At 35.6% G+C, this 72,089-nt stretch overlaps 2 protein-coding genes and 1 non-coding gene across 3 annotated transcripts in view; 2 read left to right on the forward strand and 1 right to left on the reverse strand.

Annotated features, from left to right (window-relative positions):
* Positions 1-7,397: 7,397 nt before the first annotated feature.
* LOC145628838 (sugar transporter ERD6-like 5) lies at positions 7,398-16,470 on the forward strand. The gene is made up of 16 exons (XM_081681258.1): positions 7,398-7,655; positions 12,725-12,787; positions 12,897-12,986; positions 13,076-13,135; positions 13,229-13,294; positions 13,407-13,472; positions 13,606-13,681; positions 13,813-13,877; positions 13,979-14,071; positions 14,168-14,377; positions 14,482-14,544; positions 14,650-14,709; positions 14,843-14,896; positions 15,031-15,090; positions 15,175-15,289; positions 16,119-16,470. The coding sequence occupies exons 1-16, from the start codon at positions 7,482-7,484 to the stop codon at positions 16,241-16,243; spliced, it is 1,440 nt and encodes a 479-aa protein (XP_081537384.1). The 5' UTR covers positions 7,398-7,481; the 3' UTR covers positions 16,244-16,470.
* Positions 16,471-35,961: 19,491 nt separating this feature from the next.
* On the reverse strand, positions 35,962-36,068 carry LOC145629565 (small nucleolar RNA R71). The gene has a single exon (XR_014111730.1). It is a non-coding gene; the product is annotated as a small nucleolar RNA R71 (small nucleolar RNA).
* Positions 36,069-70,181: 34,113 nt separating this feature from the next.
* Positions 70,182-72,089, forward strand: part of LOC145627586 (sugar transporter ERD6-like 5) — a 5,413-nt gene continuing 3,505 nt past the window's right edge. Inside the window, exons 1-2 of the mRNA XM_081679953.1 lie at positions 70,182-70,338; positions 70,980-71,042. Of these exons, the coding sequence (XP_081536079.1) occupies positions 70,195-70,338; positions 70,980-71,042 (207 nt within the window). The 5' untranslated portion in view covers positions 70,182-70,194. The remainder of the gene's footprint in view (positions 70,339-70,979; positions 71,043-72,089) is intronic.

Here is a 72,089-nt window from a genome sequence, read left to right on the forward strand (position 1 = left end):
AATCACACGTTTCAACAATGCCATATCATTCCCAATCCTCATTAATTAATTTGGGACTAGTACAAGGAGTCTCACGGTATTAATATTTTGGAATGTTAATGGTAGTTCCGCTTTATTTAATTACAAAGAACTCTCATATTATTTTTCGGTTGCATTGGTTTGTTTATCTTGAATCATTGCTATACTTTATTTTCTTTTCATTGACGTTTTCATGAGTTACAGGCTAGCAGTTGGCGTTGACAACATGAAGTTGACGATAAGGCTGGTTTTTATGGTGGGAAAGGTTTTGATATCAGGAAAGTTCATTCTCAACTATCCTGTTATTGTTAATTTTAAACCTTTACATAATATGTTTATATTGTTTCCCAAATTTTCGTATTTTTATTATTCCTAAAGTTCAATGAGCAATTTGGGAATAGTTGGATTTGATGCAGAAAATAACTAATTAGTAGTTTTGTTTTGACTATGAATTTTGTTTAGTTTGAATCTAAAAGGGTATTTAGAATTATTATTGGGGTTAATTTTATGAAAGTATGGTTTTCATGAAATTGTATTACATATATTTGCTAGATTTTGGTATTACCTACCTTTTCCAATGAGTTTGGTTATTTCTCTATGCTTGATAGCAAAGCAAATATGAATGGTTTGATTTAGCAATTATCTACCCATATAATTTGTTTGTGAAATCCTATGTCTAATGGCTTGAATGTCTGTAAATTGTACGAAGTAAGCCTAAGATACATGTGAAACTATTTATAATTTATGTATTTAATTATGATTTTATATTTCAAATATGATATGAAACATGTGGTTTTCCACTAACGTGAACGTGTTAATTTTGGTTCCTTATGTGCTTGTTTCTATTTTTTAATTAAGCTTTATCAGGCAATATATTGATATAACTGATGATCCGACAATATAGTTGATTCAATCGATTTAGGTATGTTTTTATTAAAGCGTGAAGTAGTAGGTTTTCATATTTTTACCTTCTCATTCAATTATAGTATTATGTACCTACTTGAAGTTAGATTATTGGAATGAATGTAAATTGAATATGATGTGCGGACCTGAAGTTCCTTATATTTATAAAGAGTATTCACATTAGTTTGAACATATAAATGGCTCAAAACCCTTAAGGATAATACAAAGAAATGTGCATGATCTACAAAGCTAAAGCATATTGCTTAGATATCCACTACATACTAACGTGATTCTATAAACACAATGTCATGTTTACTTATGTTTCCAAAGATTAATTTTAATTTGGCTAGTATATTTGAGTGGATCGAATAAGGTATGTTTTGATTAAAGTTCGAACTGATTATGTCATGTCTTATTTTTACCTTCTCTTTCTGAAAAATGTAGATGGATTGGTATATATTCTCGTACATATATATGGACTTGAAGTTCCTTAATTAATTAAATATATAGCAAAAAGTGTGTTATGAGTTCAAGTAATTAAATATGACATTGTGAGAAACTATACATAATCAACGTTTTATTATGCCCATAAATATAAGAGGTTTTATTTATTTATTTTTTTTTTAAGATGAATGTAATTGGGCATGAGGAACATGATAAGTGTTCTATAAGTATAAGCATGTTTTTGCTAAAAGGAACACGTTACTTGATACATGACATTGCCAAAAGAATTTATGGCTTAAAAGTTGCAAGGATTTTAAAGGTTGTTGGATTGATTCATTGCATACCCCCATATGCAAGGATTAGGGAGATATTGTATGTAACTCTTGCATATAAATAATAAAATATATATATGGTCAGTTTGATACATAAAATAACTTAAATATCAACTAGAAGTGGCCACATGTTAATTAAATATTTTAAAATGATACAATCCTGAAGATGGATATAAACAAATGACATTTATCATATACTAGTTGTAAATGCTCTAATTTAAAATTGATGTCCTAAAAGTACAACATCAATTGTTGATAAACCTATAGCATGCCGCCTGAAGCGTGATAAATCAATAGGTTCTAAAGATGATTAAGTATCTTTGAAAAGGAAAGGAGTCACTATTGACAATGACAAATTTGAGGAAGTGGTAAATATCATTACATTTCTAGAAGAAATCACTTTTAGTAAAGTTTATATGTTTCATGATTATATAAAAGACTCCAGAAGAGTATGAAATATCCAACAAGATTAACATGTATCAAGTTTATAGTTTAAACTCCTGTAGCGTATGAGTAATTATTGGATAAAATATTAATTGATTGTCTTGCCAATTGTATAAAGAAACACATGTTGGTGTTCTAATATCACATCACATTCATGGTCATGCATATAGTAAGTTTAATAAAGTGATCACTAGTGTTGAAAACTGACCAGAGTTCAAATTTAGAGAAGTGACTGGATGTGATAATTAAATTAGGTCATCCGGGTTTAATAATTACCCGTTATGGAAACCTGAAGTTTTGTTTGATACTGTGCTGACGCTCTCTCAATGTTAGATGTATGAAATGAATTAAATGGCAAGACATAACATTGAGATTGAGCTATATATATTTGGATTGTTATGTCTTGCCATTATCCATTATTGTAAACTATCAGAGAACCAGAAGCTCACCAAATACATTATTTATAGTTTTAAAGATCCAGAAGATCACCACCTAGTAGAATTACAAGCGAAGTGATCTATGCTTGTATAACAATTCTTTTGATTGAGGCTATTATATGTCAACACATATGAAATATGAGATGAAAGAAAAACGTACAACTGCACAACATATGCCTCCCCATTGACATTGATCTCCAGAAGAGAAAATATTATTGAAAATTTAATAATAAATACACATGAAATATAAAGTTAATGAATAAATGATTCTTTATCAAAAATGTTCTCGAGAAGAGATAAATTTTGATTGTGATCCTCCCAATGAAATGAATTTTAATGCAAATTTATATACTAAGTTGGTATAGAATTAGACGCCCCTATAAAAGAGATATTTTACCAACTTTGGGGAAGAAGAAATAGCAAAAGTTGGAAAAATCGAAAAAAAAAAATTAAATAAATAAAGAATATTTATGATCCCTATAATGGTAGTTTGAAAAGTTATATATATGCCAACTTTTGTATATATATCTTCAAGATATGTTGCACATTTATGATTTGATTTGTATTCAGTTATGACTCATGTTGCATAGCGTTGAAGATACATTTTGGTCATATTAATTATGTTTATACATTGAGATAAAATCTTGCCAATTGTACTTGAATCGCTACGCCTGAAGTGTAGGTTGTATATGATCGGTTCCAAAAATAAAGATATGTTTAATAGATATGATATTTGGCAAGATAGTGCAGTTGACACTAATAGTGTAATAGTATATAAATACCATAGTGTATGAGATACCCTATGATGTAAGAAAAGTTATGATGGTACCAATGAGAAATGCATTAAGATATCATAGTAAAATAGCATGCGAAATATACGTTATAGGAATTTTATGATACCGGTACACAATGGAACCGATAAATAATATGCATATGCATAATGGAATGGACTAATGAGTAAGGGATCTGAAATATATGTACATTTTATTGTCGACATAATGATAATGATCAAAAGTTTATTATGGACCAGAAGTCCAATGAAATATGAATTTTTAAATCCACACTGTACAGTGTCTTGCATCATTTTGAGTCATAGGAAGTTGTTAGATGCATTACTCATTGTATATTTGTTAATATGTTATCATATTTTCTATATCTCATATTGCATGCATTAATTTCATACAATAATTGTGGTGTATGTAAATGTTCATTCAAAGTATAGTAAGGTATGTTTACAACTTTGATGAAATATTAGAAAGAGATTAATATTCCAATGGGCTTATAATTGTGATGAAATTATTGATGATATCGATTTAATTGCACATTATGAATTAAGAAGAGTTCCTGAAGAACTTATATACGACCTATTGTAATATCCAGCCCAACAAAGTTTATATCTTGAATTTGCAATTATTATCAAACTCTTGAAAATCTATGTATGTGACAACATTATTAACATCTCAACCTGAAGTTTGAGCATATGAGAGTTAATGAAATTAACTATTTGTATTTGCAAGAGAGCTATCGTGTCAATTATGAAACGTCTAACGAATATCAATGGATCACTTATGCGTGACAATGTTTTCTTATGGTCCAGAAGAACCATAATTAGCGTATATAATTACGTGTGTTATATTATAATTCATATGAGAAGAATGATATTAATAATATCAAGCTAAGTTTTGTCATCAAATTATTACTCGTATTAATGAATGTTTGATCAAATAATGATCATCAATATTTATTATCAACGACTTCCAGAAGAAGTCATAACCGTATAAGTTTATCTTTTGAATCAACTATTAAGCAGAGATTTGAAATAATGATATTAGAGATAAACACATGTTATGGTGAAATGAAGACACTTCACATGTTTATGTGAAGACTTGAAGATGCAATTTCAGTTTAGGAGTATCGAAGATCAACGAGTGATATTATACTACATATGAGAATATATGTAACATATTGGATTCATTGCTGCGACACTAGAAGATCTCAAGTTATGTATTCATTAGGGGGAGAAAATACGCGCTGCACTTTTTTTCCCTTGACCATGGTTTTGTCCCACATTGGGTTTTCCTGGTAAGGTTTTTAATGAGGCAGCATCTCGAGCGTATTACGAAGAGTGTTGTACTTTTTTTCCTTCATTAGGTTTTTATCCCATAGGGTTTTTCCTAATAAGGTTTTAACGAGGCACAATCTTCGGTAATGGACATCCAAGGGGGAGTGTTATGAAATATTGTATGGATATCCATTATCCTTCTTTATTATTTCGGAATGTTCTAGAACTAGAGTTTATTGTTATCTAAACAAACCCTAGTGATATTGTTTGTATAGATATAACCCCATTATATGGAATAGAAATACACAGATATATTCTCTATCAATCTCTCTCATCTTTCCCCCTTATTTTACAACAGGCATGTTATTTGTCGATTATAAAATACTGTATTTTTTTTTTAGTAATTGGGGATTAATTAGACGAGTTTTTGTTTTTTTAAAAAAAAAACAAAGTTAGACGAGTAATTTGAATAAGTCAACGCATAATTAGAAGATTGTCTAATTGGACATTTGGACTCATTTCTTTCAATAATGGGATGAGGAGAATTATGGGATCCATCCACGTCATCTTCTTATCCAACCTGGCAAATTGGTACTCCGTAATGTAATCCTCATGCAATATTATTCTTTTTCTTTTCTTTTCTTCTTCTTCTTTTTTTTTTTTTTTTTTTTTTTTTTTTTTTTTTTTAAATTAATTTTTTTTTAAAATTTTGGTCTCTTTTTGTTTGCTTTATTGGAATGAAATGCTTTTAGTGGAGCTAAAATGTAATTAATGTGACAATAGAGTTTATTAAAAAAATGTGACAATAAAGTTATACAAAGTACGATAGCATGAAGTAAAGATTAAAGTTGGGCATCAGATGAGTTAGTTAGAGCCTGTTCTCATACGTTTATTTTCAGTTAAATTCAATTCAGTTCAGCTTTTAATTTCCTTCTCTTATAAAATATTCATTTCAATTCAGCTCAGTTCCGCCCCAACTTCCTTCTCTTATAAAATATTCAGCTCAATTCAGTTCAGTTCAGTTCAGTTTAGATGAGTTCAGTCTATGAAAACAGACCCTTAATATAAGGGGTGATTAAGCATGAAACAAAAATGATCTCAACATGAAAAATTTGCCACATGTCAACCATGTCTTTGGGAATTAAAAGACACGCTGGTTGGTCATGAGCTGTAAAATGTACGTCCTTTTCATTTTTTCCAAAAGCAGGAGCTAATTGTATTCTATCTACTAATTTTTTGTTAACTTATAAAAATAACACAAAATATAGTCTTGTGGGTACTTGTTGGAATTATCTCAATGAATAGATTATTAATTTTCAATTGTTAGAATTTATACTTATTGATAATTAAAGATATTAGTGATCAAAGATTAACATTGACATGCGTGTCCAAGAGAAATGGAACAAGTATTTAAAAACAGAGAGAGTACTTTATTATTATTAGTATTTAAAAAGACAAACCATCATCCTCATCATGCACCCTCATCATGCCACATGTAAACTTTACTTTTCATCAATGTCACATGTCACCTCCTTTCATTAGATAACCCCCTTTCTTCTTATTATTTTTTTTAGCTTTAATTCAATACATGTATGAATGTTACTATATTCATTTCCCCTAACTTAATATCTTCTACAATTACATCAATTTTTACCCCTTCTTCTCTTTCATAATATATTCATTTTCCAAATAAAACATGTTACGGAGTATAAGATAAAAATGCACGGACCAGGAGACTAGTTAATAATAAGGGCCTGTTCCGATTGACTGAACTCAGCTGAACTGAACTGAACTTATTAATTAGTGATTTTTAACTATGGATTAGTGATCTTTGATTATTTATTGATTATTTATTACTATACATATGTGTATATACAAATGTACATATTATTGTTAATTATTGATTATTATTATTATTTATTGATTATTAGTATTATTATTATTATTATTATTATTATTATTGTTATTATTATTATTATTATTATTATTATTTATTGATGATTATTATTATTATTATTTATTGATTATTATTATTATTATTTATTACTTATTGATTATTATTATTATTGTTGTTGTTGTTGTTGTTGTCGTCGTCGTCGTCGTCGTTGTAATAAGAGCTTAAAAGAATGAAATTTGGCTTTATATCATTAGCAATATCATTAGACGTAAATTAAGAGCTGAACTGAACTGAGCTGAACTGAACTGAACTAAACTAAACTGAATTTCAACGGAAGAGAGCAGGCCCTAAGTTAATAATCAATTTCTTTCAAAAAAAAAAAAAAGTTAATAACCAATTCGCAACATTCATGTTTATACAAAGTACGGATCAACATAAGATGTAAAGTGAAAGTGAGTCAAGTTTTTTAAAAATTATAAACAGTGACTTTTTTTTTTTTAACATAAAAAGTACGATTAGTGAACTTTGTTGATTAGAGATTCCCCTCAAAATAACAAATTAAATCTCAATTGATTATATTTTATCAAAAAAAAAAAAAAAAAAATCTCAATTGATTATAACTTTAATGATCACAATAAATTATTACCATTAATCGATGGTAGTTAGATAAAGAAAGAAACAGCACAAAATCATGTGAGAAATTTCATTTTCTACTTTGTTATTCCAATAATACTACACTACTCGAAAATGATATTTGAACCTTTTATTATCTAGTACTACCCACCAACTCACCAATGATCTCTTTCCTCTACTCTTCTTCCTTCCATTTATTATAAGCATATGGAATAATATTCTGAAGCAGTCATCAATCATTTTCTCTCTCTTCATTTCTCTCTCTATATATTATTCATTCTTTTGACAGCTAAATTATCCAAGATCAAATAATGGCTATTATGGAGAAAAGCCACAATAGAAAGAATAACCAACACCGAGAAAAACTACTCTCCAAGTTAGAGGATGGCGCCACCAACGGAATTTATAACGACGGTGGCGCCACCCCCGTTCTTTTATTCAGCGTTTTCATTGCCGTTTGTGGCTCTCTCGTTTGCGGTTGTGCTGTAAGTTGTTTTTTCTTTTTACTCTTTGTAAGGCCGTGGTCCAAGATTACCATGTCATTTTGTGATCGATTGGTTGCTTTATTAAATAACCTCACGATCATTTTCTATTTTTGGAAATGTCACATTAATTATTTTGTATGAGAAGTCACAGTAGTAAATTTTGTTAATCATCGATGATTACCAATTGAATTGAAAATTTTAAATTTGATAGACGCGTAATAAAGGATGGTAATGATTAAAGAATTTTTTTTACGAGTACTATGTAAGTATTTAGGATTTTTTTTTTTTTTTTTCTGACAGGTTAATTTTATTTTTTTTTAAATCATTTTTTAGTACAACCTGTCTACTAGAGTATTAGTTGTACACAGATTTTGAGGAAATTTCTGGGTTACTTTGTTCGTGAGTTGCACGTCTAGCCAAAATTAATACGAAGAAGAAGTAATTGATGTTTTTTTTTTTTTTTTTTTTTTTTTTTTTTTTTTTTTTTTCCTAGCAAATTAGAATAAGCCCACTGATTATAAAATAGAAAATTATCTGCAGGCTGCATATGTACGTTATGTTATGCCCATGATTGTCATCATGTCAAGCAATTAAGTCAAATTGAAATATTTAATAATAATAATAGTAATTATTAATAATTATTGAGAGTTGAAATTATTGACAAATTTTATCTTTTCATTATTTCAAGGATTAGATTATTGGATGCAAATTTTTTTTTAGGAAATGTATAATAAATTATTGGTCTAATGGTCCCTGCTCTCTTCGGGTGGTACTTTGAATGGTCGTGGTTAGAGGTGTCCACCGTGCGAGTCGTGCGAGCTGGGTTAGGGTTAGGTGGGTCGCGGGTTGGGGTTTCATGACACACGACACGACACATGTAGGGTAGGGTGGGCCGGGTCGTGGGTTGGGTCGGAGAAGTTGGACACACCAGGGTTAGGTTCGTGGGTTAGACGGGTTGTGGGTGGGTCGAGCTGGGTTCGTGGGTTAGACGGGTCGTGGGTGGGTCGAGCTGGGTTCGTGGGTTAGGGTGGGTTAGTGGGTTAGGGTGGGTCGAAGGGTGGGTTAGGGTGGGTCGAAGGGTGGGTTAGTGTGTTAGGTGGGTTTGGGTTGAGTTGGGTTCGTGTGTTAGGGTCGGGTGGGTTCGTGGGTTAGGGTCGGGTGGGCCAAATAGCTAAATGGGTTGTGTGGTGTTTTAATTTTTACAAAATTAACAATTTGATGGCTTGCTCAGTTGTTCTTAATTAAGATGCCTACGTATCCTTATATCATAAAATAAGGAATCAAAGCCAACGTAGTTCTTATATTGTACTTCTTTTGGAATTTGGGGGGAGGGGGGCTTGGACCTATCTTTAGAAAACTAAAATTTAATTTTGCAATTAAATTGTAATTTTCGAAAAATAAGTTGCCTACGTATCCCGAAAGAATCAAAGCCCACGTAGTTCTTAGCGTACCTGATTTAGACTTTTCTAGCCACCCATGTTTGTTGCATCATCATCCCCGGAAGCTGCATCATCCGTTGACGACTCCAATATCATCACAGGATCATCTTCATCATCTTCGTCTTCCTTTAAACCTTGAGTTCTTCTTTCAGCTTGATCCCAATCTTTCTTACAAACACAAATTTGAATGCTTTCCGGAGTTAAGCGAGATCTTTTTTCATCTAACACCCTTCTACCTGCACTAAAAGCAGACTCGGAAGCAACGGATGAAGCGGGAACTGCAAGTATATCTTTTGCAATTCTCGCCAATATAGGAAAACTTTTTTGATGTTCTTGCCACCATTTTATAATTTGAAAGTTGTTGTTGGTCTCATGTTGATATGACAAATAATCATTAATAGCAAGTGTTGAAGAAGATGATGATGAGAATGATGTAGATGCTTTGTGTTTTTTTTTCATAACTTTATCAAGAAAACCAAATCTGGAATCGGAAGTGCTAGTAGTAGTTGGTGTTGCTAAATCAAAACCATAAATAGATGCATACTGATCATAAAGGTCTCCCAAAACAGATTTGCATGTTAATATATTCACTAACATCATAATCGATACTTAAACTCGTATAATAAAATTCTAAAAGATTTTCCAAACCTTCAGCTTTGACACCGGGGTCAAGCATAGCAGCAATTCCATAAATAATTGGAAATTCACTAAAATAAGTATGCCACTTTCGTTTCATGCTATCAAGAACGAGACGAAGTCCATCAATCTTCATATGCTCTTCGATGGTGTGAACAACTTTAACACACTCAATTATGACTAAATGAATGTTAGGCTCATAAATATAAGAGAAAATATGAGTTGCATTATCAAAAGCATTTAAAACATCACGAACAAAAGAAGCATTAGTCCAATGACTTTCGGTTATTAACTCAGTAGGATCAACACGAGTCTCATTGTAAAGTTGGGTTAAAATGTCACGATACTTTATAGCACCATTCAACAAATTGAAAGTAGAATTCCAACGGGTAGGGGTATCAATAGACCATTGTCTTTTCTTAAGACCTCTCTCTTTACACATAGCTATGTACTTTCTTCTAACTGACTGAGTAATCCTAATCCATTTTATAACTGTTCTAATTGGGTTTAGCAATGGTTGCAACTCAGCGAGACCCTCTTGAACAGACAAATTCAAAATATGAGCACAACATCTAACATGCAAGAGACTACCACCCAACAACAAATGCAACTCGGAGTCATTTTTCAAATAGTCAATACACTTTGTGTTTGCAGTTGCATTATCAAGAGACAAAGAAAAAACTTTATTATTCAAGTGAAATTCTTTTAAACAATCCAAAATACGAACTTTGATGTTAAAACCGGTATGCCTTTCTTCCATAGCTTGAAAACATAGTATACGTTTTTTAATAAACCAATCATCATCCACCCAATGAGCAGTAATAAAGAAAAGGTTCGCCAAAACTAGAAGTCCATGTATCACTTGTAAAACTAACACGACCATCAAAAGTACGAAATAATTCAATCAAACCACTCCTATACTTATAATAAGAAGTTTGTGTATAAAGTCTTAGGGTATTTCGGGGGACACGAGTAAATGCAGGTTGTAATGCAACTTTATTAAAATGCTCAACGTTTGCATTTTCACCGTAACTAAAAGGTATTCATTAGCAATAACTAAAGTACTCATTTCATCAATCATTCTATCTTTATTATAAATGAAAGGTGTACCTCCGCCGGGTAAATGGTTCATGTATCCACCCAATTGTGTTTGGACGGGCAACTTACCCCCCGAAGGACGGGGGCCATTTTCGAACAAGTCGTGTTTATTTTGCAAATGCCGACTAAAGGTTCCGGTTCCATCTCTCGTTTTCCAACTATATGACTTGTCATTTGCACCTAGCGCCTTGCAAACTAGGCATGTATACGTGAACCTCTTTGGTTGACCGGGTTGCCATCCCGGGGGTGTGACGTCAACACCGTCAAAATGTTTCCACACCCAAGAAGTGTGTCCTCGACCTCTACTTTCACCGCCACCACCTTTCATAAATCAAATTATTGAAATTAATTTTTAAACGCTATTCATGAAAATAAGCTTTTAAATTTTAAATATTTTAATTATAATTATTTAAACGCATTTTTCATGGTAATTATAAATCATAGAAAATTGGAACTAAACGAACTTTATAATCATTAATAATAGTTTTTTTCAAATATTCATAACAATAAAAATTAAATTAGAAATTACCTTGAGATGAAGGTTGAGATGTTGGTTGTGATGTTGGTTGCGATGGAGGTGGCATAGTTGAACTCGATGATTGGTGGGAGAAATGTTGTGGTGGAGACGTTTGAATATTTTGCCCATCTCCTAAACCATAATCTCCATATTCATTGACAAATTAAATTTTCCGTATTAATTTCATACGAAAAATTTGCACCACCACTCCTTTGGCCACCACTTCGACCACCACTTTGACTCCTTCCCATTCCTCCTCTTGAGCCCATTTTTTTTTTATGATTACTAATTATAATATGGAGAAGAACTTTTTTTTTTTTTTTTTTTAGAATCTTAAGAATACTAATAATAATAGTAAGGAGATTTTTTTTAACAAAAATAAAACTCTATATAACACTAAATAGCACTTGAGAATTTGAGAACAATTAAGAATTTTTGAGTAAGAGAGAAAGAAAGCTTGAGTTGTGTGGAAATTTCAATGAAATGGAATTGGTATTTATAGGAAAAATTGAGGGGATGATCATACAATACAAAAAAACTAGCCGTTAACATTCTTCATCAAATTCAAAAAAAAAGTAGCCGTTAGTTTTGAAAATTATTTGGAATATGGCTGTTAGGCTAGGCGGGTTGGGCGGGTTGTGCGGGTTGGCGGGTTGGGCGGGTTGGTGGGTTGTGCGGGTTGGCGGGTTGGGTGGGCTGGCGGGTTGTGCGGGTTGGTGGGTTGGGTGGGCCGTGCGTGATGGGTCGGGTTGGGTGGGTTCGTGGGTTGGGTGGGTCGAATCACGTGGGTCGAAATGGGTTGAACGAGTTGGGCCGAATCATGTGGGTCAAAATGGGCTGGGTCGAAATGGGCTGGCCTAGAATTTTTGGACCCACGACGCACCCACCTTTTCAAACGGGTTGTGCCGGGTTGTGCCAAGTCGGATCCGGGCTGGACCCATTTGACCCACCAGCCGTGCGGGTCAGGGTGGGCTGGGTCCAACCCGGCCCACTGGCCACCTCTAGTCGTGGTTGTGGCCGTGTGTGACCTATGGTGGTACCTTATTACCTTGAATGACTGTAGTCTATAGATATTCGATACTTTGGAAATTGATTTTGGCATACCCTTAATTGATTTTGGCACACCCCTATATGAGAGCACAGTTTTGACATAGGGGTGTGCCAAAATCAATTAAAGGTGTGCCAAAATCATTTCCCGATACTTGTGACAGACTGGCAATTGGGATGTGCAGAATTTTGTAACACATTGATATTGTTGCAAGTAGCTTGTTTATTTTACAGTCCATTTTTATGTGTTGTGTTACTTTCAATAGTATCTTAAAATTGATAAGCAGGATAATTAGTTGGCTAATCTAGTTTTTCGGTATTCTTATGCGTAGATGGGTTATAGCTCCCCTGTACAGTCTGGAATCATTGCTGACTTAAAACTCTCTACAGCTGAAGTAAGTTGCTTTGTTTACGCTTTCTAATCTTAATTACGGAATACTTTGTATATTTTTGTTATACTTTTGGTGTATTGTTTGATTTGATGGCCTTAATGTTATTCTGCAGTATTCCCTCTTTGGATCAATGTTGACTGTTGGAGGTTTGTTAGGTTCACTAGTCTGTGGTAAACTTACAGACTACTTTGGTCGTCGAGGAGTAAGTTCTTCTTCTTTTTAACCTTTTTTCAAGCATGATTAGCATTCAAATGGATCTTACACTTAACAATTTTGGTTATTTTTGTACAGACTATGGGTTTATCTGACATACTCTACCTCACTGGGTGGGTTGCAATCGCGTTTTCTAAGGTTTTTCCCTAGACATTTAATTCAGGATAATTTTTTCGAGTTTTTAAGTTTCTTTTCCTTCTAAACCTGACTTTTGTTGGTGCAAATTTGAAGGATGCTTGGTCACTTGATGTTGGTAGACTATCTGTAGGTTGTGCTATGGGGCTTACTGTTTATGTGGTAATTAATTCTAAACACTTGTTTTTAATACTTTTTATGACTTAGTTCTTATTCAAACTAAGTTGAATACTGAGATTACTATATTGATTAAGCAATACATTTGCCACAACAGGTTCCGGTGTACATAGCAGAGATCACACCAAGAAATCTTCGTGGAGGATCTGTGCTTCTTCATCAGGTAAAGATAATGCACTTACAAATTGACACTATTTAGTACTTACGATTTATTAGAATAAAGTGTACCAAGTTATGTCCAACCTTTAGTTTTTACTCCTTAGTCACAAGTTGTAATATATGCTCTCATATTTCAGTTGATGTTGTGCTGCGGAATAGCTCTAGCTTACATCATGGGACTTTTTACAAGTTGGCGCGTCTTATCTTTGATTGGTAACTTCATTATTTCTGTTATCTTGTTTGTTTCAATCTTTATTACTTCCATTGTAATGGCCATATATATCCAAGCTTCATCAAAACGATACTATTTGTTATTTGTTAATAGCAAGCATGAACTGTTTCAGGTGCTGTTCCATGCATCATACAGTTTTTGGGCTTATTCTTCATTCCAGAGTCTCCTAGGTGGTTGGTAAGTCGCAATCAGATTTTATTTGGTGCGTAATTGATCTGTTACAGCAGGTTGAACACATAAAATTAGGAAATTAAGCTGTGAAACCCCTGTTCTTGCAGGTGAAGGTTGGTCATGAAAAAGGTTGTGAGTCTACTTTACGAAGACTAAGAGGAAAGAAATTTGATATAGCTCACGAAGCAGCTCTAATCAAAGTAATACACATTCTTCAAAATAGTATCAGAGGACTTAAACTACTTGATTTAATTGCATATAGTGCATGTGAGATTTAAGCATTAAAACTCTTGTAGGACTCTGCTGAAACTATTGATCAAGTCTCACAAAATAGCTTCTTCGACGTGTTCCAAATGAAGTATGCTTTTGCACTTACAATAAGTCTTGGGCTCATGGCACTGGCATCATTTGGTGGAACAAATGGGATCTTGTTCTATGCAACTACAACATTTGAATCAGCCGGGGTTTCAGCCAAATTGGGTACCATAGCAATGGCTCTCATCCAGGTAAAATAGGATATATTCATGATTATAAGCATCATCAGTGATGATATCTAAAATACTTCCCTTTCATCTGCTAAAAGTATTTATTCTGCTATTAAACTCTGCAGCTTCCCCCTACTTTTCTCGGTGTATTTTTGATGGATAAAAGTGGAAGACGACCACTTCTGCTGGTGAGTATGCTATGTGATGTAACATTTAGCTAACACTTCGTAGTAATCATCTTGGGTGGTCTGTTGGAAAGTTTTTTTTATTGATGTCTGTTGTTGTTGTTATAGTTTTCTGTTACTGGAATGGGAACAGCTTGTCTATCAGTGGCGCTGTCTTTCTTGATGAAGGTTAGTGTCAGTCCATTACATGCTTTCTTACATGAATATACTTTTTTCTGATCATAGCTCTTTGGTTCTTCTTCCTTAGCTGAATTAACTTATTTGTTGTTTGTGTGTGTACACGCGTGTGTTTTCTGAGCAGGATTATGGATGGATGCCACACTTCAGTCCCTATTTGGCACTATTTGGCATTCTGGTAAATCAAATTACTTTACCTAAAACTAAACTTAACCTGAAATTGCATGAACTGATGTTAATCTGAATCAGAACTGATTTAGCTCGAATCAGAAAACAACGTGACTTATACTCGGTTTCATGATTCTACTACAGATTTTCTCAGCGGCATACCCTGTAGGAATGGGAGGGATTCCATTTATTATAATGTCAGAGGTAGACATGGTTTCTTAAGTATCCTACCTTTGTTTCTTAAAATTATAACAACAGAATTTCTGAACTACTAGTATGTTTTTGCAGATATTTCCAATCAATGTAAAAGGGGCTGCTGGAAGTTTAGCGACTATAGTAAGCTGGTCGAGTGCTTGGGTTGTCTCCTACTCATTTAACTTCATGATGGATTGGAGCTCATCAGGTGAACATTCTCTGATTGGCTTTTTCGAAATGTAGACTACATTACATGATCACCTAAATTGACTGTGAAAGAACTCTAAAACAATGGTGTCTATATCACGAGTATTTGCTACAAATAACCTACCTAAATCAGCTCTTGGAAATAATGAACGAGACTCTACCTAAAGTGTAACCTTGCAAAATTGACTCGATTTGAATATAGTTGAAATTGATCAAGTCATTTCCAAAGTAAGTCGGTTGGCACCTGATAATATAGCCCAAAGTGACCTAACCATAAGTTAAATCAACTGATCGATTTTCCATCTATAATTTCCTTAATTCATTTATTACCTCTTCAGTTCCAAATTAGTTGAATTTTTTTTAATCACGCTTTCAGCTTATAAATTCAAATGTAGATAGCTCATAAGATCCATATGAGTATATTCGTTTCTTATACATAGTAGTACACTAGCACATAACTTAAACAAAATAGAAGTTGTGAATACTGAATAGTATCAATAATCAAAGTGTATCCACTAATTTGAAAAATAAAAAATAAAAAATTACTTGTAATTTATATCTTGTTAAAAACTGGATCTGCAAGGCTGAGACTCTGAGAGTAACTGCCTAATTGTCTATGACTTATTTAGTAGGGCCCATTGGCCCACTATCTTTAAAGCTTGTCCTGGGCCCAATTCTCTGATACTCCTTGCTGACACTTAGAAGTCAGGCCCATATGGTCATCTTGTCCAGCAATCTATAGTGACCATAGGACTACATCGATGTGAACCAAACAAACACTTAATATACGGAATACTATGTAATCCTTAACGTGGCATATTTGATTTCAGGCACATTCTTCATATTTACAAGTATCAATGTATTGGCTTTGATATTTGTGGCAAAACTTGTTCCGGAGACAAAGGGACGTACATTGGAGGAAATACAAGAATCACTCACTCATACTATGTATTAGAAATGTACAAGATATATATAGGAGAATATATACATGTACATAGTCTATTCTATTTATTCTATTATACTAAGTACTAGTTAATCTTAGGTTTGTCTCACAATTTGGTTGGAGAATTATGGTTTATATATCTTATGGTCTTACTTATATAAAAAGTAAAGAGTGAGTATGTAGGGGAAAATCTTTGTAATAATACTTTAAGAGAAAATTATCAAGGCTTTTTTATGGTATACCCTTGTGTTTTAAAATATTTATGTGGTGTACGCCTGTTTTTAAAGAAACTCAATGGTATCCATTTTGTTTTAAAAGCGTTTGATGATGCCTTCGCAATAAGGTGTTTAATGATGCGTTAGCCATAAAATTAGCTAATAGGGTCACTATGTGTATTATTCAAAAGTAGGGTATCACTTTATAGAACAAATATTTTGCCCTATCACCATATAGATTTTTTGAATCTTGAGGGATACTGTTAATTAGATGAAATACTACAAGAGGGGGGGGGGGTGAATTGTAGTATGGAGCTTGCTAGTCACTTTTCGCGGAATTAAAAGAAACTTAACGCAATAGAGAAATAGTGCAAGAGAGATTTTACGAGGAAAACTTCCTAGGCCAAATAGGAAGTGAAAAACCTCGATCCCAAGGGATTTTGACTCAAAAAATTCCACTAAAATAGGCCAACGACTCTGTTACAACCTATGAGGAACTTGAGCCTCTACCGAGTTCCTCAACGAACTCATATCCCCAACAACTATTCCCTATAATAGTTGCAGCTCAAAATCTTCCCTCAAAGACCTCTCTTCTCACTCAAGACTTCACTCAAAGCCTTACTCTTTTCTTTCTCTCAAGCTTCACTCAAAGCTTTCTCTACATACAACGAACTCACTCAAGTTCTCACCCCAATACAAGAGTTCACTCAACCCTTATAAATTCCCCATTACAAGAGTTCACTCAAACCCTTAAACAACTCTCAAATACATATAAAAGATATAATGTATAAAACTAATATGTTGGACACTTTGAGATATGTAAGGAACTTGGAACCTGGAGGAACTGGCTTACCAACGTGGAGAGAAAATATATTTCTTTTCTACTGCTCTACCACTTTGGATAAATTCCATTATGGAATGACTCAATTAAGCAAGACAGTTTGGAATGAATGAAAACTTCTCTTTTTTTATAGTGCTTCAAAGACAAACCCATTCACCCCATGATCTTCAACCATAATAGTAGCGCTTCCTAAATTATAGGCATTATCTCCATTAACTCCATGTACATAAGAAGTAATGGAAGACATGGATTGGAGTTAAAAACATGTTCTTCATGATCTCCTTATTTTTCTCCAGTAAAAAGTTGTTTCAAATTAAACGTGAAAAGTAATTTTTATTTTTCCAAAAACTTAATAAATAAAAATAGAAAATATAAAACAATTAAATCCTAACCGAATCAGATTTTTATCAATTAAAAACTGATTCGGATTTTATTCATTAAAAATAAATATTTTATAAAAACTATTTTATCCTAAAATAACTAACCCATTTAATTTAAAATATTAAACCAATTAGAGATTAGATAGGAAGAAACCTATAATAAATCCCTAAAATATAGGAGAAGATAAGGAGAATAAAATATCTCTTTGACTAACAAGAAAATCAGATTTTATTTTAAAAACTTATCTTTTATAAAATAAAATCTATTTAAAAATAAATAATACTTAGTCAAAACTAACTACCTAAAAAGTAGGCAAAGATAATGCAATGACTATTAACGTTGAAAACTAACTTTTAGAGCTGTGCAAACTCGAGTTTCTCCTATACACGAATTTTAGACTAACCCGTAAGGAACTGGTTGGTCAGCAACACCCAGTTCCTTCCAGACTGTCAGTTCCTTCGAGACTGGAGTTCCAATTTAGTTCCATAGGCATGTTCCAAACAATTTCTCGTGTTCAACATACTTACATGATTCCTAGAAAAATATGCTCCTATTTTTCTGTCTTGAAGCTTCTACTCCAAAGCTTCTGTTCCTTCAAAGGAACTTCTCTTCTCTTGTCTTCACTTACGAATTGCTGTTTATTCCTTTCAAAGAACTACTTCTCATTCTTCTTAGGAACTGCATACAAAGTCTATCAATACGTTTGTATGTTTAGACTCCTTCTCTTTGTGTTCCCCCTGAGGAACTTAAGCACGATCCATACATTGTACGTTGGGAACCATCTTCAATAATGATCTAACATGTACTCAATTATCTTCTTGCTTCATGACTTGTTCATGCACATCTCAATACACATATTAGTTAGATAATCATCATTTGTTCACAACCATCAAAACCTTACAACAGATACCAATATAGAATTTTTCAAAAAAAAAAAAAAATATTTGATATAATAATCTAATTAACTAAATTTTAACCTTATATGCATACGTTCATTAGTCTATAATAAGAAAAACTAAATACTTCCTCCGTTCTTTTTTTATTGCACCATAAGGGGTTTCACGCTTGCCAATGCAATACTTTGGCTATTAATATCTATAATTATACTTTTGTAAAAATTATATAAAAAAAAAATAATAATATTTGAAAAGTAGATTTTGAGACGAATGTAACTAGATCCCACATGACTATGTTTTTTCTAATGGATAAATCACAAAAGATGGTCAAAGAAGATTAAGTGAATAGTGTAAAAGTCTTTTTGGTGTAATAAAAGAAAAACGGAGGAAGTATTAAATAAGGTCTTATAAAATATATCAATGTGTATTTTCCAAATATTACCTCCATTTCAATTCATGGGTTATTCAATCAGTATAAAAAGGGTTACTCCGTCAATATAATACGATTACTCTATGAGTGTTATACTGTTATATGAGTTACTTTGTTATTTTGTACAAACGGGTCATACGGTGTGACTAGCCGCTCATATAACGTGTTGTTTTCCAAATATGTAATTTATTTTATTCCTTATATTTTTTTTATAGTAATAAAAAAATAGCAAATAAAACAATATTTGCCTGAACTTAGGGCCTGTTCTCATACGTTTATTTCCAGTTCAGTTCAATTCTGTTCAGTTCAGTTCATTTCATTTCACTTCAGCTCCTAATTTCCTTCTCTTATAAAATATTCATTTCAATTCAGTTCAGTTCAGTTCAGTTCAATTTATCTCAATTTAGTTCAGTCTATAAGCAAGAACAGACCCTTATTTTTTTTCTATTCTCATCTAATAAGAAGTTTTAAATATAAGGTGAATCAAACAAGAATAACCATTCAAAGTATTGATGTGGAATCTTTAATGCTTATCAACCCACTCATGATAATGATAGGTTGATTAAATTAGCTTCGTTTAAACCGCTTACGCATACCACTACATGAAACGAGCGTGCATGCATAGCACACTGCAGTCCAGCAGACGAACCAATTGGTGCACCCCTGAGTTCTTCAAGGTAACACCAACAACGTGAAAGAGAATGAGTGGCCAAACTTGTAATTATGTACTAACCAAAATATATTAACCGAGCCACTAACTGCACCACCGTGCCATTGTATTTGTAATTTGTTCAATTAACTTTTTATACATATGTCAAACAAAATAACTTATTTCGTATGCCATATTCACTGACTTACATATATATAAAATAAAATAGATACATACTCTGTATTATATTGTACATTTGTACTTCCGGCTAGTCTCGTCCAATTACATACGTATTATAAATAGCTTGAACATATCGGATTCAAATATACACAAAAATTTACATATTTCCATGCCACTAAGGCTCACCTCCAACCTCTGGGCATCAAAATGTTTTGTTCACATTCTTGCATAGTTAAGAGAGGTTATGGAGTCCCAATGTCCCATATGCTACTGAACTAGACTAAGGCCATGCTTTTTTTAGCTTTTTGGCAGAGCAGAGCAAGAGTCAACAGAGTAGAACAGATCTCAACAGAGCCGAAAGAACGGGGCCTAAGACTGGTAATCTAGAAAATAGGAAACAATCACAAAAGATAAAATTTAAGGTTCTGATACCATGTTAAATACGGATTTGGACCGCACCCACAGGAGAGTACAAGTCCACCACTTTACAAGATCAAGAAGTTTCCACCTCAAAACCATATGGCAATGAGGAAAGTATTCTCTTAGTATTATGTAGTGGTGGTAACTATTGAATTTTTTCAATGTGGAATTTCATTACCACAACACTCCCCCAGGGCCGTATCCGGGGCAGCTGGGGCACCCGCCCAGGGCCCAAAAACCTGAAAATCAAATTTGTGTAAAAAAAAAAAGAAAAAAGAAAAAAAAAATTAAAATTATAATATTACGAATAACGAAGTAAGCACTAAGCAGCGTTTCTTTGTAAGTTAGTCAAGCATTCCCTTAATAACTCCTCACATTAAATCATTAATATTCTTCCTTGAAATTAACTCCTTCATTTTGGGAAGTTAAATTTGACAAATTAATCCCATAATCTAACCAATTCATTCATATAATCTTCTATTTTCATCCATGAAATCAATTATTTGTATTATTACCTATATTTTTCTGATTTTTCATCTTCCTTCCCGAATTAATGCTAAAATGATGTTTTCCCCATAAACGTTCTTCTTTGCAATCAATTTTTAACGGGATTAAAATCTATGAATTTTCCTATAAATTATACTCTTTCAATTGTTCTTCACATATCAATCTACTTAATCAATTTTTTCTATTTGTTTCTATTAATTTTTCACCATTATTAAGGATATTGGCTTCGATGTTCGAAGATGAACTCAGAAACGGTACGGGCCTATGATATGTCCATTTTATATAGTGTTTTACCCCCATCCCTTGGTCATTATTAGTAGTGTTTTTTGCTCTTTCGGGCCACTTTTATTACTAATTTGTGTGTTCTAGTGTTTTCGTAGTTTTAGTTGTATTTTACAGGAAATTGCACCCTTGGAGCATTTTACCGGGCTTTATGGATCAACTACGGAAGCTAGAAGGACACGACCACTTTTGGAGCCCAGGATCGGTGAGAGCCGGTGATTAAGGGCTCGGTAATTGGGATCCCGAGACATTTGGACCAAGTATTCGAGACCCGAGAGGAAATCCGGATTGGGCCGAGAAATCTAGCCCAATCGAAGTCCAAGCCTCAAGGGGAGCAAAGACCCGATCGGGCAACCTCTAGCCCGATCGGGCGCGGCAAACCATAGTGCTGTGCATGCTATAGCGCGCCCGATCGTGCGAGCCTCTAGCACGATCGGGCGATGCTGCTTGGGAAGAACGCGAAGAAAAAGGCGCGCCCGATCGGGCGCGCGTTTTTAGAAGACTTGATTAAGTTAGTTTTAATTATTGTTCTAGAAAACGTTTAAATACGATTTTGTACGGAATTTTTAGGGCATCTTCTTTCTTAGACTTTCTCTCTCTACTTAGGATCTTTTCTCTCTCTTAACTCTTGTTCTTGATTATTTCCATTAATACAGATTAGTTTGGTAACGATTTCTCTTCTCTTAATCTTATTTCCCTTCATCATAACTTATTTTATTGCTTTGATTAGTTTAGATTTAATTATGTGTGAGTAGTTTTATTTCTAGGGTTTATGGGGATCCATAAATAATATGAAGGGGTAATTTATTGTTGTTGATTATCAATGCTAGATTAATTTTCTATTGATTGATTTAATGCTCTGTGACTAGATTTGCGCAGATCTTTTATGCATGAGTTTAACAATATTGATTCGAGATTCGACAGATGAGAATTGATGTTTAGGTCTAGTTTCAATAGGCAGGTTAATTTATAAATGGTTAAGTCGAGATTCGAAAGATGAGATCTAATACCGGTAGATTAATTCTGTGATTGTAATACGTAGCAAAAGCCCTTTACAATCTGGTTAATTGATGCATTGATGATTGACTATTCACTACTAGAAATAGGCTAAATAGCGACGGAATTGTTACGACGAACCCCGTTTTCCGTCGCAAAGTTCACATTTTTCGACGGAATATGTTTCGTCGCAATTTAGCGACGGAAAAGTTGAGTTACGATGTTGTGTCCGTCGTAAATTTTCCGACGGAAAAAAATTCCGTCGTAACAATAAATTTCCGACGGAATATTCCGTCGTAAAGTAATTTGCGACGAAATATTCCGTCGGAAGGTTATTTTTACGACGGAATTTATTTCCGTTGGAACTTATGCGTTTTTTTTTTAAATTAAAACATCTGGCTCGACCTAAAAAAAAGGGGGAAAGACGGAATTGAAGCAACAGAGAGAGAAAGAGAAGGAGAGAGAAAAAGAGAAGGAGAGAGAGAAAGAGGGTGGCGCGTTAACTCCTGCCAGCGACGGTGACGCCTGCCGTCGACGCAAACCCGCCGCCGAGAACGAAAGAGAGAAAGAAGGGTGAAAGAAAGAGAGAGGAGAAAGAGAACGAGAAAGAGAAAGAGAAAGAGAAGGAGGAAGAGAGAGCTTTCGAGGAAGAGATTGACGGCCGTGGTTGTTTCCGGCGACGCAACTGCCGCGTCTAGGTAAGTTTTGGTTTTTTTTTTTTTTTTTTTTTTTTAATTTTGCAAAAAAACCACCACCGTGCTAATCTTTAACCACCACAACGCAGCCTCTGCGCCGCACCTCCGTCCCCTCGCCGTGACTGAAGCACCTACATTGATATTGGCTGAAAATTCAGTAAGTTGTCCTTTGCTTCCCCCCTTTTTCAATTTAATTTTGTTTACTTATAAACCCTTACTTATTTTATTTATTTTTATTTTTTTGTAGGATTTGTACAATTTTGTTGGTTTAATTGTTAAAAAGAAGTGCAGATCTAAAGGTTAGTTACATTACAAACCCTAATATAATGTATGTGTGTATGTTACTTTGGTTATTAGACAGTGTGTTGGGTTTTAATTATAATGTATGTATGTAGGTTAGTTTGGTTAATTTAGTCACATTGGTCATCTCTTATAATTAATTAATTGCTCCCTTCTCTTTAAAAAAGCAATGTTAGTTTGGTTTAGTTTAGTTTAACATAATGTAGTTTAGTTAAGTTTATGTTAATATAATGTGTTTTAGTTTAATTTTTTTAGAATTATGTTAATATAAAGTATCTTAATTTAGTTTAGTTTTTTTAGAATTATGTTAGTTTAATTTAATATATAAAACGGTAGTTTGGTTTGGTTTAGTTTAATATGATATATTAGTTTACTTTGGTTTGGTTTGATTTGGTTTATATTAATAGTATGGTGTTATGATATGTTTCTCTTGTTTAGTTTAATCTTGATATATTTGTTTAATATTATGTATGTTAGTTAAGTATATATTTTTTTAAATAAATCTTATAATTAATTAATTGCTCCCTTGATCTTTAAAAAAAACAATGTTAGTTTGGTGTAGTTTAGTTTAACATAATGTAGTTTGGTTAATATTATGTTAATATAATGTGTTTTAGTTTAATTTATTTTAATATAAAGTATCTTAATTTAGTTTAGTTTTTTTAGAAATATGTTAGTTTAATTTAATATATAAAACGGTAGTTTGGTTTGGTTTAGTTTAATATGATATATTAGTTTACTTTGGTTTGGTTTGATTTGTTTCTCTTGTTTAGTTTAATATTGATATATTTGTTTAATATTATGTATGTTAGTTAAGTATATATATTTTTTACAAAATCATTTGCATAATCATATGCCTAGATACCCGTTCAAGGCATACACATTAGGAGTATGTCTTGAATAGTCCCCGGTTGGGACTGTCCTTGTACGTTTATTCTCACTTAGGTGGTGAATGTATTCCTTTGTTTTAATTCTAAGGAAGATCCTTGCTTGTAATTTCCCTACAATGTTCTCTAGGTACATATATAGGTGTTTCTAATCGCCTATATTGTGTACTCGGGGAACTGTAGGGAGATGCTGCCGGATTTTCCATAGAATTGAAATTCTGGCATACATTCACTAGTGAGATTGAACGTACAAGGATGGGTTAGGTTGGAGTGATAAGGACCCTTGGAAATCATTTCTCTTCTCATTTGCATTTGCATAACAGTTTGATCTATAATGAATATATATTGTGCTTTATGACTAATGTGATTAATGACATATGTGTTAGTTGTGTAGAACTTGTAATCATGAAACGAAAAGAACGTAGCTTGATGTACGAAAGGAAGGTTGGGGATTCTATTAATCCTGAGTTCTTGAAGGGGGTAGATGAATTCCTTAAATATGTGGAAGATCATCCCGAGAGTAGCAACCCGAATGAAGTTAGGTGTCCATGTTTTAAATGCAAAAACAAACGTCTCTGGGATCTAGATACGGTCAAACTTCATTTGTATCGCAACGGTTTTTTACCTAATTACTACGAGTGGATGTGTCATGGGGAAGGGTTTCCAGGAACTCGTAGAAGGGAGTCAAATGAATATCGTGAAATGGTTTTGGATGCCTTTGGTCAGTCTCAAGATCAAGGCCATTCCGAAGAGCCACCTGTTTCATTAGAGGAGGAGCCTAATGCACAAGCCAAGCCATTTTTTGATTTGTTAAGGGCTTCTGAACAACCGTTATACGAAGGGAGTTCATTGTCTATGTTAGAGATGGCTTCTAGAATCACTAGCCTAAAGTGTGAGTATAATTTGCCGCACAGATGTGTTGATGGATTTGCTTCTTTGGTTAATGAAGCGATTCCTAACAACAACCACATGGCTGAGACATTCTATGAGGTCAAGAAAATTGTTAAGGGGTTAGAGCTGCCCCATGAAAAGATTCATGCATGGCCGAAAGGATGTATGTTGTTTTGGAAAGATGATGCTCAATTATCTACATGTAGGGTGTGTGGCAGCGACCGATACAAGAAGACTTCTAAAGGTAGCTTAGTGCCTTTGAATGTTCTATTTTATTTCCCTATCACACCTAGGTTGCAAAGGCTTTTTGCAACTAAAAACATTTCTGAGGAAATGACATGGCATGCTAAAAATCCTCGAGTTCAAGGCACAATGGCACACCCTAGCGATAGTGAAGCGTGGAAACACCTAGATAGTTGCTTTCTTGAGTTTGCCTCTGAACCTCGTAATGTTCGACTTGGCCTATGTACGGATGGATTTGCTCCACATGGTCAATTTGGGGGACAATATTCATGTTGGCCTGTCATTTTGACCCCTTATAACTTGCCTCCGTCAATGTGTATGAAAAGACAGTTCATGTTTCTTTCGTTACTCGTTCCTGGTCCTAAAAACCCTAAGGGCAACTTGGATGTTTACATGCAGCCGTTCATACACGAGTTGAAACAGTTGTGGGAAGTTGGGGCAAATACTTATGATATTTCGAGAAAACAAAATTTCAATCTTCGAGCAGCCATCCTATGGACCGTTAGTGACTTCCCGGCTTATGGTATGTTATCTGGTTGGACCACAGCCGGTAAGAAGGCTTGTCCATATTGCATGGAGAAAAGCAAAGCATTTTGGCTCGAAAATGGTGGTAAGGTTTCTTGGTTTAACTGCCATCGTCAATTCCTTCCGACAAATCATCCTTTTCGAATTAGTAAAAATACATTTTGTAAAAACAAAGTCGAAAAAGGTTCACCACCTCACATCATGTCGGGAGAGGAACTTTGGGAATGTGTGAAAAACCTCCCGAAAGCAACAGATGGCCCCGAGGCACTGAAACGTCTCAAGAATGCAAAAAAAGGGTGGTTCAAGCAAAGCACTCTATGGGACCTTCCATATTGGAAACATCTGCTTGTTCGTCACAACTTAGATGTCATGCACGTTGAAAAAAACTTTTTTGATCAGTTGATTCACACTATAATGGACGTGAAAAAGCTATCTTGTGACACGCCATCAGCTCGGAATGACATTGCTAAATACTGTAAACGGCCCCAGCTACATCTTCAAGAGGATGATAGAGGAAAAGAATTCATGCCAAAGGCTCCATTTGCTCTTGACAAGGCTCAGAGAAAGGTTTTGTGTGAGTGGGTCAAACAGCTGCGGTTTCCTGATGGTTACGCTTCCAATTTGAGCCGATGCGTTGATTTGCAATCAGGTAAGTTACATGGAATGAAAAGTCATGATTTTCACGTGTTCATGGCGAGGTTGTTGCCCACTGCTTTGAGAGAATTGCTCCCTACCCATATGTGGAATGCAATTACAGAGAGAAGCCAATTCTTTCGCGATTTATGTTGCTACACAATTACAGTTAGCGACATGGAGCGATTGGAAAAAAACATAGCTAAGATCCTGTGCAAGCTTGAGAAGGTTTTCCCCCCATCTTTCTTCAACTCCATGGAGCATTTACCAATTCATTTGCCATATAAAGGCAAGTTATGTGGACCTGTTCAATATCGGTGGATGTATCCTTTCGAAAGGTAAATCAAAGGTCCTTTCTCAACTCTTACTTTCATCTCTTTCATTGAATTCTGTTACTTATACTTCTACGGCTACATAAACATAATTACAGGTTCCTCAATCACCTGAAACGAAAAATTGGTAATAAGGCTCGTGTTGAAGGTTCCATATGCAACGCTTATCTCACTGAAGAGATATCAAACTTCTGCTCCAATTACTTTCAGCCCTCAGTTGACACAAAAACACGAGATCTAGGTCGAAATGTGAATGCTGATGTGGAATCCCCGGCTGACAACGATGAAATCCCAGAGCTGTTCACGGTGGATAAGGGTCATGTGTCAAATTTGGGTAAAACTCGGTATTTAGATGACAAGGAACTCGAACGTGCTCATTTGTTCGTTTTAAGAAATACCGGCATTCTTGGTGAATACGAAAGGTATATATGTTTACGATAAACTTTTGAAAATCCCTTAAATTTAATATAATTGCTGCAATGATTAACCATGTGTCATTAATCTATTAGGCAGTTTGAGGACTACATTCTTAGTACTCGAACTTATTTGCGTCGAGAAGATGTCATGGAGAAATGCGAAAGTGAATTCCCTGATTGGTTTCATCACAAGGTGATAATACTTTTCGAACATTGCATATCGATTAATTTGTGATAATATAATATAATATATTTCATTTCAATTAGTGTGACGCTTGTATTCGTAACGGTTATAGGTGAGAGAACAAAAACCAAGTTCCGATGTGTTGCGAGCATTGTCTATGAGGCCTTTCAAGCGTGTTCGAACTTGGAACCATATATTTGTCGGTGGCTTTAATTTCCACACACAGTCCTATGGCAAACACAAATCTACGATGAATTACGGGGTGTGTGTCTCAAGTGAGGACGGTGGAGAGTACTTTGGCATTTTAAACGACATAATTGAACTTGTCTACACTGGTCCCGAAAAAGAGTACAAGAATATTTTGTTTAGTTGTAGTTGGATGGATTGTGGTAAAGGAATGAACATTCATGAACAATACAAGCTTGTCGAAGTAAATCATACTAAGAAGTATCCCAAGTATGATCCATTTGTCTTATCTTACCAAGTGTCTCAAGTGTATTATGCATCTTACCCTAGCCTTAAACGTGATCGGGTTCAATGGTGGGCTGTATTTAGAACTCATGCAAGGTCGGTGATTGATGCTCCGGTGGATTTAGATTTTTTGCAGGGTCCTTCACTACAAGTACATGCAACACTTTGTCCACCAAATGACATTCCAGACTATGAACTTGATAGTGATGATGATGATGACGATGGCTTTATTATCTCAAGCGATGAAGAAGAAGAAGAAAGCATTGGCTCCAGTGACAGTGACAAAGAAGAGGACATCGATGTATTTTTAGATGACACTAGTGATAGTAATAATGATAGTGATAATGATAGCGGTAGTAGTGATAAGAGTAATGAAGAGGACAATATGTAGTTACTCCTTTAACTATTGTCTTCGAATGTTTAGTTTTTAATGACTACTCGGACTTGTAATATTGCTTTACATTTTTGGTCTCGTTTTATTATTTTAATGTCTTATGGATCTAATTTATGAATTTACAATGTGCGATCATGGTACTAACAACTTTTTCAGGTGGTCATCATGGGAGGAGGAAATAAAGGAAAAACGTCCAAGAGGAGAAAGTCTAAGGGGAAATCTCAGGTTGTACGTGTTGACGAGGACGAGTCAATAGAGGAAGAGGAGGCACATGATTTGGGGGCCTCTCAAGAAATCGTCAGGAATGTACAAGGGCAACAGGAGCATCAGGAACAGGAGCTACAGGACCCGCATCCTAATGACTTGCTAGAGTTGGACCCTTCCACACTTTGGTGCGTATGTATTTGTATAATGAAATATCCTTAAATTCGTATTTACTTTGATAAAGTGAATTTGTATTACTATAACCATGTCTTGTTCACTTTTTGTTGATTATCTACTTACATGAATGTCTATCCTTTATTATAGGTTTGATGATATCCCGGTGAAGAATGTGCTCTCCGACTCGCTAACCGGCTACTATGTTGAGCCTTGGAGGAATTATGGAGAGGTTGATGAAGATTCGAGAGAGCACTTTTGGAACTTGTTCAACGTATGATAACTTTAACCTAACATAATACACGTTTATAAATTATATTGATGGAGTTGAATTTTGTAATAAAGACATTTTCTTGATTTGCAGAAAAAATTCAAGTGGACACCTGAGTTAAACAACCAAGTGAAGGACACTTTTGAAGAAAAGTTTGCAAATCGCCTACGTGACACGTTCTACAACATCACACACAAGCTGGATGGTCGCAAACCAAGATGGCTTAATAAGGATGTCCACGAAGGCATGATGCGAATTGTTGCCACCGATCCAAAATATAAGAAGCGGTCGGAACAAAACAAGAAGAACCGAAGAGGCGGATCCATGGAAAATGTCGTTGAATCGACCCACTTTCAAGGTTCAATGTCATCTGTACAACATGCTAAAAGGATGGTAAGGTTCCTACAATATGTCCAGTAACAATTAAGTCATTTGTCTATTAATGAATTTTGGTGGGCTAACATGTTTTCATTGATTTTCTGCATGTACATATAAAGGCTGCAAAAAACCAAGGCCAATTACCAAATTCCCATGATCTTTTCTTGAAGACACACTTCAAGGAAGTGCCTGGAAAAGGCCAAGTGGCTTCCAACAACAAAGCAAAAAGGATTGCGGTAAACACTTATTATATGATTTTGGATGAGTTAGGGTTGAAAATTGACTTATGTGCTTATTTCTCTTAATTTCTATCCTTAGGCACTTAAAAGCAATTGATATTGGAATGTTAGAAGAAAGAAACCTTACATTTCATTGAAAACATAGAAAATAGGCATGGTTTTAGCCATATAGGCCAAATTTGGATGATTTTGGATGAGTGAGGGTTGAAAATTGACATATGTGCTTAATTTTCTTAATTTATACCCTTAGGCACCTAAAAGCAATTAATATTGGAATGTTAGAAGAAAGAACGAGTCTATTTGCTTGAAAACTTAGAAAATAGGCATGGTTTTAGCCATATAGGCCAAATTTGGATGATTTTGGATGAGTTAGGGTTGAAAATTGACATATGTGCTTATTTCTCTTAATTTCTATCCTTACGCACCTATAAATATGTGATATTGGAATGTTATAAGAAAGAGCGAGTCCATTTGCTTGAAAACTTAGAAAATAGGCATGGTTTTAGCCTTATTGCCTAAATTTGGATGATTTTGGATGAGTTAGGGTCGAAAATTGACATATGTGCTTATTTATCTTAATTTCTATCCTTACGCACCTATAAATATGTGATATTGGAATGTTAGAAGAAAGAGCGAGTCCATTTGCTTGAAAACTTAGAAAATAGGCATGGTTTTAGCCTTATTGCCCAAATTTGGATGATTTTGGATGAGTTAGGGTCGAAAATTGACATATGTGCTTATTTCTCTTAATTTTTACCCTTAGGAACCTAAAAGTATGTGATATTGGAATGTTAGAAGAAAGAACAAGTCCATTTGCTTGAAAACTTAGAAAATAGGCATGGTTTTAGCCATATAGGCAAAATTTGGATGATTTTGGATGAGTGAGGGTTGAAAATTGACATATGTGCTTAATTTTCTTAATTTCTACCCTTAGGCACCTAAAAGAAATTAATATTGGAATGTTAGAAGAAAGAACGAGTCCATTTTCAAACTTAGAAAATAGGCATGGTTTAGCCATATAGGCCAAATTTGGATGATTTTGGATGAGTTAGGGTTGAAAATTGACATATGTGCTTATTTATCTTAATTTCTATCCTTAGGCACCTAAAAGTATGTGATATTGGAATGTTAGAAGAAAGAACGAGTCCATTTGCTTGAAAACTTAGAAAATAGGCATGGTTTTAGCCATATAGGCCAAATTTGGATGATTTTGGATGAGTGAGGGTTGAAAATTGACATATGTGCTTAATTTTCTTAATTTATACCCTTAGGCACCTAAAAGCAATTAATATTGGAATGTTAGAAGAAAGAACGAGTCTATTTGCTTGAAAACTTAGAAAATAGGCATGGTTTTAGCCATATAGGCCAAATTTGGATGATTTTGGATGAGTTAGGGTTGAAAATTGACATATGTGCTTATTTCTCTTAATTTCTATCCTTACGCACCTATAAATATGTGATATTGGAATGTTAGAAGAAAGAGCGAGTCCATTTGCTTGAAAACTTAGAAAATAGGCATGGTTTTAGCCTTATTGCCTAAATTTGGATGATTTTGGATGAGTTAGGGTCGAAAATTGACATATGTGCTTATTTATCTTAATTTCTATCCTTACGCACCTATAAATATGTGATATTGGAATGTTAGAAGAAAGAGCGAGTCCATTTGCTTGAAAACTTAGAAAATAGGCATGGTTTTAGCCTTATTGCCCAAATTTGGATGATTTTGGATGAGTTAGGGTCGAAAATTGACATATGTGCTTATTTCTCTTAATTTTTACCCTTAGGAACCTAAAATTATGTGATATTGGAATGTTAGAAGAAAGAACAAGTCCATTTGCTTGAAAACTTAGAAAATAGGCATGGTTTTAGCCATATAGGCCAAATTTGGATGATTTTGGATGAGTGAGGGTTGAAAATTGACATATGTGCTTAATTTTCTTAATTTCTACCCTTAGGCACCTAAAAGAAATTAATATTGGAATGTTAGAAGAAAGAACGAGTCCATTTTCAAACTTAGAAAATAGGCATGGTTTAGCCATATAGGCCAAATTTGGATGATTTTGGATGAGTTAGGGTTGAAAATTGACATATGTGCTTATTTATCTTAATTTCTATCCTTAGGCACCTAAAAGTATGTGATATTGGAATGTTAGAAGAAAGAACGAGTCCATTTGCTTGAAAACTTAGAAAATAGGCATGGTTTTAGCCATATAGGCCAAATTTGGATGATTTTGGATGAGTGAGGGTTGAAAATTGACATATGTGCTTAATTTTCTTAATTTCTACCTTTAGGCACCTAAAAGCAATTAATATTAGAATGTTAGAAGAAAGAACGAGTCCATTTGCTTGAAAACATAGAAAATAGGCCTGGTTTTAGCCATATAGGCCAAATTTGGATGATTTTGGATGAGTTAGGGTCGAAAATTGACATATGTGCTTATTTCTCTTAATTTCTATCCTTACGCACCTATAAATATGTGATATTGGAATGTTAGAAGAAAGAGCGAGTCCATTTGCTTGAAAACTTAGAAAATAGGCATGGTTTTAGCCTTATTGCCCAAATTTGGATGATTTTGGATGAGTTAGGGTCGAAAATTGACATATGTGCTTATTTCTCTTAATTTCTATCCTTAGGCACCTAAAATTATGTGATATTGGAATGTTAGAAGAAAGAACGAGTCCATTTGCTTGAAAACTTAGAAAATAGGCATGGTTTTAGCCATATAGGCCAAATTTGGATGATTTTGGATGAGTTAGGGTCGAAAATTGACTTATGTGCTTATTTCTCTTTATTTCTATCCTTAGGAACCTAAAAGTATGTGATATTGGAATGTTAGAAGAAAGAAACCTTACCTTATATTGTTGGTTGTTTTTTTAACAATATTTTTTATTATCTTCACTATTTTGTAGGAGACCTACCAGAAGAAACTCGAAGAAACAAGGAGTCAGGGGGTTCAGAAGAGTCCCAATGAGTTGTACTGGGAGTCGGTTGGTGGGTGCAATAAGAAGGGGCGTGTGAAGGGACTTGGCCAAAGTGCAGAGCTCTACTATGGCAAACAGATGGGTCGAGGTTCCCGTTCTTCACAGCAATACACGCCGTCTGTCATTTCTCAAATGCAAGACCAGATGGAACACAGGGTGCAAGCTCTCCAAACTCAAATGGAAGCCCGAATGGCTGAAATGGAGAGGAGACACAAGGAGAGTATGGATGAGATGATGAGTCGTCTCACCAACAACGACTCATGTTCCACCATTCATCCTCAACATCGAGACCCTAGGGACGACCCGGGTAGTGGTGGAGCAGGCCAGGGTTTCCAGGCGATTGCGTAGCTTAGCTTTAGTCTAGCATAGAATCACTCTAACCTAGCTTTTGTTTGGTATAGATACCAAAATGTGGACTATCTTTTGTACTAGGACATAATTATTATATATATATGTACATAAATATAATTTCGTAGGTCGGTAATTAATTTTTTTAAAACAACAATTTTAGGACTCAATATTTAGTTTTTTTTTTTTTTGTCGATTTATCATTAAAAAAATTCAGGTTTGAAAATGCAGAAAATTACAAAAATTTGTTTTGGGCTGGAAATATAATTTACGACGGAATTTTCCGTCGTAATGTACATATTTGCGACGGAAATTGCTGTCGGAAATGTATAGTTTGCGACAAAATTTTCTGTCGCAAAATACAATTTACGATGGAAAATTCCGTCGCAAATTACAAATAACGACGAAATTTTCCGTCGCAAATATGGACATTGCAACGGAAAATTCCGTCATAAATTAGAGTTTGCGACGCATTTTCCGTCGTAAATTATATTTTGCGAGGCTTTTTTTCGTCGTAAATTATAAATTACGACAGAAAATTCCGTCGTAAATTATATTTTACGACGGAAAATTCCGTCGTAACCTAAAGTTTGCGACGGAAACTGTTCCGTCGCAAGTTTGCGACGGATCTTCAATAAAGGCCAATTCCAAGTCCGACGATATTATTTCCGTCGTAAATTCCGTCGTAAAGTTGGTTTACGACGGAAATTCCGTCGTAATATGGCCATTTTCCTACAAAGGGTTTTCCGACAACCATTTACGACGGAATTCCGTCGTAACCCTACTTTACGACGGAATTGACATATTTTACGACGAACTTTTTCCGTCGCAATTTTGTTGTTTTCTTGTAGTGTATTATTGATTCACTAGTAGAATAAATGTAATGGGAAGCCCCAAATGGCAAGCGGTTTTGCAATTCCGCTTGCAATGTTGTAAATGGCAAGCGGTTTAGGGTGAACCGCTTGCCAAATTGTAAATGGCAAGCGGTTTGGAACATGAACCGCTTGCCATTTCTTTAAAAAACCCTAATTCTCACGCTCTCTCTCCTCCTCCTCTATATTTCTCACGCTCTCTCTCCTCCTCCCCTCAATTTTCACGCACGTTCTCTCTCCTCCTCCTCTCTATTTCTCACGCTCTCTCTCCTCCTCCCTTCCATTTTCACGCCCTCACTCTCTCCAGCTCTCCTCCATCTCCTTTTCTTTCTTCTCTCATCTCCGTTTCTTTCTTCTCTCATCTCCGTTCTCCATCTCCATGAGTTAGACCATATTTTCGAGCAAATTCGAACAAATTTTCGAGCAAATTCGAGCAAATTTTCGATCATATTTTCGAGCAAATTCGAGCATAGACCATCCTTTTCGAGCAAATTCGAGTTTAGACCATAATTTTCGAGTTTTTTAGGTCAAATTCGACCATAAAACTCTAGATCTAGAGTTTTCTTGGTCGAATTTGACCCTTAAAACCCAAATTTCAAGCCAATTTCGAGGTTATGGTGGAATTCATGGTAATTTTTATTTTTTTAAGTTTTTTTTTTTTAATTTTATGGTGATGTGTGGTTGAATTGATTTGTTTCAGGCCGATCTGGTGTTGGTGGGGGTTTTGGTGGGGGTCGTGGTGGGCGAAGTAGGTTGGGATCTGGTGTTGGTGGGGATTTTGGTGGGGGTCTTGGTGGGCGAATGGGCTGGGATCTGATGGATGGTGGGGGTCGTTTTACGCGAAAATGGCTGGGATTTGGTGGATGGTGGTGGTGCGCGTGCGTGGACGGTGGTGGTGCATGTGGACGGTGGTGGTGGTGGAGCAAGTGAACAAGAGCTGTTTTGTTTTTTTTTTTTATCAAGCTGTTGTATTATTTTTATTACTTGTATTAATTTTTTTTTATGAAATGTAATACTTATAAGTTACAACAATCAATTAATTTATCTAAATATTATTGGTTTTACATTTGTTCGTGTATCAATTTTAGTGAAAAACACCAAAAAAAAAAAATTTATTTTTTATAGCCATAATGGGCAGCGGTTTGGCGCCAAAACCGCTGCCCATTCACTACAAATGGCAAGCGGTTCTGAACCGCTTGCCATGTAAAAGGCTAATGGCAAGTCCCTAAAAGCATGCGGTTCAGAACCGCTTCCCATTAGGGGGTTTGAACCGCTTGCCATTACATATTTTCTACTAGTGATTATTGGTATTGCATGATAATTTCTTATTGAATTGTTTTAACGTTTTACAATTGTGGCTTGTAAAAGTATAGCAATATTAAATTGATGAATCGAGCAGATGTTAATTTGATATTAAAGACTATTTTCAATAAGAACTTAGATCTAGTAAATTGCGAGAGCCTGTTAGATCTATGTTGATTAATAAATTGCGAGAGCCTGTTAATCGTGTTATTTATGCTTTGTCAATGATTGATTACTATGTTTTACCCTGGAGTATTATTTATTGGTGAACCTATGCCCTAGATCTTTTTATTCATTGTTTTCTCCCTACTCTTAATCTTCGTAGTTTAGTTTCCTTTGATTACAATATATTGGTTACTTTATAATCTGGATTATATTAATTAATTAGGAATAGAAAGACTCGTTTCTCTGTGGATTCGACCCTACTTCCCTATCTACGTTAGTTAGAGGATTTAGGAATTACTTTTGATTAGAGGATACGACTTTACCCTGTCAAATTTTGGCGCCGTTGCCAGGGAAACGGTTTTATTTTTATTTCTGATTGTTTTTGTAGTCTAGATTATTTCCTTCTTTGTCTCAGAGAGCGTTAGTTCTCTGAGACAAATCTCATATTTGCTTTTAGTTTTTGTTTATGCCCAGGTGTTCCAGATCAGGTTACATCCCATTCAATCCTGAGATCGAACGTTCCTTCCATAGACAGAAAAATTTCTACAAGCAAATCCTGGCGGATTCTGGTGATAATAACAATAATCACCGAAATCCTCCAACTGGTTCTAGCGATTCAGAGACATCATCAGACGCAGAATCAGAGATGACGGCTCCAAAGAAGCTTAGTGATTATTCACAACCAAAGCTTACGGATTTTCCACATCTCACCCCTACTCCGGCTCTTGATGGGGTTCAATTTGAAATTAAACCTCAATTTATAACGATGATAGAGAGGAAGAAATTTAGTGGAGCCAAGGGTGAGGACCCGAATCTTCACATTGCCGACTATTGTCAATATTGCAACACCATCAGGCAAGCCGGGGTCACTCAAGACCAAATCAGGGAGATTCTCTTTCCCTTCTCTTTAGCTGGAAAAGCTAAATTGTGGTTTAATGGCTTAAATAGAACTACACTTGGTATAACTGACTGGGAAACTCTTGTTTTGAATTTCTATAACAAGTATTATCCTGCAGAGAGAACAGCAGTACTACGGAGTGCGATCCAGAACTTTGCCCAAGAAGCCGATGAATCTTTATATGAGGCTTGGGAGAGGTTCAAGGACTTACAAAGAGAATGCCCTCACCATAACTTAGCGCAATGGCAATTAATCCAAGCCTTTTATAACGGCATTGGAAATTCCTCTAGAATAATTTTAGACTCTGCAGCTAGTGGGAGATTTATGAATCTTAATGCTGATGATGCAGGTCAGGTTATTGAAGACATGGAGATACACAATTCCCAATATGGGAACCCTAGAGGATTTGCTAACAAGGGGAAGCATAGTGTCGACTTTGTATCCTTTTTGCAAGCTCAACTAACCTCTATTTGCCAAACATTAGATAATCTGAGCACTACTAATGTAGCTAATGTTTCTGCAATTAATAATAATTCTAATGAGGCCTTCTGTGAAAATTGTGGTATTGTAGGTCATTGGGAGGAAGATTGCAGGAGTTCCGTGGAGCAAGTTAATGCCTTCCAAGCTTATAGGCAGAATAACCCATACTCCAACACCTACAATCCTGGGTATCGGAATCATCCGTACCTTTCCTACCGGAGCACTAATGTTCAAAATTCACCACCACAAGAACCACAGGCGCCACAGCAGCAGAAATATTATCATCCCAATGCTAGCCAGAAGAACCAACCACAACAAACCCCCTCATCTTCCGACCCTTCTCTGGCGGAAATTAGAGCAATGTTGGTTAATATGCAAAAGAACATGGAGAACAGAGATGCGACAATTAATCAAATTCTAGCGCATAATAAAATTGTAGATAATCAGATTGCGCAACTCCCCGCTACTCTACAAGCCCGCCAACAGGGAGCTCTGCCGGCACAGCCGACTAGGCCTACGGATCAAGAATTTGCAATTACTCTGAGGAGCGGTTCAAACTATGAAGGGCCCTCTATGCCCAGAGTTGATGAACCTGTTTTATTAAATAATGCTAATCTTAATTCCGTTAAACCAAACAATGTAGTCGATAGCCCTGCAGGGCTAAAAGATAATACTAACATATCTAACTCTACATTGCAGGGTACAACTCCAGAGAAGGTGGCTACTCCAGACAAGAGTAATAATGCTCCAAAGCCAATTATCAAACTTCCATTCCCCAATCGTCAATTGAAGACAAACTTGGATAAGCAGTTTGGTAAGTTCCTGGAGGTAGTAAAAGATTTGAAGGTAACAGTTCCCTTTACTGAATTGATCACACAAATCCCCTCGTATGCAAAATTTATGAAAGAAATATTGACGAGAAAAAGGTCTATTAGTGAGGTAGAGACGGTAGCTTTCACTGCAGAATGCAGTGCCGTACTTCAAAATAAGTCTCCACTTAAGTTAAAAGATCCGGGTAGTTTTTCTATCCCTTGTCATATTGGCAATCTCTTGATTGATAATGCATTATGTGATTTGGGTGCTAGTGTTAGCATCATGCCATTATCTGTGTGTTCTAAGTTGAATATGGGTAAATTAAAAGCTACCAATATAACTCTACAAATGGCCGACCGTTCTTTCAAATACCCCTTAGGTGTTTTAGAGGATGTCCCCGTTAGAGTAGGTAAATTTTATATACCTGTAGATTTTGTTGTTCTTGATATGGCTGAGGATATGCAAACCCCAATTATTTTGGGTAGACCACTCCTTAACACTGCAGGAGCAGTCATAGATGTAAGAAGTGGTAAGTTAACACTATCAGTAGGGGATGATAAAGTTGTTTTTAATCTGAATAATGCCCCTAAAAGCTCCATGACTGAGGAGAAATGTTTCAGTGTTAATGTGGTTGAAAATTATTCTAACAAGCCCCAAGATCTTGAAAAAGATCCCTTGGAGGCGGTATCTTGTGTTGCGTCCTTTTCAGATGAGATAGACAAATGGCAGAAGGAAGTCGATGCAATACAAAGAGCGCTTTACACTGTTGGTCTTGGTTTCGAGGATGAACAGGTGGAACCGATCGAGCAAGTTGTGCGAATCGAGCCCACGGTAAGTGTTCCGCCGGATCGAGTTGCAAGTGTTGAACGCAATGACAATTTGAAGCAACCTTCGATCGAAAAAGGATTTTTAGTGCGTAGCATTGAAGATCCCCCAGTCCAAGTCAAGGAGGATCCACCGAATAAGGTGATTTGGCGTCCTACAGGGTATGTCAGGAAGCCGCATCGCAACCTGAACACCGTTAGACCGGGTGAGAAACCACCCGATCAAGTGTTAGGCCGAGGGTCTAGACATTGTACTTGGTAAGAGGGTCGTGCGGGACCTAGATAAACCAGCGCTTTGCGGGAGGCAACCCGTATTTCTTGCTTTCTAGACTAGTTTTCCTTTTTATTTATTTTTTAATTTTATTTTAGATAGGCGAGGAGAGTAAAATTTTACCGTTTATAAGTGTTTTAGTACAGGTATACGTTTAAGAGGTCAAAAGACTTAGAAAAAAAAAAATTTGAAGACGAAGAAAAGCTAAGGAAACGACTGGGAACGGGCCCGATCGGGCGAGGCTCGCCCGATCGGGCGCGCAAGAGAGCGATATTTCCAGCCTTTAATTTGCCCGATCGGGCGTGGCTGCCCGATCGGGCGCGAAAGGAGAGCTAGGAATCGAGCAAAATTCGCCCGATCGGGCGCGCCTATTTTTGGCCGTCCGTATACTTTTCCTCCTCTTTCTTTCCTCACTTTCTTCTTATTTCATCTTCTTCTCCATTACCTTCTCTCTCTAAAACCTCCATTTTTACACCTTCAAACTCACTTCTTTTTCAAGATCTCCTCATATTCATCCATCAAAACCTTCTTACATATTATTAATCCTCACATCTCCCTCTACATTTCCCACCTATTTTCTCCCACTTTCTCTTATACTTCCTTCAAACCCCTAGAGAGAGAGAGAGCTCCAAGCATCAAGTTTTTCCTAATATAATGGCCTCAAAACGTTCAAGGACACAAAGGGGTGAGAGTTCGAGGGCACCACAACCAACGGTCAACCCGGATCTTCAAATTCCGGGATGGGAGGAGGTTGTCATTACCTCGGAGGAGCAACGGGCTAGGATGCTAAACCTTATCGATCGCCAGGTAATATCTACCCGTTTTATTCATCATCCCACACTAGTTAGGTTAGGCTTAGATAAATATTTGGAAAAATTGTTCAAAGGTATAGGCATGAGTGGTTTCTTTCAAATGTGCCATGATACGTATGACTACTTAACATCAGAATTTATTTCAAGTTTTAATGTTATTAAAATGAATGCACTAATTACTCATGTACAATTCCGATTATTAAACAACGATGTGAGACTAACTCTTAAAGAATTCGGAAAGTTGTTTGATTTAAAATCGGATAAACCGATTGAACCCTCTCAAGACCACACCGCCGTGGTCTATAAGAGGCTAACTGGGGAGGATTTAGTTAACCTCCAGCATGCCAAAGGGACGTGGATTCAACATCCCGTCCCAAAACTTTGGCAAAGATTTGCCGGCCTCACTATTTTTGGGAGGCATGAACCGGCAAATGTTAGGAGAGATGAATTGGAACTTTTGGCATCCTATGTAATTCCTACCGCCAAAAAATTGAACATACCCCATAGGATAGCCAATCACTTCCAAAGGGCGGCCGAGGCTAGTAGGTCTAGGGCACCTATTTATTTTGGGGGGTTAGTGACCCACATTGCTAGGAAACACCTAGGTTGGAACCCGGATGGGCATAGGAAAGTTGTAGGATCAAACCTCATGGACCTACCCTATTTAGGGAGTTTGAACTGGGTGCAACCCGTGGGGAGTGATACTTGGTGGATAGTCCACCGACAATCGGGTAGGAGGGACCAAGCCTTTACCTTACCCAACCTTGCCTTGACCAAATTCGAGAAGGGGAAGCCTTCTTATACTTTCGAAATTAATGGTCAAGGTGAGGTTCTACCACCTCACCCTTCACCACAACCCTACCAATCCCCCTTAGACCATTCCCCCACTCACCATTCACCACACTACCAACCACCTCCACCCTTCACCTATGGCATGCCCACTTCCTCGGTCGACTACAACGTCGACCCCAATGCCCCTTATGACTTTTCGGCTTTTAGGAGCCAATTAGACCGCATTGAGACGGGTTAAGGGAGAGTTGAGGGCATGATGCAAAACCTAGATTCTAGGCTAAGCTCCTTAGATGGGCGGGTTGGTTACATAGAGAAGAACCTCGGGAGGGGCCTATACCCCATGTATGACGATTATGCCCGTCGGGGGGCTATTCCTCCCGATTTACTTACTCCCGATTGGTTCCAATAACCCCAAGGAGGGTATTCTCACCCCGGTGCGTATGGTACTTATGTGGACTACTCTTCAGTCCACGGATATGGGGCTGATGCTCCTTTTGGGGGTATGGGTGGGAATGTGGACCCTAACTCCTTTGCAGGTGGTTCGGGTTATGGTGGTGCTGGACCAAGCCAGGGTGGTGCCGGTTCGAGTCATGGAGGAGGATATGAGAGGATGGATGATGATGAGGACTAGCTATGCTGGGCTAGTTTCCAAGCCAATGAGGACATTGTCTGATTCTAGCTTGGGGGAGATTTTGGTTTGGTATATTTCTTTTTCTCTTTTCTTTTATTTTTGGTGTGTTTTCTTAGGTTATATTTCTTGCTTTCTAGGTTAGTTTTATTGCTTTCTTTATGTATAAAAATACAAAAAAATTGAAAAATATAAAAATTCAAAAATACGTTCCAATGAATTATGAATCATACTTCCCTGTGCCCCATACTTGAGAAAAAATTTGTTTTGATTCTTGGTTATTGATAATGAGCATTGTGGATTTGTTGTTCATGATTTGAAGTTTAATTGCTTGGATTCCTAAACATGAGTCAATCTTGCCCAACTACTTGTGAATATAGTGCTCGACTAGTTGATTTGGTTAGGAAATGTGTGATAGTTCCATAATTCCTGGTATGTCAATGAATTTGAGTATTGATTTGCAACTATGAGTAGTGTTTCATGACTTATTATTATGCACATGAGAAGGACGAAGGCGTTCATTCTTTTAGGTAGCCTTCAGAGTATTAGATACATTGGTTCCCTTCTTGTTACCCATGTTGTTGCTTGTGCCCTTTTATTGTTTATTTAGCCACATTACAAGCCTATTTGAGCCCCGTTGGTTACTAGTCCCAAGCTTGGATTGGGGGAGCTATTAGTTGGTGAGGTGAGGGAGTTGTGGTGTGCATATTATTTGCACAATGTGGGAATAAAAGAAGAGTTATTGTTCTTTGATTTTTGATTGGAAAATATTGATGTTGTGTTTCAAAGTTGAAATTTCCAATATGAGTTAAAAAGAAAAAAAGAGCAAAAGAAAAAAAAATTTAATGCTCAAATGTTCTATTTGAAGGTTGTTGAAAAAAAAAAGAAGAAAAAAAATTTTCAAGTAGAAAAAAAAGAATGAGTTCAAAGTTTGTTTTTCACTCAAAGTTCTACATTATCATATTTTTATGAGTGATTATTATGAGTGTTGGGATTGTTTATGATGATTAGAGTTGTATTTGGTGGTTTTTGTTGGAGTTGGTTATGTTGATGGTGATGTATGATCATCATTTATTTTGATCATGGGTTTATTAGGATTTGGCTCCCTTAATGCATAGCTTTTCTCTCACATAATCATAAATTTATCCTACCTTTACCCTAGCCTTACATTACAAGCTTTAAAGACCTTCCGACCTTGTGCATAGAAGTTATGTAAACGTGAAAGTATTGTTTATCAATGCAAGTTATGACTTGGCATATTTCGAGTCGACTAGTAGGATGAGCGTTCAAAGTCTTTATACACACGAGAGTGTGAGTTGGGAGGGCATTGTTCACAATAAAGGGGTTGGTTGGAGAGCGATCGAGTACATCTTTTACTCGCCACCTAAATGAGAGTTGAGTGTGTGAGCACTAGTCTTGAATTCTATATGCTCTTGTGGTTTGCTCTACTTGACAATTGTTGGGGAGGAAGGGTGATTAGATGAATAAGATTGATTGATGTTGAAGCATGTTCATTAGATTTGCCTTGAATCGTTGGTTTTTGATTTGATTATTGGGGTGAAGTATGTTTTGTATGTTCATTGATGAGCTCTTTGCTTAGGGACAAGCAAAGGTTTGGCTTGGGGGAGTTTGATATGTCCATTTTATATAGTGTTTTACCCCCGTCCCTTGGTCGTTATTAGTAGTGTTTTTGGCTCTTTCGGGCCACTTTTATTACTAATTTGTGTATTCTAGTGTTTTCGTAGTTTTAGTTGTATTTTACAGGAAATTGCACCCTTGGAGCATTTTCCCGGGCTTTATGGATCAACTACGGAAGCTAGAAGGACACGACCACTTTTGGAGCCCAGGATCGGTGAGAGCCGGTGATTAAGGGCTCGGTAATTGGGATCCCGAGGCATTTGGACCAAGTATTCGAGACCCGAGAGGAAATCCGGATTGGGCCGAGAAATCTAGCCCAATCGAAGTCCAAGCCTCAAGGGGAGCAAAGACTCGATCGGGCAACCTCTAGCCCGATCGGGCGCGGCAAACCATAGTGCTGTGCATGCTATAGCGCGCCCGATCGTGCGAGCCTCTAGCACGATCGGGCGATGCTGCTTGGGAAGAACGCGAAGAAAAAGGCGCGCGGCCCTTCGCCCGATCGGGCGCGCGTTTTTAGAAGACCTGATTAAGTTAGTTTTAATTATTGTTCTAGAAAACGTTTAAATACGATTTTGTACGGAATTTTTAGGGCATCTTCTTTCTTAGACTTTCTCTCTCTACTTAGGATCTTTTCTCTCTCTTAACTCTTGTTCTTGATTATTTCCATTAATACAGATTAGTTTGGTAACGATTTCTCTTCTCTTAATCTTATTTCCCTTCATCATAACTTATTTTATTGCTTTGATTAGTTTAGATTTAATTATGTGTGAGTAGTTTTATTTCTAGGGTTTATGGGGATCCATAAATAATATGAAGGGGTAATTTATTGTTGTTGATTATCAATGCTAGATTAATTTCCTATTGATTGATTTAATGCTCTGTGACTAGATTTGCGCAGATCTTTTATGCATGAGTTTAACAATATTGATTCGAGATTCGACAGATGAGAATTGATGTTTAGGTCTAGTTTCAATAGGCAGGTTAATTTATAAATGGTTAAGTCGAGATTCGAAAGATGAGATTTAATACCGGTAGATTAATTCTGTGATTGTAATACGTATCGAAAGCCCTTTACAATCTGGTTAATTGATGCATTGATGATTGACTATTATTGATTCACTAGTAGAATAAATGTAATGGGAAGCCCCAAATGGCAAGCGGTTTTGCAATTCCGCTTGCAATGTTGTAAATGGCAAACGGTTTAGGGTGAACCGCTTGCCAAATTGTAAATGGCAAGAGGTTTAGGGTGAACCGCTTGCCAAATTGTAAATGGCAAGCGGTTTGGAACATGAACCGCTTGCCATTTCTTTAAAAAACCCTAATTCTCACGCTCTCTCTCCTCCTCCTCCTCTATATTTCTCACGCTCTCTCTCCTCCTCCCCTCAGTTTTCACGCACGTTCTCTCTCCTCCTCCTCTCTATTTCTCACGCTCTCTCTCCTCCTCCCTTCCATTTTCACGCCCTCACTCTCTCCAGCTCTCCTCCATCTCCTTTTCTTTCTTCTCTCATCTCCGTTCTCCATCTCCATGAGTTAGACCATATTTTCGAGCAAATTCGAACAAATTTTCGAGCAAATTCGAGCAAATTTTCGACCATATTTTCGAGCAAATTCTAGCATAGACCATCCTTTTCGAGCAAATTCGAGTTTAGACCATAATTTTCGAGTTTTTTAGGTCAAATTCGACCATAAAACTCTAGATCTAGAGTTTTCTTGGTCGAATTTGACCCTTAAAACCCAAATTTCAAGCCAATTTCGAGGTTATGGTGAAATTCATGGTAATTTTTATTTTTTTAAGTTTTTTTTTTAATTTTATGGTGATGTGTGGTTGAATTGATTTGTTTCAGGCCGATCTGGTATTGGTGGGGGTCGTGGTGGGCGAAGTAGGTTGGGATCTGGTGTTGGTGGGGGTTTTGGTGGGCGAATGGGCTGGGATCTGATGGATGGTGGGGGTCGTTTTACGCGAAAATGGCTGGGATTTGGTGGATGGTGGTGGTGCACGTGCGTGGACGGTGGTGGTGCATGTGGACGGTGGTGGTGGTGGAGCAAGTGAACAAGAGCTGTTTTGTTTTTGTTTTTTTTTTTTTTTTTTTTTTGATCAAGTTGTTGTATTATTTTTATTACTTGTATTAAATTTTTTTTATGAAATGTAATACATATAAGTTACAACAATCAATTAATTTATCTAAATATTATTGGTTTTACATTTGTTCGTGTATCAATTTTAGTGAAAAACACCAAAAAAAAAAATTATTTTTTATAGCAAATGGGCAGCGGTTTGGCGCCAAAACCGCTGCCCATTCACTACAAATGGCAAGCGGTTCAGAACCGCTTGCCATGTAAAAGGCTAATAGCAAGCCCCCTAAAAGCATGCGGTTCAGAACCGCTTCCCATTAGGGGGTTTGAACCGCTTGCCATTACATATTTTCTACTAGTGATTATTGGTATTGCATGATAATTTCTTATTGAATTGTTTTAACGTTTTACAATTGTGGCTTGTAAAAGTATAGCAATATTAAATTGATGAATCGAGCAGATGTTAATTTGATATTAAAGGCTATTTTCAATAAGAACTTAGATCTAGTAAATTGCGAGAGCCTGTTAGATCTATGTTGATTAATAAATTGCGAGAGCATGTTAATCGTGTTATTTATGCAATGTCAATGATTGATTACTATGTTTTACCCTGGAGTATTATTTATTGGTGAACCTATGCCCTAGATCCTTTTATTCATTGTTTTCTCCCTACTCTTAATCTTCGTAGTTTAGTTTCCTTTGATTACAATATATTGGTTACTTTATAATCTGGATTATATTAATTAATTAGGAATAGAAAGACTCGTTTCTTTGTGGATTCGACCCTACTTCCCTATCTACATTAGTTAGAGGATTTAGGAATTACTTTTGATTAGGGGATACGACTTTACCCTGTCAGCCTACTATTAAGTCATTGGTAAGTTCTGTACATTAATTTTTTTCCCAAAAATTACAATTGATTAATTTATTTTAATGTATAGATTATTCGATTTTACAAGAGAAGTTCTGAAATACTCATATTAATTTTATGTCATACGAATTTTAATTTCTGATTTATGAATAGTATGTCAAATTTATATTTTTCCCAGTTCATTCTAATTTCTAATTTTGTTTGAATTATGATATTTCATATTTGATTAATGTTTAATAATTAATAATTAATTGATTATGAATTATCAAATTGTCAATATGTCGAATTGATAAATTGATTGATTTTTTAATTATGAATTATCAGTATGTCGAAGTGTAGAAATGTAGAATGATAATTGATTAATTTTTAGTTAAAAACTATCAGTATGTGAAATGATAAAATTTTAATAATTTATTCAATTGTACTGAATTTTTAATTTGTACTATCAATATTATATTGTAGGTGTCAGGGTGTCGCTCATTCTACCATATCCGAGAAGTTCTGAAATATTTAAGCCTTTAGTAAAAAAAATTTGTGCATACCTAAAATTTTCTCTTAGTCAATTTAGTCGTTAGTTTACAAGGGCCCCATTTTTTTTATCCGCCCCTAGGCCACCAAAGTCTCAGAAACAGGCCTGCACTCCCCCCTTTTTTAGTATGGGACAAGAGAATACTCGCATGAATGTTGTTCATGGGTTCAACACTCCCCCTTGGCCCAGTATACTTTAGTCATTAAGGCCCCAATCGTGAGATCATGGGCTTGGCTCAGCTCTGATACCATGCTAAACTTTGTGAATACTCGCTTGATTTTCATTAATTCGGAGAAACATTATAAAAAGTCCGAACTACACCCCTAGAGTTACCTTATCTTGGTAATCTAGAAAATAGGAAACAATCACAAAAGATAATATTTACCATAAACAAACTCTATCAAATATACTCTAATGAAAAGTATATCTCTGCAATAAATACTCTCTCATAAGATAATAAAAATATTATTAATAGGATCAGATAAGAATTAATTAGCTTAGATAAGATGAGAGTTAATGAGTTGTAATAAGTAATTAAGTCTAATAACACCTTATATAAAGTCCAATAAGTGATTAAGATCAAACAAATAAGTGATAACTCTAATAGGATAAGCGGTAATATGCTCAAATAAATTAAAATAAAGTCTAATAAGTTCACTGATGAGATAAGTAAAATTCGGGTAAAAAAAACACTATCTTGATTAGACTTATTTTGTTGATACTAGTCGTTGGAGCACGCGCGTTGCGCGTGCCCCTCCGACGGTAAGCTAAGCAAAGCTCGTCGAATTGTTGTTGGGGCTATATACGAGTTTATGTGTAGGCTCTAAATTAAGAGCATCTTATAATATATAGTTTAATTATGAGCTATATATTTAGTCTTTTTATTTGTTTTTTTTTTCTAGGTAAATATCGGTGTCAATGAAATGTGGTCTTTTTTTGACAAAGTAACGACCTAAAATATAAAATATACAAACTGCGCTTCAGAATTGTACACCCTAGATTTCTTGTCGAAGTGCAATTAGGCAAATGATATACAATAACACCATATAATGATAGTTAATACATATCGTATATATAAGAAAATTTATAAAATGATGTGTTCAATATTTGGACTATTTTAAAGTTTAAGTGGCATCTGTATGTGGAAAGTCATTAGGTGTTTATTTTTTCAAGAGTTTGTCATAATTGCTTTATGCGTTTCTAAGTGGTCATTGTGTTCTTGAGTAGTGTATTGTTCTGTTTTTATTCTTGTAGATTTGTTGTGCCTTGCATTTTCTGTTTTCTATTTTTAATATATTCAAAGCTGAATTTTGTGTGAGGTTGAGTTCTTAAATTTCCGCTTGAAACAATGGCGAGTACCGATAGCACAGCTACCTCTGGGAAATCATTTACACCATCAACCTGGCGGTCAAATAAAACGAAATCAGTGGCACAAAATATCGCTAGCTTTCGGCTCTACGCTAAAAATGTTACAGACCAGATGAACAAACATCTGGAATTATTACAAAAAGAGTCATTTAAGGCTGAGACGATAAAAGAAAAGGGCAATAAAAGGAAAAGAGAAGCTGAGGTTGATGGGTGTGGAGAATGGCCAGTTATTGTAAAGGAAATAAGAACGTGATCTCAAGGCAAATGGGTTATTTGATTCGATAAGTGAGGACAATAATGATGATGCTGCTTCTGCTGACGATGATGATGACAGCGGATTGGACTCTGGCACAGGCAATTATCATGAAGCTAATCAAGAAACAAGTGAAGATTCGTCGATGTTTGCTATGAAAATACATGACTAAGTGTATTATGTTTGTAATTTAAGAGGGTTTTTGAGTTTTTGCTGTAGGAATGCTAGTGTGAATCACGGGCTTGCTTGATCTTTAAACATTCAGTTTAAGTGCATATTTAGAAGTATTGGAATTAAGGTTAGGGGTTAGTAATTGGTTTTTTTTTGGAATATCTATTGTAATTAGCAAAAGAAGTTAAGGTATAAGTACTATGAAATCTAATTTTATTTTATGAAAAATGAACGGCTCTTATTATATATTTTGTGCTCTTGAACATATTAGATGGCAATTGTTAATGTATACGTGGCAAAAAAAAACCTAGAGTACTAATATAGTAGCAATGTAATAGTTTATATTGTCATAAGAGGTAGGTGGAAAAAAAATATGGTGAGGTACTTTTTGTAGATATCTAAAACAATTTACAAAATCAGTGTTTGTAAAAATATCCACATAAAAAGACATGTTTTGATCCTGGTACAAATGGAAGTTAAGAAACTACACTATGTGAGATGTATGGCATACTTCTCAGGAACTCGAATCACGTTCATGCTTCTAGGACCATAGGGTATGATTTTCCTTTTTCAATGGTAATCTAATTGTTAGTATTAATATAGGTAATATTGCTTTATTATAAAGTATAATCTGTTTGACTATTGAGTTTGTTTTAGAACACTGAGATTACTATGGTTATAGATAGATATTTGAAATCTATTGTTGTTTTTTTTCCACATCTATAGCATACAAGAACGTGTAAATTGCATGTGTGTTTATTTGCCTTTGCTAGGCTAATACAGCAGGTTACATATAAGGAGAATCTATAACAGGAAAAGATATCCTGCAGCATGGTAATTATTAAAGCTAGGGTGTTCACAGTGATGTAGAATCTGAAATTTGGCAGACTCTTAGTGTATCTGATGCTTATAGAAATTTACATGGCTACAGTTGCTGTGAATCATGTGGCTATTGTTGCTTAACTTTGCTAGAGTGTTTGAATATAAAAGATGCTGAGTTTCGTTATAAGAGATAGTGTTACTGAATGATAATGGTATGCTTGTTAAGCTTAGTAGAGAAAGATATCTATTCTACTATTCTAATTCTAAAGTTTTTCTTATATATGTATTTGGTGTGATGTTTCTATGCAGGCAACCAATAATGCAATAATGAAATGGGTTATAAGCATTGATGAAGAACATCAGGAATCCGTAGTATGGAATGTTGTTTATAGTAAAATGCTTTTCAGTCACCTATGTTTAATTGATTACTAATTTGTTTACTGCTTGTGTACCTGTGTTCAGGAAATTCCTGGTCGATATCATCAAGTTTTAGGAAATCAGTGTGAAGCAGTCAGTATTTACCGGGGTGCAGAAGGTCTTTCATGGCCTGTGACTATTCACATAGTTGTGAATGATAATGGTGTTACCAGCATGTACTTGGATGAAGGGTGGGAAAACTTCATTGAAAATAATGACATCGAAGTTGGAGACACGGTAATAATGTATTTCAAAGGTAATAGTGTATTTCATACCAGAATATATGCCTCTCATGGTGAAGAAAAGACATACCCAGCAGCATTGATACCACAGAGTGCTACAAACGCAAGAATACTACCGTTAAGTAGATCAGAGCTCGGAGTCCATTTAAGGGTTATGCAACAAAGATGCTCCTATCCATCTTTTAAAGCTATTTTCCGTGATCCATATATCAGTGAAGGAACTCTTGTAAGTGTAATTGGCAGCCTATTTTTTTGGCGTGTTTATTGGTCTTTGGTTTTTGAGTTGTACATATCATCTGTGAGGACTAATTGTTAAAAAATGATAATTTCTACAGGTTGTTCCTGCATCATTTGCAAGCATTTATTTTCAACGCATGCAGCCAAGTACTGTTGTTTTAATTCGCCATCGACTTAGACAGTGGTGTGCCGAGTTGCATATTGCTCGACAAGGAAATGTAATAATTGGTTGTTCATTGAGGAACGGTGTAAATCTCTTCTATGAAAATGAGCATATTATTAGTGGTATAGGTGGATTAGTAATTTATCGTCAAGGATATCCTCTCCTGTTCGAGTTTCAGCTAGCACCACATTAACGAAAGTTTAACCTAGATGGTGCTTTTAGTGGATATCTGTTAGAGGTGTAAAATGCATTGAGCCATCTTGAATTCGATGATATATTTTAAAACAGGCCTAGCATAGCCATGATTGTATTGTAAGACTAATTTAATTATTGTGCCAAAGTAAGGTTAATGTGTTTCAAACCTAGTGTCTATTGTTGTTGTATCTTAATCTTTTTTATACTATATATTTTTCAATTTGTAATGTTCTATTGTAATTTTAGAGATTTTCTCTGGATTGTGATAATACCTTTTGTTGTTATATATTCGAATTAATTAAATATAAGCTGAAAGTTATTAGTTTATATTTGCATGTTATTTATGTTGTCAGTTAAAAGAATATTTGAGCATTTTTTGTCATGTCATTGTGAAGCCTATTTAGTAGACTATATAGTGAGGGAATGCACTTTTGGAAGAGTTATATAAGGCTGGATATAGATGAAATCAGTATTGCTGGCCTTTAAAATTATATGTGTAAGAAAATACAAATAAGTGATATTAATTTTCTATACCTAACAGCTGCTTGGTATTCACTATCATTATATTCTTTATTTTCACAGAAGACAAGAAGTCTTTAGAAACATAGAGATATAGAATCTTGTTTATCAATTACTTTCTTAGGATAAATTATGATAGTAATGGCCTTTTATTTTCTCATTAATATATGTAACAGTACAGCAGTTTAAAGTTCATGTTTTCTGTTTATATATAGAAGCATTTTCTTTCATTTAGCAAGTACATGGGAATTCTGTGATTGTTTCAGAAATTATTGTGTAGATGCTGTGAGAATAAGTGTCTTGCTAAAAAAATTCCATGGCAGCTTTTCCAGTTTTGTTTACAGTTCGCTATGAGAATGACAAAGAGCAACATGATAAGTTGGTATGAAATTATTTAAACTCTCTTTGTTTGTGTTTGATGTCCATCTATTGTAGAGTTTGCTTAGTTGTAGGTTCTGCCTACATCTATGCCTTTTCCTGTTGTGCATGTCGCGTATATTTTTTTAGTTGTTATGTGTGGTTAGTACTTTATGTTGTGTTTATAATAGATGAATAATGTTGTGTTTATGTTGTGCAGCGTATCCCTGATGGTTTTGGAGATGTGTTAGATGATGGCTTCTTAAATATTCAGTTATTCATAAATGGCTGTCATGAATCCTGGTATGCTACTTTAGTTCATGAAGAATGTGGTAAAGGTTGGAGTACATATCTTGATGCAGGATGGGCTGATTTTGTGGAAGATAATGGAATAGAAGTAGGTGATATCCTAATTTTCACTTATTTAGGGGATAGTTCATTCACAATCCGAATTGAAACTGTTAAGAAAGGAAAGAAGATACAAAAGGGAAAATATTCTGAGGGGTCAAGCAGTTCCTATAAAAAACGTGGACGGCGACCAACTGTTCAAGGATCTTCAGCTAAAATGATTGAGACCTATGCCTTGCTCACTCAACTTGCTGCTAGCTGCCATGAAGAGTATTTCTTTTTTATATTTTCAGCTGCGTATATTCAGCAAGGAGTTATAGTATGTTTTTCTTTTAATATATGGTAGTTTTCAGAACATGCATTTCCTATTTACATTTTTGCTAATATTATTTTATATGGTGTGGTTTTTTGGTAGAATGTTCCGTTGGATTTTGCTAGGCAACATTTTCAGGATTTCCTTGATACTACAGATATCACTCTGCAGAACTTTGATAGAGAGTTTACTGCTCAGCTGAAGATTACCAAGGCTGGTAGTACGATTATTCAGTGTTCAATAAAGAATGGTGTAAAGAAATTTACTGATCAGTACAATGTCCAAGTAGATGAAGGGGCATTGATAAAATTTAAACAGGGAAATTCCATAGTCTTTGATGTTGACTTAGTGTTGGTGTAATAGGATGACTAATCTGCCTTCTTAGAATGCTCTGCTATCAAGACTGTATGTTTCTTCTTTGCTTTTTATGTGTTTAGAAATTAATAAGGGCAGTAGATTTGTTTTAGAATGAATTATTTCCTTATGTAATGTAATAGAATTAGACAAAGGTTAGCTTCTCTTTTTAGAAAGCACATCCTTCATTTTGTTTTTGGTATTTTTTGATATTTGAATCTGAAATTAGCCATGAATATCTAACTTGCTTGCATTTATTTTGTATCTTAGTCTAGATATATTTACTTAGTTAGTCATTTAACATTCCAGTAATTTTCCTACTGTATATACTTAAAGCTATCAACGGGCAAAGAACATGAAAAGCAAACAATACAGTTTTAAAAACTCAACTATCATGGATATTTTACATACCTGGGTTTTGAAAGCCATCGTGGCGCATGTCAATCCATAGATGTTTTATTAACATTTCTGTAGAGGCCTGAGTATAGTGCAGATCTAAAGCACCTAAAATGGAAATGCGAATTCCATAGCTGTGAAAAAATGAAATCATTCAGGACTAAAAATTAGGAACATATAATATTTGCAAAAGTATATTAAAACTCCAGTGTGACATGTGACCCAGGTTATTAATCACTTTGTCCATAATTAGTATCTAGGCAATGAGATTGATAGGTAAAATGAATTAATGCAACAAAAATAGCTAAAGAATTACCAGTGTTCATGTCTTGCTGAAAAGCGTCCGAATGTAGGTGAGTGCAGAATGATTGCCTGAGTATAGTTCCTGTCTTGATTTGTACTGTAAAATGAGTGCCTGCATGCTACAAAAAGAAACCAAAGGTGGTGAAAGAAAAGAATTCCAAACAAGTCTCCAAAGGTGGTTAAACATACATGTAGTAAAATATAGTCTACGATTACTGGAAACCGAACATTTTTGAATGAGTATGAAATCAGGATGAGGGAAAAAATTATAAAAGTGTCAAAGAATGCATCTAAAGCTTAATAGAAATAGTTTATAATAACCACATTATATTATAGAAAAGCACCCTGATTTAAGGATACAAGGTAATACATCATACTGATTTTGCTAGTACTATGTACATAATAGAAGGCTTTCTAAGACATAACTGCAAATTAGTTGCTACTACAAAGCTTAGTGCTGTACATATAGTTGATGTTTATAGAGAACACACGATGTCCAAAATGTTCTTTCTAAACATCCAAAAGATACTTGACTTTAACCCTAGCAATATACCATACTATAGTAGTTGATTCATTATAACATTTTAATAGCAAAAGGAAGCAAATACTAATACTTCTGAAACTGACTTCACATTCAAGCTCGTAGGGAGACTTCAAGGTGATTGTTTGTTGTTACTTGTCTTTTTCTGCATTCTCTTTAAAAAGGGCTGTTCGGAGTTTCTTCCTTGGACCCTGGTCTTCATCATCCGACTCCTGCGCATCATCAGCTTCCATTGGCTCTTTGTTCTTAGCTTTACTGCGAGTGCGACCAAGAGTAGCCCATGTAGGAAGTTCTGTCACTGGTGCTGGTGCTTCAGAAATTGTAATGCCCTTAGCTGCTGGCTGCAATGGGACATCAAAGCAATCTCTCTCAAATGCTTCGGAAGCTAGTTTGAACTCATGAAACTGAGCTATTTCGGCAAGAACCTCATCAGTTGTTTCTGTGTTCTCCTCACTGTAATCAGTATCACCTTCTAAGTTAGGAACAACTGGTGATTTACCATGGTCCCTAGCCGTGGCAGGTGGTGCAACATTAGTTGTGATCATTTGTGGTGATGTCAGTCCTTTAGCAGCTGTAGAAGGAAACTGCTGTCTGTTCAGATTAGAAGACGATGAACCTGGCACGTCACTGCTTGTTGGTGCACCTTTGACATCAACTGATTTCAGTGTCCATAATAGAACACTATTCCTTGCTAACTCCAGTGTCGGAGTTACTTGAATGAAAAAAGGCTCTGTTGATAGCCTGTCCTGTATAGCTTTAAAAGCCTCCCAATTTCCCTATAATGTTCATCACCATGCATAAATAATCAGTATACATGCTGGAAGAAGGCAAGTTTTCTTTTTTTTTTTTAGAGAATAAAAGACTACGTAACAGAAAGTACTGTAATCAACCAGTGCTCCCCTCCCCTCCCTCTCCTTTTGTGGTTTTTTTTTTTTTTTGTTTTTTCTAAACTTATAATTATTGGTACATCCATAGCATGATGAACAATTATACTCACAAAAGTATATAAAAAGGTGGAAAAATTCTTTGAACTACACATTGTTAAAGATCATAACAGTGATGGAATTCCTTACATTGATTTTCATATCCCAAATTTCAGCTGCTGTCTTTTGGAAAAGTTTCTCTGTATCATCGTTAAAAGTTGTAAATGACATTGTACCACTGTCATCAACAGCCTCGAACTTGAAAGTAACTCTATAATAGCACACGTGTCAGATGAACAAAATGTTAGTTTATGTATAATAATTATGGAGGTTTTTAAAAAACTAAACTGAGGTTGTAAAGTATACTTGTGAGCAGTAGTAGTGTCTGCCTTCCTGCAAGAAATGCAAGGGAAGCGAGTCCCAAGTACAAGGTGCGACCGCTTTCCACAGTTAAGACATCCTATGTATGCATTCACTCTCTGTAAGTCAGCTTCTGGAATTGTGACTTTGATCCAAGCTACTTCATCTGGTGTCGCATTAGCTGCCTGCATCAATGTTGTTAACAAGGTATTACTAAATAGGCAAATATATAACTGTCTTTAATGCTATGTATTATGAGTTTTTTTTCCCATGTATAATAAGTTTAGTGAGTTGAGGACCTTTTTACTTCTCAGCTCAGCTATTGTCACAACTTTCTTTTCAGTGCTCGGGTATCTGACATTTAGAATCCTTTCTTGCCTATCTTGCAACACATGCTGATATAAGTTAACCCTGAAACAGAATAGGAAGCCTTAGGTAATCTGTTTTTATTTGCCAGTAGAATGATTTTATATAACATTTACCATTCCCGAAGCAGATCTGCTCGTGCTCCTTTGGGATTTAGAATGATTCTGGTGGACATAGTTGTATTCAGAGTGAATCCTGTAGCCAAATAGAAGAAAAGTTATATTTAAAATGTTCAGTGAAAGCTAGAAGATGTAAATTATACGAAGCAACCTGACCTCGTGTGTGTCGGGTCTTGAGGGCAGTAAAACCAACAACGTTAAATTTTTCAGCCCAATTATTTAGAGCATCACAAGGTTTCCCAGTAAGATCATTCCATGCTGAAATAGTCATAGCATGATCTTGGCTGGTTCATAAATAAATAATAAGTGTAAGTAGTCAGGCTCAGTTGTTAGCTAAATGATACAATATGCAACTTCTCAAAAACTATATATACCTTGTATCTGTAATAGAAATCTCTCGAACTGGACTATCCCGACCACGTGCATTGGGAATTAGTCTTGGTGTTTCCTCAACAAACAGAATAACACCAACTATATCTGGTTCAGGAAAAAAAGTTACAAGTTAGCACAATAAAATGCATGTATTCAATGGCATTTTCAGAGGTGCAAGTACAAATGTAGATATTTCTAAAACGATAGTTAATAAGCAATACCAAATCTTCCATTTGGATCAGGCGATCGTGGAATACTTGACAGTGGCTGATACTTTGGTTCTATTGGTCCGCTTTCTGGATTTAACCGTTGAATGATGGTTTGCTGTCCTACAGTCATCTGGTACGGAAGTTCTTGTTCGTTGAATTTGTACTGCTCATCAATAGCTGTTATAGGAGCCTTTGATATTTCGTACTGACCAGATGGCTTCAGAACATCTTCATATGCTTCAATCTGATCACCAAAAAGAGCACAACGCATCTTGTTTTTCTGAAAATAGACATATCATACTCATTAAGGAGAAGAACATTTAACAGAAAAGACTACTCTATGCAGGGAATAGAAGCATGCTTTAGTGAGTAACCTAATTCTAATTCTAAATAAACCCACACATAGATATTATAGACTTATTTTCTTATTCATAATCTGTATACTCTTTTTCTTGTACAATAATTCTTTTATAGCTCAGTTATTAGGTATAGGAGACTATATTTACAACAAGTAATACCAAAAACTGCAATCAGAAAACAAATCCTATATATATTTCTATAATTTAAGTTTACAACAAGGATATACCTTTTCATCCTCTAAAATGATTGTTTGGAAAACCACACCAGGTTTCTTAGGAGAAGGTTGAGCTCTTCCCTTTTCAGCGACAGTGACTTTAACTTTGTAGTCCTTGCTTTGAGTAGTTAGTTCATCTAGGTAAACAGGTTCAAGCTTCATTTTTGGTGGTGTATTCATGATCTACAATTCATGGAATGAAAAATAGTCAGCAAACGAACTATAGCAAGGAATATTTTAGATTTGCATGTAAATTGAACAGGTATATTTGATATACTTTACAGGTTATAAGAATGAGGCAGTATAAAACTGCATGTATAGTGATAAGTGTAGATTACATGAATATAATGTACAATCTGTTGCCATTCTTCCAATGGTTAGATTTTTTCTTTTTACAGAATATCTATATACAAATTCAAAGCATGAAGGGTGGGAAAAAATAATTGAACAAACAAGATAGTTTCAAGAATAAAGCAAATTGAGATATTGCATGGACAACAGTCACTGTAATAAAGATAACCTAATAAGCATATAGTGATATATACAAATGCAAACAAACTCAATGACAGTCCTAGATTATACTAAAAGGAGAAAAATAAATACGAGGTATAGATCCTCAAAATGGAATCCTGACCAATTTTTTTTGCAAAAAAGGAATAAGAATGTGAGTGATAGTTACAACAAGTAATGTAAAAAGCACTTTAATACTTGCCAGAAAGAAAAAGAATATACCACAATTAAGGATGCAAAGCAAGAGAATAAAGTTGATGCTCTAAAAGTCTCCAACCTTTCTAGTATTTATAGTCAAATCTGAAAGAGAACTCATCTAGGTAAATTGTTGAATAGTAACCGTATGCAAACAGTAATTAGCCTTCTTTTTTTTCTTGATTACAGCTTGCAAGCACTTAAGGACAGCTTAATATATTTTCCTTAAAGCATAAGTAAAAATATCCTTATTATTATGGCTATTATATTACCAAGCATATTTTAATTTAAAAAGGCTTTCTTTTATGTGGCTAAAGCAAAAAGCAAGTACATCTCTCATTATAAAAGTATTTTTCTTACCATGAATAGTGACTTTGACTTGTACTTGCTAGTTGTGATCTCCAAGGTGAAATGCTTCTACATTTTTCTTTCCTATTAGGAAATCTGTCAAACCCAAAGTATAATAGTTATTATATTCTATAGGCTACATTAACAAAGCCCATTTATAAACTATGCAATACATAGCCCAAATAATAACCCTCGAACAAAATATCAAAAGTCACTATTAGTAACACATGAAATGCTACAAGGTCTACAGAACATATTAGTCAAAATAATTGTTAGCGAGTATTGATCAGAAAAAGAATTTTTAACATAGACTCGATGTATAGTAAATATACCAACAAAACAAGTAAACGGCAGAGCAAAACAAAATGCGAGTGCCTTCTATATCAAGCATGCGTAGCAAAGCATAATATATTGTATAGAATACACTTTCAGCAAAAGATAAATGCTATTGATTGTTGACTCTATTGCTTCCTGTATGGTAAACACAAATGGTTAAAACTTGGGGTGCAGCCTCTGCATAAGTGAAGGGAGGACAGCTTATCTGCTAATGACAAAATACTCCATTTAGACACTACTAATTTTCCATTTGCAAGAACAAGCATACTAAATAGCCTAATTTCACTGACTCTTGTCATTGAAAGACATCGAGCATTCGACAAAGGGCTAACCACAACGCGTGATTAACAAGCACACCTAATCCAGATTAATAAATCACCTACTGCTAGGCCACGAGAAAAAAGGCAAAGTCATTCTTATACATCGTTGTACTATGATGGTATTTTGCGAAGCCTAGTTATAAGGACCAAATAATATCCTCTAATGAGAGCTAATCGAGAAGATATTACTAAGTTTGACATAACAAAATAGAAGTCAAAGGCTGATGGTATTTCAGCATCAGGAAAATTTGTAAATCATAGCTATATTATGCCTCACAAAGCCAGGAATAATGTTTGTATATATCGTTATTTTCATTAACATGATCAAGCAAAGTTCTGACAGACCAGCAACTGTTTTTGTCCATACATGACATCTCAAGATACCTAAGCAAAGAGAAAAGGAAAAAAAGTTAGCTGGAAAGGCCATACTCTTTAAAGCTGTATCAAAGCAATACTTGATATTATCTAAGGGCATATCATGCTATCCAGATTAATAAGGGCATGCTGCCAGTAATGTTCATAGTCCATAAATAATTTAGTAAGCATATGCATGTCAAATCTCAAAAATATATATGTGGATTTGACTGTCAACTAATAATTTTTATTGGTCAATCTCATTTAAAAAATCGAATTGGTCTAGAAGCAAACAAAACCATTACGAACCTTTGGAAGACACTCTTTTCACTGCACTAAATTACTTGAAAAAGCATAATTTGATCGCAAATATTATTAGACACGGCGTCATTTTCTGAGACATTATTTATGTTTGTTCCCGAAGCCTCCTCTGAAGTGGATTCGCTTTCTCCATCTTTCTTTAAACTGGAATCCCAACCTGGGTTTTTGAGTTGTATCTTTCTCCACAAAAGGTATAAATTAAGTTCAGAAATCAGGCATGCATGCGATTGAGAAACATGGAGCTTTGATGAACAGGCCAACAATGATCATCCCATTTTTTTTTGCAAAAGCTTATTTAGCGTTCAATGCTGTTTTCACATCCTTGACCTGCACTGAATGGACGAGTAGTTCATATAAAACTTCAAGCAACACTTTCATAACCAACATTGAATATATGACTTACATAAGAAATCACATGCTAATAATCTTAAATGTCTAAATTTTCTAAGCCAAGATATAGATTTAGTGCATGTTTACATACAACTGTACAAGAAAGCATATATATGATATATAATTGTATTTTAAAATAAAAAATCTCGAAAAGGAGCTACACACCTTGCTCAAGTCTGATTCTGATGTCTGCAACCAGGAAGGCAAAGCTGCAGAGCGCTGATCAGCAGATGAAACAGATGATCCTTCTCTCAACACAACACCAAGCTCGTGCTCATACTTTTCGTTCCAGGCATTACAATGGGTAAATGAGTGTTGCATAGCAGTTAATGGAGGTCGGTAGTCAGAAGGCGCTGTAAAGAAACTACCAAAGGGAACAAAGAACCCCATCAAGCTGTAAGTATATCATACACATACGACTGTCAGATTCAGAAGCAAAGGAGTCAAAAGCTAAAATTTGCATACATATATCAAAGATTTGAAGTAGGCCAATAATCTTGTAAATCAAGCAACCCTTACCTCAAATGTCATGCTGCATGAAGCAGTAGCTCAATCCTCAGCAATATTCCTTTCAAGTGATTTTTGATCTGTTGTAGGTGATGCCTGAATGTCAATACCAGCTTCGGCCTCAAAAGATTGTAAATTCATAATAAATTTCAGAGAAACAATATGAAAATCATTCAAGAACAATTGTATCTTAAGGCAACTATTATCTAATAATTCTCATCATTGAGCATCAGACCCTATTCTCATCATTGGGCATCAGACCCCCTGCCACAATAAAGGCACGGTTTGTGCCATGAACATCAATTGAAGTAGAATTTATATTACCAGTAACAGATAATCATTTGAATGTCATGAGAAAACATGAGTCGGATATCACAAACTCAAGCAAATACTCACAGAAACAGCAACTATTGAGCCCTTGTACCAAGCTTTATTTTCTTTCCGATTCTCCAAGAAACGAAGCACATCCTGCATCACAAGCATAAAAAGTTCAGAATTCAGAAGGACATCATATTAGACTGCTTAGATGCTTTACATGTCAAGTTTAGGTTCACCTACCTGACCAATTCGGTCCCAGTAACCCCGTCATAGAGCAATAAAGACATGAATTTCAAATATGGTGTGCAAATGATTCAATATGCTCATCAGCTGTTCTTTCAGAGGCTGCATTCTGTTTCCAAAAGCTAAGTAAAATATTAATGAAACATAAGAACACCTGCATATAAGTGTAAGATATTAATCAAAAAAGGACTGGAAAAGACGGCCATAGCAGAAATGAAATGCATCAGAATTGTAAGCTTGACACCTAAGCGGCTAAGCCAACAATATGTGATTGACATTAGTTTGGTGTGAAAAGAGGAAGCTAAACTGAAAAAGTATGGTCAATCTACTACTACTCCTTAAAAACTTTGTCCAATTATAATCAAAAAAAGGAAAAAAAAAAAAAAACAAAAAAAAGATAAGATAATACTTGGTAATTTTCACGAATCATGATTTTCCCTTGATAAATATTAAGTTCACATATGATAGAAAACTTTGTAAGCACTACCTTGATTGAGCACTCGTATTAATAAGGATGTATTTGAATCCAATAGACAAATAATTAGTTAGAAACTTAGAATAATTAAAACTTCGATTTTGACATAATAGAAACCAACCTCTCGAGTGCCCCACCTTCTAATGGCACAGCCAGAATTTTCAACCGAGGGGGACAGGCTACAAATGTTCCACGATTAGACAAAAAAAAGGGGGACAAAAAAAAAATAAACTTGAACACATAAAATGTTTATTATCTTTTGTTCAATTGAACGTGCACTATCATCCAAGAATACAAAAAGAGTGGGGAAGCTTGAATTTCAAAAGAGCTATCTTCTCTGTCAAGAGGAAAAGCTTAACATCTTTACTAATATGTTTTCTCACAATGAAAACAAAAATGTAGAAAGCTTACATTGCATCAAGTGCCACTCTAGCAAAACCTCACATCTTTTATTAAACTGCATGTCCTCACAGTGAACTTATGAAAAGGGTCAGTTTGATCATTGAAAAGTGTCCTGTATAAGCAGGCACAGGCTTCAAAGAAATCTTTTCTCCTAAGGGAACGACATCAGTTGGAAAATTGTTCACGCTGCAAAAACAAAAACAACAAGATTACACTGGATAAAGGCCATTTTCAATAATAAAAATGAAGTACAACAGATAAGCCAAAATAACAGGAAATATTTATAACCCAAACAAAAGCAAGCATACACAAGTTCAGCCAATTCAAGAGATTACTTTCATGGGTAGTAGTAATTTGGGTGAAAAGGCATTATGTTACTCCTTATCTGACAATATATTATGTCCAACACTTCCAGCATCAAAATAATAATCAGAATCAAGTTGCCGAAGAGCAAGATCTTCCTCTCTTGGTTTAAAGTAACCAAAGAATCTGATAATCCAACTGTAAGAGGAATAAAAAATTAAAACTCAACCAATTAGCTAACTGTCCTGAAAAGATAGAGTGATAAAAAGAACTTAAAAAGAAAAGAAAATAAAGGTGGAATCAGTTCCCTAATCAAAATAACCATGAACGCTTAATCTAGTGTATCAAAACTAACACCTAGTATGTACAAGTATGAATATAAGTCAAGACATGAAATGCTTAACTATAAGTTGAAAGGATACTTTTATAAGCTATAATGCAGGAAGGCTATCTACAAACCCTGCAGCACATATTGATTAGGACAAAAACACAATCAGGGAATAAAAGATGCACTGCTGTACAAAATCAGTATTTCAATTAAACTACATTCAAATACTTACAATGTCCAGTGTAAAGGCAGCCTACATTCACACCAAAATATATATCAGTAATATTAAACCATGCGCTGACATGTAAATCAAAAAGGAAATTGCACCTCACTGTATTAAAAAACAATCACCATAAGCAGCTCTGTTATACATGTGCTTGCAACCAGAAGTTCAATGTAATCGGCAGTCTACAATATATTATTCTGACCAATGCCTGCAAGCTGTAGAAGTTTATGAGACACTACATTCTTAACTGCATTAACAGAACACTGGTTAGCAGCAGTTGTAGTGAAAACGCAAACATCGTCTGATTTTTTTGCTCGTGAAAGGGCAACATAAAGCTGCCCATGGGAAAAACATGGACGCGGTAAATAAATGGACACTTGACTAAGAGTCTGTCCTTGAGATTTGTTAATTGTCATTGCAAAGCTAAGTTTTATAGGAAATTGCTTTCGTTCAAACATGAACGGATACTTGGCAGATTTTGAAGGCCTTAAATTAATCCTATGGATAAAAACGTCCTCTCCTTTGTAATGGCCAACTGCTATAGTGCACTGAATGACATTCGGGAAAAACCTCTTGCAAATTAACCTTGTACCGTTGCAAAGACCCGAAGATGGAAGCAAATTCCTTAGCAGTATCACTGGGCAGCTTTCCTTCAACACAAGTTCATGAGGACTCATTCCACCTGGGCACAGCTTATTAATAAATTCTGTAGGATATATACTGCACGTATCATTAACAACAGCATCAAAACTCTTGTAAGTCACAGCACAGCCTGGAAATTTCTCGATCATGAATGCATTTATACTATCCACATCATCATTCATGGGTGTTAGAATCGCCTTTTTTGTGAAAACCTCATTGTCAAAACACCCACGGCCAATTTCTGGAAATGTTGTTTCTGTAACAGTGGCAACTAAGTCTGTATATTCATCTGTGCATTGTACAATATGTTCCGGTAGCTCGACAAAAGCGTATTCTGTTCGTTGCAGTTCACCATTTCCCAAACCAAGCAGAAAAGAAGCATATTTTGGGTCTTCCCGTGCCCTGATATTTTCTGTCAGCCTAAATTTCATAAATCTAGGCCACAAATAAGAAGTAACAATGCTTGCCTCTACTGCCTCATTCATTGTCTTACGTGGCACCACTGGCAACACTTGTCGAAAATCTCCTCCCAAAACAACTACTTTTCCTCCAAACATTACCTTATTTTCACAAATATCCTGCAACAAAAGATCTAAGGATTCAACATTTTGTTTTTTAGCCATAGAAACCTCATCCCATATTATTAGAGCGGTTTCCTTTAACAATGCAGCCAAACTCCCCTGTTTTGGAACATCGCATGCCAGCGAACCCTCATCATCAATCGGGATTTTAAACCGTGAATGGGCAGTTCTCCCTGAAGGAATATTAGATGCAGCTATTCCCGATGTAGCTGTAGGCAAAACAATCTTGTTCATTTGTCGAATTTCTGCATAGAGAGCATTATAGAGAAACGTTTTTCCAGTACCTCCTGGACCATCAATAAAGAAAGCACCAGCTTTTTGCTGTAAGACATGTTCCATTATACATTCAAAAGCAGTATTCTGTGCAGAGTTCAACTGTGAACGACAACCTAAGCACTCTTGCGGGATTGGTGCATCTAGAGCGTCTATAATATCTTTTGTACGCCTAAACTCATCACTAACTTGTGATACTAATTCCTCTAGACCAAAATAGGCAAGAGATTTTCCCATGGCTTCCAGATGCTGTTCGACTGCTCGAACAGTAAGTTGCTGTATTCTGACAAGCTGATTTGGAAACCTGTGCGAGTAATCCTCAGCAAGAAAAGAATAATACGTATTCCACAAAGCAGCAGGATCTCTTGGTTGGCAGAACATTAACACTGTTGCAAACAGGCGGCGCAAAGCAGCAGGCATATGAGTTTCACATGCTTCAGCCATAGTCGAATTGGCTGTGTCGTCATCTTCTATAAGGCCTCGTTTTAGCGCAGCTTCCTGAAAGGTTGAATACAAACAGCCATCAACAGTGCGCAAATCCTCAAAAGACTTAGGATTTCTTACATTCAACAATAGAAGTCTAAGAAAGAACCGTTCCCCTTCTGCAGGGAACACAAATGCCAAGCGGCCAACTGAAATCCTGTTTTGCACTCTTTGTTTCCATTTCTTATCACCCTGATGCCATGTATAATGCTCGCAAAATTCACTATATAAATATCCCAAGCCATGTTCAGTAGCAGCGTTCATTGCAAAAAATTCAGTTAGTTGAGTTCTTGAACGTTTGCCATCCAAAACAACAGACAGTAGCCTTTCATGTGGATGCACATGAACAGTCTGCATGTCTGGCAAATGGACCTGTAAAGGCAAAACAGAAGGATACATTTCGAATAGGTCAAAGCTGAATATTCTCCATGCAGCTTCACAAGGAGATACCCATCTACCCGATTGATATCGATGAATTTCATCTACAGTTTCACCATCAGAAGCAACAACATTATAGGAAATCCTATCATGACCCTTATAGACATACTTGTAAAGATACTTTACTGCCTTAATGGTCGAACACACTTCAACATTCAAGTGGCAATCAAATAGCATCGATAGATAAGGGTTATAGGGAATTACCCACTGATTGTTTAGTTGTGCATTTCTTATGGTGACTTGCTCTCTAGTGTCTCTCCTGCGGTAGATAGGATATCCATCCTTATTGTTTGTTGTTTCATTGCAAAATTGCTTAGGGTATTTGTTCTTACAACTACGCTTCACACCAGCTTTCTTCATACACGGACAATCCGGATTTAGCATGCCACAAGGACCGTGCATCATATGCCCCAATACAATTCTTCTCAGGGTGGCATTGGTCTTGGCAGGTATTTCAGCACAAACAAATCGATCATAGTCAGCAGGGCACTTAAGCTTATATGCAGGTTTCAGAATAATGAGAAAATGAGCATGTGGTAACCCTCTTTTCTGAAACTCGACCACATACACCATTGCAGCAACTTCCCCGAAAATCTTATTCTCCATGATTTCCTTTTTCAAGGCTAGCAATTTTGCTCTAAAAATCCTAGCAACCAAATCAGGTCTATCTTGTGCCGTCTCACCAACAGCTAGCTCAGCCTTTATTTCAGGCCAATTAGCATTACAAGTTACTGTTACGAAAAGATCTGGCTTCCCAAATCTCTGTACCAGAGCCATAGCATTTAAATACCGCTTCTTCATATCCCGAGGACCACCGATATAAGTAGGAGGTAGTATAACTCTACGACCAACATTTTGTCCAAGAGTCTCCCCTGAATCTAGTGAATCAAGAATACCTTTATATAGATCAGCTCTTATGGTGTCCTGATTATTTCGGAAATAATCAAGCCTTGTATTTTCTATCTTCACATACATATCCACTATGTACTGCTGAAAACACCTACCTGCTCGCAACAACATATTATTAGGCCTGATTTGCAGTCTGTAAGCATAATACTCTCTAGCAGAAATAAACTTATCAGCTCTAGTGTTCCTTCTTTTTGCACCTGCAATTAAGATACCAAAGGATAATAATTAAAGAGGACAACAGTAGAAAGGCACCTAATATAAAGTACGAAGAATAAGTTTTAGAATCTATACGGGTTTCTTCCTGTTCCAATAAATCTGCTGCAGTATGAACAGCACAAGACATTACAGGATCTGGGACAAAATCTGCCGTGGTCCGAGACGGGTGAGAATTTTTTTTAAGCCCTTGAGTCCACCCACATTCACCACGAGGAAATAACAAAGGATACTGAAGCGGATCATAGCAGCCATAACTATGATATATTCGGTGAGATTCATCAGAGCGTCCACTAACTAATATATGAGGACCTAGGCTTTGGCTAGATGAAGCACTCTCCGGCCAGATTGCAGCAACTTCATCAACAGCAGGAGCATTATAAACACGCTGATCAAGAACCGGGGCTTGATTTAAAATAATTCTTGTATCTGCATGAATGACCCTGTCCCTTAAATTTCGGAAGAATACAGCATAGGGATTTTGTTCAGATATCTGCATAAGAATGCTTACTATATCTTCTCTTATTTCAGGAAAACAGCCAACCCTATTTTCTGATTCATCTTGACCATCATAAAAATATAATTGAAGATATTTCGGATTGTCATCGTCAGGTAATAAATCTGGGACAAAATGATACATTTGCCCGTGCAACTTAAAAAGATAAATCCCTTTGTACGTGTTTGCATAATAATGGCCCCCAAGGGAACTAAATGCGAACAGGTTGTTATACAGCCTAGCATACTTTCTAAAATGCACAGCGCCTTCATCCTTCGAAGTAAATAAATAAATAAGTTCAGAGGGGTACTCAGTATCAGCAATCGTGATGTCTCCATTCCCGCAGCAGAAGTGCAAGGATTCAAACATAAATTTTTTTGCACCGCATTTGCCACATGAAGAAGGCATAGACAGTTTGAAAGGCTCCGCTGGCAACTGCTGATCCATAGCAGCACCAAGAATATCTAATGCTACACAGCACACACACACACACACACACACACACAAAATGGAAATTTAAAATGAAATTTTTTTTTTTTCTAAAAAAAAAGCCAACCAAAAAAGGGAGACTTGTAAGATGCTAAGCCATAAGAGAACACTCTTAAAACTGACAAAATCAGTTACCTCGCACAGCAGATGTTGCTTTCCGTTTCTTAGAAAGGACACCTATTCCTGCCTCTAGAACACTGCACGAAACACATATTCTATTATGATATCTATAACGCAAAGACTGAATAAGCACCCCTAGGATTGCATCAATCCAAAGATACAGCCAATAGCAGGGAAAAAGGAAAAATCATTCATCAATACAACAAAGATAAACATAATAGCAGCTAGACAACGAATACAGTATACCTATTGGAATTTGGCATAGCCATTTCCTGCATACATTTCCTCCTCTTTGATGTACAGCGCTGTGGAGGCTGTGCAAGAGCTAACTGATTTGCTGATGAGCATGGGCTACATTTAAAGGCAGGCTCATTAATAAACTGATTCCAAACGCAACAGCCACTCATCCTAACAAACCAACCTCTTATAGCTATGCATACCTAGCAAATGCCGATTGTGACGTCCTTTGTGCAGCCTTATTCAGTCTACTGCATCTTTTTTTAGATAGCTGCGGTATGCCATAACGGCAGTCTAGCAAATAATAAAGTAAAGCAGCCAAAAGAACAGACAATTCAGAACTCAGCTGTATCAAACAGAGTACAGCACAAACTTTTCTAACAAAGACAGTACCCATTGTCATAGCCGTAGAAGAGAATATCAAAACAGGAAGGGTACAGAGTTTCGCAACACCTTCCGCAGACAAGACCTGTATTAGTTTTCGGATCAGAAACCAGACAAGGAAAAAAAGTGATAAACAAAGGCATCTCCTTAAACGTCTACAAGAAAACACAATGCATACTACAAACACCAACTACTTCCATTATTAAGAAAATCATAACAGCCAGTACATCAAAATCAATAAAGAAAGGCGGTTTCTCAACGATTACAAAAAAAAAAAAAAAGAGGTAACCAACGCAACATGTAAAAACACAAGGCATACTACAAACACCAACTGCTTTCATTATTTTAAAAGCCATAACAGGCAGTACATCAAAGTATTTCGATTCAGTACATCAGAAAAAACCAAAAGGTACATAATGCTGCCTATTTCTTGCATCCTTAAACAGACATTAATAGTAGGACAAATCGAGCTACAAAGCAACTACATCACTGAGACAGCACTACCATCTACTTACATACCATAAAGCCTCTACACCTAAAGTCAGCTACGTTCGCTACACTTGCCTATTCAACCCTAGGACATTTGCGACCATTAGCGAATTCAATCAAGCTAGTAACAAGCTGATCAGAAACATGGACTCCAACAGCACTTGCAGGCAGCTCTTTTCTATCAACAGTACGCTTGGCTGGAAGACTTGGCGGAAGAGAAAGGACCGGAATTTGGTTTCCCTCAGCAGTCGGTGTCGCACATCCATCACTAACCAAAGAGGTAACACCCTCAGATTGGCTAGAACTCCCTTGCAAACACTGAACATGGCTTTTCAAAACCAGATACCTTTCCCTAATCAAGGAACATTCTGCACTTAGCTTCGCAGCAGCACCATAATTGACATCGACAATATCTAAATTAAGCACAGAAGATATAAAAAAACATGCCTTCTTGGCAACTCGCTGTTCAGCAAGATCCCTTTCAGGACAAGGATCACTGAAGATGCACTCCATTCCAATACTACTATGTGGACAAGTGACCATCAACCAGGACATGTAGCCATGTCCTTCTAGCTTAGTGGTCTCAATGCCAGTGGCAGCTACACCAGTCTTCCTAACTAATACTCCCAGAAACTGCACGAAATCAAGTCCAACATGAATATCATGGAACGATGCATCCTCTCGTGTGCTGCATTCTGCACGAATGCGACTCAAGTCTTCCCTGTCCTGTACCAACTCAGCACACAAATTCTTATACATTTTCACACACAAGCGATACATCTTCATACGCTCATACGTGAAATCAGACACTCGAACATTAAACCGGCAGACTAATCTTTGCACAGCCTTCTGAGCTGCTCTTTCACGAGACTCTTCAACCGTAGCAGCATCTCCACCATAGAAGATAAACTTTCTACGGGAGTTTGGCCTACTCACCCGCACAAAGACATTATTCTTAGCAGCATCTATAAATCCATATACCGGAGATGGAAACTGCAACCAAGCAACTACCTTTTCCAAAATAGGCTGAAAAAGAACACAAACTCTGTTTGATCGTCTAGCCATAACCTGTAATGGCAAAATCAATGCTCAGGACAAAAACCATGAAGAGCAAAACACTCATTCTTCTTCCAAGGAAGACAACTGGACCCTATCCAAAAGACGAACCAAAAGGCAGATAGAGTTCGTTCCGTTTTTATACTAACCTAAAAAAATTCCCAAACTAAAACACAAAAATCCTATACATAATACCCTTACTTTTCTCCGAACACCCATGTACAGCCTAGATTTTCCAAGTCTACATCAATAGAATAACCTACCCACAAACTACTTCAATATCCCTTCACAACAAATGAGAAAAAAAAAACAAACAATCAATCACCAAGACCACCTCTCTTACCAATTCCACAAATACTATAATAAGCTGAAAGTACATAAAATTACACACCAAATACCACACACGATGTACCAAACCATCACAGGTAAAAAAGATGCATAAAACAATGTAATAATTGCAGCTAATCAAGACCAAGAAAATCAGAACAAAACAACATAGCATTAAAAAAGAACTCCAAAGCCACAGAACAACTTCTGAGGAACAAGAATTACCTTGAAAAGTTTTCCAAACACACCAAAATAGACCAAGGCCCAGCAACAGAAGCACAAAAAATTCTATCAGCAATCCTGTAACCCAACAAAAAGCAAAAATAAGAATTTTTAAAGTTATTATCCAACAAGCAGTTGATATGCCACCCATTTTTGAATCCCAAATTCACACTTCATTTGTTACCACTCCAAATAACACAACAATTTTTAAATCAACACCACATGCCAATCCAGTGCTATAAGGATGAAAGCACCAATGACACTGGAAAACACATTGCAACTCTATGTAATTAGCTATTCTGAATCTAAGGTTCAATTTAGCAGCAAATCCGAAGTACAATCATATACAGACAACGAGAATCTATAAAGTTCAATTTGTCAGTAGATCCGAAATACAATCCACATACACCTATATAAAATGCACAGCAGGTAATATAATGTCAAGCCAACAAAGAACAACCTCCGAAAGAAAGACTTCAGCACAGGAAACTAAGGTCACCCACATCCAAAAAAATGAGAATCCAGCTAAACTATATATAGACCATGGGGAAACAGTCCACCGCCATTGATAAACCCCAGAAACCAAGTACAACAAAGTCATCCCCAAGTCTTTTTTTAATTCCTATAACAGGACACTGAAGTAGTGCCCAAGTAAGGCAGTCCATTCCTAGAAAAACCAAACACCAATTCTAGTCCTAAGCTAACATACAACCGAAGCAAAGCTTCCTAAGCTAACATGCAACCGAAACAAAGCCTCCTAAGCTAACATGCAACCGAAGCAAAGCTGAGAGCCAACAATTTCAACAAGAAAAAGAGAAAAAAAACCATACCAGTCACTCTTGAACAGCATGCCAAACCAAACATTTCCCCTCCAAACCTCATCATTCAGACCAACAACACGAAAACCCAACCAGCAAAAGAGAAGACCCAAAGCTAACACCACAGCATACAACCAAACGATCCTTGGAAAGCAATTCCTACAAGAAACAAGGACACCTTAGCTGGCAACCAAAGAAGTATACGAAGACCAGCTGTCTCCTCTGCTACACATGGCAAGCAAATGCACATATAGCTAAGGAAGGGCAATTTCGGCAATTCAATAAATGCAAGGGTGTCTTTGTAATAGCACCACATGGAACTATTCATAAGAATAGTAGTTTCTTTTGCATATTTTATAAGGGTTATAGATTAGTGAATACAAGTATTAGATCAAACAAGAAGAGGAAGAGATATCCTTATTTTTTACCATTTTAAGGGAAGCAAAGTTTTGCCCCTTCATCACTCACTTTTTGGCTTATTATATGATTCATATGGGCATACTTGTAATTAACTACTATTTTCCCTCAAAAAAATATGCTATAAACAAATGAAACAATTAACTAAAATTTGTAACTATATAGACACATGTCAAAATTTTAGAATAAACAATATAAAAATAATGTGAATGTATTAACTAATAAAGGACCAACATAATCAAAAAATTAAATGGATGGTTATATATATATTAAAACTAAGAATTGGTTTTTATATTCCATCAAACAACTTATTAGTAGATATCATTGTTGGTTAATAAGCTCAAATCTAGGAAATCTATTTTGATTATGCTTGCTCTTTATTAGTACTATCAAAAAACCAAAAAAGGGGTGTTATCAATACTGATACACTTCACAGTTCACACATTTATAAAAGGTATAAATCATCTCTTATATAAATATTATTATATCATCATTCATCAAACAAATTGACGTATAATATGGAGTGGAAAACGAACCAAATGGAAGAGAAAGAACAACCGTTGATTGAAATTCATGAAGAATTTGAATCAACGGCTGGCGGAAAATGCGAGGGTGGTGTAACTTTTGCTCTCTTTTTCAGTATCTTCATTGCTGTTTCTGGTTCTTTCACTTGTGGTTTTGCTGTAAGTTTTATTTACTTAATTTTTAATCATAATTTTTATCTTATGATATAATTCAAGCGTTACATTTGGAATTTTTGCATGTTAATTATGAGTTTAAGAGCATATACTCAAAATGTTTATCCGTTCATAGAGGAGGGAAATGAGTCGTTTGGATTGAGTTTATTTTGAGTTGATCCGATAATGCGGATTGTTTAACTTAACTTATACTTCCTCTGTTTTTTTTGTAGTGGCAACACTCTCTTTTCACGTTTACCGATTCATGTCGTGAGTCGTTAATTGTCAAATCTAATCGAAGTAAAACACATGAATGGTGTAAAAATCAAATTGTTGCAACTAAAAATAACCGAGGAAGTTTGATATTAAATTTTGAATTTTGAATTTTGAGGTCAAGAGATATATGTGTAATAATAAGTATCATGCAAATGCAACAACATATTCGACCGACTCTTTGAAAGGTTTTCTGTCAATTCATCATTTACTAATATAATTAGCATATGTTTAATTAAATGTAGCACTAAATTGGAACTCCGTGTTTATGTTGCATTATGTAATTTAATTTAGGTATTGTGTAAATGTGTTTAGTTGGTGCATTAATCCCTAATGTGTGGGCTAATTAATTTAGCAATTTGTTGTTGGTGTAGGGAGGATATTCCTCTCCTGTTCACTTTGCAATCATCAAAGACTTGCACCTTTCTACAGCGGAGGTTAGTTCTTCGTTGTCTATTTCTTATACTTTACCCTTTTCTGATATTTAAACTCTGTTTTGGGATCGAAATCATCGTATTATGATATGATATTTTCTCCGTCCATAATTAATCTATTTTAAAATTTGGGTACACATTTTATATTCCCTAGACATGAGCGTTTTTTTTTTTTTTTTTTTTGGGGGGTGAAGTACAATTCATAACAAATTACAGAGACAGAGTACAAAGATTTTTCCTAAAAAAAAAAAAAAAAAAAAAATTAAAAAAACAAAAAAGCACAAAGATTAAAAAATATACTCAGTCCACAAATAATCTTCGTATATTTTATTTTAAGATGTTCGTAAAAAATACTACCTTCGTTAAGTTTTATTTGCAACTTTGGGGTATTATTTGTGAGATATAAAATATTCCAAAGTTGCAAATAAAACTTAACGGAGGTAGTATAACGGAATATATATATTTGATGTGGATCCCTCAACTATTTTTTTAATCTCGCATTCACACGCCTCACCCTAAATTTTATAATTTGCATGTCCAATTTATTTTATTTTATTTTATTTTATTTTTTGAAACCATGCATGTCCAAGTTTAACATGAAGGTTATTTGTGGATGGAGAGGATAGATGAGTAGTTAATTAGGTGGGTGAGTGTAAGGGGAAAAAGGGTGATGAATGTCCGAGACAGTGTAATTAATGAGTAGGTAAGTGTAAGAAAAATGTGGATCAAGACAATGTTTGTACCAATTAACATGAGATCTATAAATACAGATGAATATTTGCTATTGTTACTAATGACAAGAGTAGTTATTGATTTAGAATTTTAGAGCGGCCCTTAGGCCTTGGGATTGGGGGTAAGAGGACTAGAGGAGTAATGTAGTAAAATGGGTTGTCAAAATTGAAATAAAATCTTGAAATGAAGTACATCATATGGGGTTTTTTGGAACCAATATGCAGATGATATCGTTTCGAATTTTTTGTACCTGATAGAGTATTAAACATATTCCTGGGTCTCACCGCTTGGTTGAGTTGGTCCTCTATCAGTACCTCC

This window comes from Chenopodium album, chromosome 4, assembly GCF_948465745.1.
Source record: "Chenopodium album chromosome 4, dcCheAlbu1.1, whole genome shotgun sequence".
NCBI lineage: Eukaryota > Viridiplantae > Streptophyta > Magnoliopsida > Caryophyllales > Amaranthaceae > Chenopodium > Chenopodium album.

What these genes read in the sequence shown, in the direction of transcription:
- LOC145628838 (XM_081681258.1), top strand. Translation starts at nt 7,482, where the DNA reads ATGGCTATTATGGAGAAAAGCCACAATAGAAAGAATAACCAACACCGA. An exon ending in ACTACTTTGGTCGTCGAGGA is followed by an intron (nt 12,987 to 13,075) that starts GTAAGTTCTTCT and finishes ATTTTTGTACAG; the next exon opens with ACTATGGGTTTATCTGACAT. An exon ending in GCGCGTCTTATCTTTGATTG is followed by an intron (nt 13,682 to 13,812) that starts GTAACTTCATTA and finishes GAACTGTTTCAG; the next exon opens with GTGCTGTTCCATGCATCATA.